Source organism: Dreissena polymorpha, chromosome 9 (assembly GCF_020536995.1).
Source record: "Dreissena polymorpha isolate Duluth1 chromosome 9, UMN_Dpol_1.0, whole genome shotgun sequence".
NCBI lineage: Eukaryota > Metazoa > Mollusca > Bivalvia > Myida > Dreissenidae > Dreissena > Dreissena polymorpha.
This window is the reverse complement of record NC_068363.1, coordinates 73,974,673-74,046,761: the sequence shown is the minus strand read 5'-3', so window position 1 is coordinate 74,046,761 and position 72,089 is coordinate 73,974,673. Positions and strand designations below refer to the sequence as shown.

The following is a 72,089-nucleotide window of genomic DNA, read 5'->3' as shown; positions in this document are numbered from 1 at the left end:
CTCAAGATCACTTTTTTTTACTGATTTTCGGTTTGCAGCTCGTTCATATTAGTTTCTGATATAACCTGTTCTAAATAATTGATATCTCTTAAATATATATTTCTCTCTAGATACGTTAAATTACTGTTTACTTGTACCATATAATTTTGATTTGCCCTTTTAATTTCCATAAGAAATGTTTCTAGATTGAATTGATCACTGATGTGAATTTGTTTTTATTTACGGGCATGTTCCCCGAGCCTCATAAGTGTTTACATTTGTGTAGTTATAATAACCAAGTAATTTGTTTAAAACTATTTAAAAATCCCCACATATTACAAATCGTTGCCGAATTCAAGTATAACCTTTTACATGACATTGTTTTAATAAACATAGGTGTTGTTATTATTTGGGCCATACTCGTACAAACTAACAGTGTGCAAGGTGTTTCAAAAACTAAGATGTTAAAAGCAACGAAATGGCCATATTTGCTAATGCCAGTGTTATGTTTTATGCTGAAAATAGCGTTCCACTTACCACTCCAATTATGCAAGGATGTTGTTGTTGTTGTTTTTTGTTAAATGTGTATCCTGCAAGCAATGAACGATATTCTTACGTTCTTTTTTTAAACGCTTCGAAAAGGGTTTAGGACCTTAACAATTTAAATATACAATTATATGAAATATACCATAAATATAGTTTAAGAACAATAGACGTACATACATATTTAAATACATCTACACATACTATTTGATTTTGCAAACGTTTGTTCATGATGACAAATATGCATATATGATGGATATGATGGATATGTACAATTAGAATAATTATGTTGTTTTTAGTTATGTATTTTTAATTTGATCATCATGCTGTGTCAATGTGTTTATTTAACTTTATACGCATATATAAATTTACATATAAATTAAAGCACTCTGTTTCTATTTCAATAACTGTAAACAAAACTGTTAAATATTATACAAATCTTGAAAGCACATCACATGAATCGGCAACCAATATATGCACACACAAACGACATACAGCTTCAAAAAAGTAGATGCTTGAACAAACTTTTTCTTAATAAATAAATAAATACTGAATAAGTAAATATATTTTAAAATAATTTTAATGTAAATGTTTAATTAGGTATAACGTTCCCCAGTACAATTCCGACAGTTTCACATTTGAGTTAGGAGCATAGATAAATAAATTCAATTTGTTTTATTTAAACACACATCTGCCTGCGTGTGTGTGATGTTGTTGTGTAATTTTTCTTATGATGTACCGCACTATAAAGGTTACGTTTTGAGAATCTGCTCGGCGCAAGAGCACTTGTAAATGTTAATTATCTCCCTTTACTGAGAAACTATGTCTCGGTTTTACCACGAAATAAAACAACCAGCCTCTATATAACAAATAACAGAATCCCATCAGGCCGCATTGGCGCGGGTGGACAGACGAACTCTCCGGGGTTGGCGAATACTATATGGAGGTCTTCAAGCTTGGATTCAACAGAGACCATCGTCTCGTGGAGATCACTCCTTTAAACCCAGTCTTTTCTGTCGTCATACCCCATACTAGCGGAACCATCCAATATCCTCAATACACACCCTCAGCTCCTGGAGTGTACAGGTGAGAACATCTTATCTTGGCGAATTTTAAAAGCGTTATTAAAACGCTTGAATGTCAGCTACGCCACGATGTGCATCAAGTTACAGTTAAATGTTTTTACTAAACGTATTTGTCATGTTACACGCATAACATAAGACATGATCAAAAAGTATTAAACAACCGCTATCAAAACTTGTTCTAATTAATATGTATTTAAAAAGAAAGAACATTGTTAATAGATAAAATCGTGTATGATATTGTTGCATTAACAGGCGTTGCAGATTAATCATCCAAATGTGTTTGTAGCGTCCTCTTGGAGGTCCGTGACTTCTCTAACAATTCTCGTATCGCCCGCCGGTTTGTGTTGTACGACGCCACCTCCTCTGTATCACTGAACAACGCGACCGCCAAACTGTACGTGTCGTCTGCAGTCGAGGAGACTGGATACACATGGCAGACACCGGCGGCAACAGGTCAGTAAAAATAATATGTAATGATATCAAAAGCCATAATGAAGGATGAAGAAAGAACTTATTAAACACTATTATATTTCCTGGTGAGTATTTGGGACATGTAAATAGAGTTCCTACCTTATTGTAAATTTCAATTGACAATTGAATTTATTTCAAGTAACAAGTACATAACTAGTGTGTACATTAATTATCCGTTTCATTGTATGCTAATAATGTGGAAAAAGCATATTATGGAACGAATAATTAATACAGTCATTCATGAAAAGGAATCATGGCTATCATATGAATAATTTTACACCCAACAATGACGATAATATAATTAAGTGTATATAAGTTATAATTCAGACGTTGTATGCATTCAGACAAAGAATGTAAGAACCATGTTGGAACATAGTTAATGCATTCTTTATTTCAATTACATGCATAATTTGTATGATCATATGTAAAATTCTAGGTAATCAAGTAACAGTCAGTGTTGCTTGGCCAAATTATTTTGTCAACCACGTGCATGAAGACGGACTTTTCCTCGGCGAAATCGAGCAGTATCCGATTCAGTTTAACGAGATACAAGACGACGGAGTACTGTCCAGTCAAAAGTAAGAAACCAATAAACTGTACAGTGTTTAACCGATTTGAACAAACAATATCACTAACGTTATGAACACAACGACAATTATTTAGATGGACAATTTAAGACGTACAAATAAAAATAACTGATTACATCGATTATGAATTTTCCGGTGAAATAATAAGCGCTGCAGAAAATGCAAGGTTATTTTTTAATAGTAATATATTTGGGTTGGGCTTACAGGACTAGTTTGTTTGTCAATACGCCCACATTATTTGACATGGCACGCGTATCTTGTATGTATGTGTATACACATAGTCGCAACCTTGATCAGCTATAATCAAACAAATTCTGCTTTGAAACATCACCCGTAGTTATTGGTAACACAGCTTAGAGAAGAAAGTGCAAATAATAATCTGAACATCCCGAATAAATGGCCTAACACTTCTTAAACTAGGTCAGTGAATCTATCTGCACTTACTTGTACACAAAAAAAACACATTTGCAACGTCCACCATTCATAACAGACGTTTCTCGAACGGCATGTGCTACAATCGATGCCCTTTTCGCATCGAAACGTCATTGTATGTACGTAATCAGATTAACAGTGATACAATCACGCATCTTTCATATAAATACCACAGGTATGTAGCAGACGCTCTGGATGACAACGAGGAGCCCCGAACAAGGAAGGTGATCCCCAATTTCCACGGAATAATCAAGTACGAGATCGTCTGGCAGCCTACAGCCGATACGAATGAACCCACTTCCGGTTGGGAAAAAATACCAATGAAGGAGTCGTTTACTGCAACACGAACACTAGTAGATGGTAACGGATATTATATTATAACGCCTTTCATAAAAAGTCATACATTATCATTTTTGTAAAAGGGTAAGTCCTTAAAAGTTGTAAATATGTTCATGGACCCTGAGTTTTATTGATCGACGATTAAAGTGTTTCGTGCAGCTGAGATTATTAAGCGCTCTCTATTTTTTACGGTAGATTTTTTTACAGCGTATTTTTGTGAAAAACATTATTAAGTGTACTAAGAGCAACAGTCGTTAGGTACTTAGAATGATGTGTGCCGTGTATTCAATGCGCAGACTAATACACTATGCTTACATTTTGCCAATACATTAAGTATAATATTGGAATAGCAATGTTGTATGTTACCTCTGATTGAAAGGTGTTGGCCATATGTTAGTACCTTACTTGTTGTAGACAAAGGTTGAACTATTGTTTGAAACGCAATGCTTTTTAGTGGTTCACTATTTACGACTTTTTTGCCGTGGATAGGCGACACGTTACGTGTTTGGATACGGGCAACGGACATCATGGGTAACGCAAAGGCTGACAGCACCGTTGTTAAAATAGACGGCACGCCACCAATACTACAGACGAACCTCACAGGGAAGGACTATGGTCTGACACGGAATATTGCTGACGGACCGTACAACTTCAGCTCCAAGTGGGTTTTAATTCAAATTACAGTCATTAATGGGTCGAGCAACTGGGAACACTATAAATATATTTTAATAATTCCGTATGTTGAATTTGTGTATGCTCACATTTGTTTTAAATCGAATACTAAAATAACGATTCAAATATTTTAAAATAAAAAAAGAGTTCCTTTTCAGAATCACCTTTGCAGCGTCCGACGGAAGCAGTGGAGTCCACAAGATCGGTTTCAAAGCTATTGTAAAGACTCAAGCTGGCGCTACCAAAGAAATGTACAGCAATTTTACAGCCGCAAACATGCAAGTAAGCGAGTAAACGTAATACAATTGTATGACTATATTCTTATATTTTACTTGAAGCCGCTGAGGTCGGCTCAGCTTGTCTTTACAAGTCTGCGGTCCACTTACGCCGTGATATGTCTGTAATACTGTAAAAATCGGCATAAACTCAAACAGAAACATCTTTTACACGCAAGTCTTTGAATGCGCAAATTACAAGTTCATTGCAACTATATTATGCTAAGATTATCTTGACATTAATTTGATATATTGCAGCTTTTTGCGTGTATTATTTATGTTTGGTATTAAATTGCTACTGTGTAATATTTGAAATCCTATATAATGCTATGGAACTTACCGAGAAAAGGTTTAATATTCCATTCACCCCTGTAGTACACGTATCTTCCAGGTGGACCTTACCAACCCGTTCTGCAAGATAGTGGATGGCGTGTGTTTCCTGCCTGACCAGACCCTCTACTTGGACAACTGTTGGCTGACTGTCACAAAGTCTGACCTTGACACGGCCACCGCTATGGTGGAGGTCTCTGTCTTCAACCAGGCCATGCTCTCAAAAACGACCTCCTTTGATGTATGTTTAAATTATATCAGTGCATACTTTGATATATTTATTTTTACTTAATTGAAGATACAATTTACAATCTTGTTAGAGGAAACTACTTTGTTTGAGAAATGTGTTGCAAGCAACGCTTTTATAAATGTAATGGGCTTTCAAATGTTTAACTTCATAGAAAAACTACGTTGCAAAACTATGGTTAGTCTAAAATCAAAGAATAACCCCTTTGGCATTACAGATTGGTCGAATAAACAGTCTACAAGGTCTGGAGAAATGTGAGTGTCTAATTTTTCATTCGTAAGTGTGTAGTTGCATGTGTTGCCATGTCGAAAGATAATCAATCGATCGATAAAACTTATTTGCGAATACAATCTGTGTCTGAAGATTTATGATGTATGTTGAAAGCATGATTTTAGAGAAATACATACGAATGTGAACGTTATGTACTGATACTTATGTTTTCTGTGTAAAACTGAATATTTAATGACCACATGCATTTCCATGTGCATTTATTTGACTGAAAGAGTTTAAAAACAATATATCTTCAGACAACGGCCCACAGAACCTGCGAGTGGTTAACAAGACACCGACTGGCTTTAGACTGCAATGGGATCTGCCTACAAGGGAATCCTGCTATGGAAGGGCGGACATTCTTATCATTCTGTCGCGCCGGGCAAGTTGGACCACCATTTACAATAGTTAAATCCAAGGCAGCAAATTTCGTTGCAACATTTTTGTAATTTGGTGTCACATGAAGATAACTTATTGTTTAAATATTTTGTTTTATGAGAATGTGTGAGAACAAATGTTCCCGTTGCTATATTTTCTGAATGTGTATTATATAAAAGGTTTTTCGGATAACGTTATTGTATGTCATCAGCATACCATTGTTTGCATGATATACATGCAGTAGAAAACGTAGAATTCATTAATGACATTATAATTAGAAAACTTATTACAGAACGCAAACGGTGAGGAGGTACTCCACACGTTCTATACGCAGGGCACCAGCACATTTTTTGACATTCTGGGTCTTGACCCAGAGACAGAATACACTCTGGGGCTGAATATTCAATCACAAGGAGGCAGTGCTCAGCAAACTGATCTAGCAGTGACCACAAGAACAGGTGTGTGGGTTAGACAATTGAAGTTTTAGTCATAAAAAACAATCAACGCAAAGCAAAATGATTGAACTGTGCAATGGCTTACCATAACTATATAACTGTATTTCAACAATGAAAAACCTTTTTTGTTATTCCTTTTCTCCCGCCTTTCAGAGAAGCAAGCGAGCGATGGGGCCTCCACCGGTGGGGTCGTTGGAGCTGTTGTAGGTAAGCATGGCGTGTCGACCGTTCCAGGATAAGAATGTGCTTTGCTGAAATGTAGTGTTTAATTGTAATACTCTGCTATCGCCAGTCTCAATCCGATAATATCGAAGATTGACCTAACTGAGATCAATTGTGTTTAGCTAGTCAACATGCTAAGTCAAAACTACTTTATGTATCTGTTATCGTCTTTTAACATCTTTTCCCTGTAGGTTTGAATGATATGTCTAAAGCAGACATGAATTTAAATCATACAATGAATCATCAATTGCACGAGTATTATCATATTAATAGACATTAATTGGCTTTATTTGTTTACGTTTTATAAGTAGGTCGATAAGTTATTTAACTTTTATGAATTCATCATTCAGGAGTTTTGGCTGTTGTTGCCATCGTTGTGGTGGTGCTGGTGGTACTCATTCGGCGTGGTGTAATCCGACCTGCTGAACGCGCGCGAGAGATTGGACGAAGGATGACGAGGAGAGTTCGTCCTAACCGTAGGTCTCGCGGCGAGGGACACAGTAACCCGGCATATAATGTGGTATATTTAACATTTTATATTACTTAATACAGTAGACTTACCGTTGTGTATTGCATTTAAATTGTCAAGTCCAATGTTTTAGAATATGTGAACTTTAATTACGTGTGTTTTTGATTTAGTTTTTGCCTAAAAATTGATTGAAAGGAAACAAAGAAGAACTATTATATACGGATTCGTTTTATGACGTCATACATAATATTAATCATTGTGATAAAAAAAAGTCGTTTCATACGCCCTGCGTTGTGTACAGTGTATATTTTAAGATACAAAATAATTGGTATATTCTGCAAAACACTCATTAATATGTTTTTTAATATCAGAACCATCGAGCTAAGTCAATGGCCGCTGAGGAACTATACCTGTACGGTGGTATGGACACGTTCGCCTCAAAGTCGGTCCTTAGTCGCAGAGATATTGTGCTCGAGTCGGTAATCAAAACTGGGCACTTTGCCAACATCTACAAAGCCAAGTACCAGGGAAAAACTGTGGTGGCTAAAACTCTAAAAGGTATGCGTAGCATTTTTTATATGTTTGAACGTTAATTTAAAGTTAGTTTGATAACAAGAACCGTTGAACAACTCAAATGCAACAGAAGTTTTAGTGGAGTTTCATTTGTTATTGTTATTGAGAAGTCATCAACCAAAAACAAAGCTTGTCAGATCTCAAAGCTTAACAACAATGATGCAATAACATAACATAAATGAAAGCATTGATATTTTTAACGCCCCATTAACACTCAAAATCAACGAATATGCGTTGACATGTTGACTATTGCTATAAGAAATACTAATTTGGCATGTGTAAGCTTTATTTTATGAAATATTTTACGAAATATACGTTAATTTGAGAGTAAATGGGGCTTACAATTCTTATAAAATTATACATATGTAATATGTTTTCGATGTAGAAAACAACGGCACCAATGATAATTTCCTCATGAAGGCGAAGATCAACTTTTCATCCGAGAAGGTTGGTGACCACCCTAACGTGTTGAAGTATTTGGGATCAGTCCTCGATGACACGAACAGTGAGTCTCTTTTGAAATAAATATCTGGCTTTCTAGTATTAAACATCCGCAAAAGATTCGACCAAAAGTCTGCTCTTGGCTTTTCATGGGTATACATAATGTCACTATACGGGTACGATTAAAGATTTCTTAGTGTTTTTGCTGTTGAGAGTTTATAACCCAGCTTTTATTTTATAAAGCAGACTGAAAGATTGTCACTCGTCTTAATAGCTTAATAATGTTATTGCCTTCATGCGTCTTAGTGGGACCTTTCATCCTGTACGAGTACTGCGAGAACGGTACGTTGAAGGAGTACCTGGTCCAAAATAAGTCTAGCGTTACCATGGACATCCAGGAGACGCTCTTCCGTATAGGACTCGACATCGCCAAGGGCATGGAGTACTTGGCTGGGAAAGGGGTACACATGTTATGGATAAAATATAATCTTATCATAAAACGTTATACACATGAATTTATAAAATAATAATATAACAAATGGAGTCGAGTGAACAACTGATAAAAAGTTGGTGGTAACTGAAATCACGATGTCTTATGGAGTCTTATAAATGCACTGTAGGGTAAAAAGTAACTGTTTTGAAGCATTACTTTATTTGCTTTGTCTTTCCGTGTTATGCAAAGAGTTTGTTTTTGATATGTTATAAATGTGCATTATTATTTTAATCCTATATCATTGTGAATCTGTACCAACTGGAATATAATGTGGGAGGAGTAATTCTCACGTAGCACTGTCGCCACTTAATGTGACCCAATTACTTGAATTCGCAGCAAATATATATATGTAATAAACACATTAACTGCGCTTTTATTTTAAGATAACTCACCGGCGTCTGGCGGCACGCAACATCCTGCTGACTTTCTTGAACGAAGTAAAGATCTACGGCTTCGGACCGCAACCGGAAGAAGAGGCTGATGGGGATGCAGAGAGCGGCAAGAAGGTGTGAACATATATGAAACCATCATGACCAATGATTCAAAGAACTGACATCACAATGTCCATAGAGCATGTGATACATTGGTGTTATGCATATGACTCTTAAGTTGATTAGTATTCTTTCATTATAATATATTTTCTATTAAGTATTGTATTTATTACTTTGTTAATAGTCACATTTGTTCTCTTTTTTTTTATTTCATCAAAGGAGAGAATTCCAATCAAGTGGATGGCACCAGAGTGCATGACGTCAACAAAAGATGCAGACGAGAAAAGTGACGTTTGGTCGTTTGGCGTGGTCCTCTGGGAAGTGTTTTCTCTTGGTAAATCAGCTTACTTGGTTATTTTTCTAATAAAACCATGTTTAACTCAAAATATGTATAGTATTAAATCTTTTGGAAAAACCATTTATATCTATAAGAACGAATTTTATTTACTTTCGATAAACGATAACACTAATACAATCATTACGTTCAAGCTTTATAGTCAAACAGAAACCTACAAATTATACAACATTATTATTTTATTGCAATACTTGCTTAAACATTTCTGGACTGTGCTGTTGTCATCAGGTGAAACTCCGTACGAGAACGTGAAAAGCCGTGACCTTCCAGACAGACTGAAAAAGAATGTTCGTCTGCAGAAACCGGAACAGTGTGATGACGTGTACGTATATTGACGTTATTGGTGTTATTAGTACTTTTAGTAATGTTTTGTTACAATGCGTGCGTGTTATATCGTATTTACCAAAAAGGGTCTTTATCTGGTAGCCTTTCTAAGGAAGGTTACATGATGATTATATATATTTGGTTGTCTAGAACATGAGGTTACCTTGTAATTTGGATTCTTTTGTATGGTCTCATAGTTATGCATTCGTAATTATAGATCTGTGTATAGTTGGTTCCTTTCGTGCACATGCTGTATGAATTAGGGATAATAACAAACGTATTTGGTTTTGTTTTAATGGTGGCATGTTATGAATACAACATAAACAACCATTGTAGTTTGATTTCTATGTTATTCAGGTGGTTCGGAGTAATGAACAAATGCTGGGACTATCAGCCGAGGAAGCGCCCGACGTTTGCTGAAATCAGAAACGAGCTGGACACCATGTTTGTTGCCTCTCCTGGAGATGACTACTACTACTATAAACGCTAGAAGAGTTATTGTTACTGTGTTAAGTATTTCTGCAGACTAAATCATATATATTTGCATTGGAATATTGAACCATCAGCGTTTAAAAGGATAGTGGAGAAGAAATGTTGTTTGAAAATATATCCCTTTCACATTCTTTCGTACTGAATGATATTTATATTCAGGAAAAGTGTACTCGTAAACATTAGAAAACATTTGTATTATAGCAACTGCAATATAAATGAACATAAATGTAACATCTGAACGTTTAATTTTCACTTAATTGTTTTACACGACAATATACTTAAGCATGTATGAGCCAATATTGCTACGCTGTGTCACTTATGTAAGACTTACAATTTATGCTACGATAAACAGTTTATGTTTTATTTTACAATTAGATGACATTATTTATGTTACGCGCTTTACCTTTCATTTTACGCTTAAACGTTTATGTTACATTAACATATTTAGGTAACGCTTTAGCGTTAATCTTGACCTAAAACGTAAATGTTTTAATAACAAAATTAATGTTACACTAAAAATTTGAATTACACTACAATATTCACTACAGCATATAATTATGGTATCCTCACATTCGTGTTACACTTAGACGTGTATGTTACTCTTATACATTTATCTTTTCTTGAAACATTGAGTACTCTTTGATTTATAATGTAATCTATTTAGCGAGATTATGATCTTTGTGATTGTGTGCACACGTGTAATATAACATGTTATTTAATTACTTTATTACTAAATTTGCTTTTAACTATTCTGACTTAGCTGGTGTTAAGGGTTTACATAAATTTAGCTTTACAATTAAATCACTGTTTAATTATGAAATTACTTGCATTTGCACTTTAATAAAATGTATAAAATTATTATGAAGTTGTCGTTCTCTATTACACTCTGCGGCGACATTGCTTCGTTCCCAGTTACAGGGTCTTATTACGTCCCTGTGCGTAGGGAAGTCGTAGACATATGTCTGTTACTACTGTACATGTTTAATTGAAGCATATCTAAGCGATACTTATACGAATTCATTAATTAATGCTTAGAGCTCTGAACAGCATTAAGCAGAAGTAATCCTTGTTATAAACTTAGACAATTAAGTTTAACGACTGCGTGAAACAAGTCAAAAGATATATATGCATAGCAGGTATTCAATAAAATATCAATGTATGTATCAGTGGTCATAATATATGATGTATGACCGAGGGTCACAACTCTGATTGGCAATTTCGCAGATTAATGACCCTTTTGTACTTTTAAGATTTGTGTTTTCTAAGAAATAGCTTTGGTTTGCATAGACCAACCTTGCTGAAACCTTGGATATAGCAAACCTGAATTGATCTCCAGCATTTAGGGCCAGTTTGGTCAATCTCACTGTTTCTCATATAGATAAATAGATAAAATAGATTCTTTCATTTGGGATGGATATATTTAATGAACCTGTGTGTGTAAGTAGCTAATATGCTGATCTAGCCTTGGATTGCATTTGGGGTCAGTATGGTAAATGTTACTCTTACAAAAATATGAAACAGAATTCCTTTTATTAACTTTCACTGAACAACACCTGGAGCCTGTTTCATTCGCTTGGCTTTCTGAACGTTTGAGCAGTGCGTCAAATAATGTGGCGAAAAGATAAAATTGTCACAAACAGCAACTATTATTATGATTTATATACTCATAATAAAAATACACTAGTTGTGTATACTATTCTAGACTTCGTTGTTGGCCGAGCTGAGTCTCATGAGACTATGCTGATACGCTCATGAATTGTCACTTCTGGGGAAAAAGCCTGCTGTAATTTGTATAAAACGAAATATGTACACTACTTGTAAAGCATCATGAAATAATAAAGCCGGGGAGTATACATTTATAATACATCAACGTCTTATATGATGAGAAACACAATCGTTAGTATAATAAGCATACGGTACACGACATGTTAATGTGACCGAAAATAATGCATAAATATAACACTTTAGATGGTAACAAGAAAAGTAGTTCGTTCGAATAATTATCTCGCAAGCCTCGTTTCAACGCCAATGTTTATCAAACTTATTTCTGACGCAAACTAAATAGACAAACACTGTATATTCAAACGCAAACCTCGCTTTTTCATTTACATTTGCCATAATTAAAGAAAAAAACTTCCACCGCAATAATTAAATACTTTACAAATAAGTCCACTTCCATATGAGCAAACACTTGCATAATAAGGAACCATGAGCCTTTCTCTGCTACAAGGACTATTTAGACATGCATGATACTGCCACCTGAACACAGATGGTGTGTCCATATTGGCGTTTTTGACAGTACAAATTGCATTTCACAAGTTGTTAACTTCCAAAATAACAATTAAAGCGGACAATTGTCAAATAGTACTTTTGTGAACAACTATGAAGCGATATTCGGATAATGTTCTATGTAATCCACGACGATTATTCATCCTTATTTGATCCAGCTAGGAGAGAATTAAGACGAGTACGGTTTTACAGTAAAACTGGTTAAATCCAGACGAATGAACCCAATAAGGAATTAAAACGGTTATTGCAAATTCAAGATGCATTTCCACCAATCATATATTTAAGTGGCACTTATCCTTTTAAATCTCTACAGACGTGCTTTCAGAAAAGTTGGTTTCATAGATTGCTTCCTCATTGGTTTCAAAATTCAGGTAGCTGTACATTCCTGACTGATTTCTGCTAAACAACAAGTATATTCATGTTTGTATTCCAAGAATGTTCACTTCGATTTAACAGTACTGTTAATGCTATTTAAAAACAAAGTGATAAAAGCTTAATAAGTTTTACTCATCTCTATGAGCTATTGATGCTATTCTTAAGTTACTAATTTATCTTTAACATTTTGAGACATTTACTTTAACATCCAGCTTGTAACAAAAAATGACCTTCAACATAGTGTGTTACGTTTCACAGATATACGTCAATTAAATGAGCATTAAAGTACGGAATATTTAAAACATATTAAACGAATATAATAGGGCAATGAAAGGTAATGTAACACACAAATACAATTAACAACAACACAATAATGAAAAAAAGCTACACAACGTATTAACACAATAATACAACATATTTAAGCAAGTTGCATTTGCAAATTTAGCAGCCATGTAATCATTACAACGTATGAAGTGTGTTATTTGGTAAAATATATCCATCTTAACCGTTCCCGAATCGATTTGGAAAATAATCGTATAACATTTTTTTTAATTCTAAATTTATATGTTAATGGAAACAGCATACAAAACAGATTCACCCTAGTGTGCATATATTCCTAACACGATAAAAATACTATTTATTAAACACTAACCAAAAAGATTCCATCAGAAAATGCCATGAGTTAAAATACGCAAACGTTAAATGACGGTCATTCATAAACAGATCAAGACACGTTCCCTATAACATATACACGGTTTATTGATTGATTTTTTGTTTATTTATAATAGGTTTTGTTCAATCTGGTCATTGAATACAAGTCCTATGTTTTAATGTGTGTTAATGTTGTAAATCTAACACATAAAATCACGTTATATGTGGCTCAAACGAACAAAGTCTGTCTAATTTGCTAAAGCTGTTTTACTAGTTTTTATCACTGCCGCAATTGTATAATATGTATAGAGTGTATGTTTTTTGGTGATATGGACATGTTAAAATAGTGTATAATTTTATTTTTAAGTGCAAATAGTGCGGAATATGAGAATGCTTATTAAAGTGATCTGGCACGGTTGAAATAGTTTAAACTTATTGGTCATTTCAACGATCAGGATAATACAAGGTAAGACAACTATTGGTGAGCTACAACCATAATGCCCACGTGAATTTATTGTTCACTCTGAGAAGCATATGCAACTTTAAATCAAATGGTGGGGGCCGAAAATGGATCGTTAATAAGGAACACTAAGATTCGAAAAAAATCACACCCGCTGATATGCAAATCATAGATGGACTCGAATATCTCTTAAAAGAAAAAAATACCTAAATAACAAGTCGAACTCCTTTTGGTTGGAAGTGATTTAGGCAAAGAGGACGCTAACAACCCCGGCTATGAACACCCTGCCAATGATGTTTGGTTAAGCACTTCCTTGTTTTAAATTAGAAAGCCACAATCTTCCGCTCAGCGAAACAGTACAACGCTAACACCAGGAAGATCGAAATCGTTTGTTTTGCAAGCTTGGCACTGAACATTATAAAAATAACGTTTTGAAGTATATACTTTTGAGGGGACAGTTCGTTTATAAAACATTTATTTGGTTTATACTATCGGGCAGTGACGATGAGACACATCGCGTGTTTCACGATCCTGTTGGCGTTAGTTTGTGGTGCCAACCGACGCTTGGCGAGGGTGAGACGAAATTTATTTGCACAATAATTATGATTTTAATACACAGCGGAAGCGCGTTGTTTGTAATATAATATATATCGGGGTATTGATTGTTTTTAATGTATAAATACGTGAATGTTTTCGTTTTTAATTATAAAAGCTTAAACTGAACATCAGCATTCCTTATTTCTAACAATATCATGTCATTCAGTTACTATGGTGCCATTCTCGTTGCTTCCATGCGCCTAAATGTAGAACAATATTTATCAGCATCTAGTCAGTTTTTTGTGTGTTTTGCAACAAATTGTTAATCTATCTTCAGTACAAGCATTATGTATTGACAAAAAGTATATTAATGCGTTTTAAAAGCCACCTATAGTTGTTTCACTTCAGTCTATTAAAGTCACACCTTGCATGGATGCAATCACAGGTACCCCAATCTTTTTTAATAACACACTGCACATAAATATGTGTTGAATTAGTCTGCAAAATCCCGGAAAAAAAAACAGCACGCATAAGCATGTCAGTATTATGAATGAAACATTGTAGTTTAAATGTACTCGCAACATAATAACTTACTGTCTACATGTTCATACATGTCAACATAATTGTAATTTATATGTCGCATATTTGCATTCAAGCTTTAGCCAGTTTAGAAAAATAAGACACCATTATTTTAAATACGTATTATATGACTAAAGCTTTACTGAAAATATGCAATATATGACTAAGCTTTATGTTAGCATGCTTATGCTTATTTAATTGTAGTAACTACAAGACCTATTCTGCGCTACGAGAACGACTTAAAACAGAGTGTTCTAATTGGTACTGGTCGTGGTTAGTATCTGGGAAAATCGTATGATAATTATTTTCTATTCGTGTGTGTCAACGAATTACTTTAAGCGATGGCATAAAACAACATTTATCGATTAGAATATCAATGAATCACACGAATTCCGACAGACATGCGACACCAAATGCTTCTTAGATCAGTTTCACATATATAGTTTTCGTATACAACATAGGGAGTAATCACGTGATTGTCAAGATTGCGACCTCCATGCCGAGACAGTTATTTTTCGCCGTTTTTAAAACCTTTATTACTTTTGTTTAATAAATGTAAATGACCCTCACTTTCCAGCCATAGCAGTCAAAAGGTGATAAGCGTTTATTTCGTATTAAATTTTGCTTAATATCCCGACTTTACTCCCCGCATACTTTCTTAGTGGAGCTGTAATAAGGTCATCCCGCTAAGAAATTTCGCAGCGAGAAAAGTCGACATATAGAGCGAATATTAATACAAAATAAACGCTAGTAATTTTCTTGCTGATATGGCTGGAAAAGGAGCGGCATATAAACAGTCTAAAAATACCTGCCTTGGCATGGACGCCGCCATCTTGACTGTCACGGGATTACTCCCTCAGATAAAAGTACATTTTGTACAAAGGTATTTTTGTATAACTGAACATCACATGCTAATATCGCATGCGACGTTGAAGACACTGTGTAACACTCAATATTTTGCTAACCCTTTATTGACGAAAACGTCGCAACACATGCCATTAAAATGTATGAAAATGTCAGAAATGTATGTTGGTTTAGTTTATGAAAACGTCGTGAAATGCAGCTTTATATTAACTTTTCAAGGAGATGTGAGAATTGGCGCTATTATTGGGAGACCTATTACATCCACGAATACAGAGATCGTGCGGGATGGACCCACAATGGAGACAAAACTGCATCATTCGTAAGTGATCAATCAGGAAATTAAGCGACACCATGCGCGGATAACACATGCTATTATAGTTGTATACATTACGAAAGGTAATACTGTTCTTTTGGCATTATTTACTTAACAGTATAAAGCATTGTATTGAGATGTTCAGTAGCCGGAATGAACAAAGTGCCCGTATGTCATTCTAAATTCAGCAATCTGCAGCCTCAATTGCGCGAATGCTTCTGCTTCTGCTTCTGCTTGGTACGGTGAAGGGCCAGTTACGGCGTAGTACACCGGGGAGTGCGCCTAGTAAAAATGAAGGGCAGACTTAAGGCCCTCAACTGTCTCTGCGTGGACCACTCTACTGTCCAGGTGGTTCCACTCTATGATGGGGTTTTCACGAAGAATGAGTTTTTGTATTGATTACTGTTTCAGTTTTTCACCACAAAACCTCTATCGTTATTTATCACTTGTTTATCTATTATATTTGATGTAACACAGTCACTGTATTGTTTTGCCTTAATTTGCCTTTTAACCCTTGCTGGTTTCAAGTAATCGGTTGCTGGTATAGCTGGCACCAGTCCCTCGGCCACTTTGTAGAGCATCACTAGACGGTTGATTTTACGCCGTTCTTGTAGAGGTGGTAATTCTAGTTGCTTCAGCATGTTTGTAACGCTGCCTGCCGTTCTTGATTTGTAGTCTCCAGTTATGAAACGGGCAGCTTGTTTTTGTACTTGTTCAATTTTATCAATATCACGAGTTAAGTAAGGATCCCAAATTAAAGAGCCGTAATCCAGGCAGGATCTTACTAGCGCTAGATACGCTGTTTTCCTACAATCTATAGGGCAGTTCTTTAAGTTTCTACGTAGTAGAGCCATTGTCGAGTTTGCTTTCTTTGTCAATTCACTTATGTGAGTTGACCAAGTTAGATCTTCAGATAGGGTTAGTCCCAAGTATGGATTATCGGGCACTTGTTTAAGAATATGGTCACATAGGGAATAAAAGTGTGGAGTCTTGTTTTTAATTGACATTACGTAACATTTCTTCGCGTTAAAACGCATGCCCCATTTATCAGCCCATTTTTAAAGTTCTTTCAAGTCATTCTGAAGGATGTCAAAGTCTTTCTGAGTTTTTTATTTTCCGATATAACAGGCAATCGTCCGCAAAAAGGCGCACTTGTGATTTGACTGAAAGTGGCAGGTCGTTTATGTGACATAAAAACATAAGAGGTCCGAGTACCGTGCCTTGAGGGACGCCGGAGTCCACTGTGGACTTCTGGGAGACTTCGCCGTCTACTACAACTTGCATAAGTCGTTTTGTGAGAAAAGTTTTGAGCCATGTATGGATTGTTCCAGTTATGCCAAAGCATTCCAGCTTGTATAAAAGTTCGTCGTGTGGCACGGTATCAAAAGGCGGGAATGTCGGGACCTGTGTCAACCCAAATACCTGCAGCTGTCTTTCTACTTTCAGTGGACCTCATTGCCGGACATGTATTTTTATTCACATAAGTCAGACAAAATAAATTATAATTAAACAAAAGTTGTATATATGTTTCTATGCAAGATTATAATGATGTTAACGTTTGTGTGTGTGTGTGTGCAGCGTGCGTGCGTGCGTGCGTACGTGCGTGTGTGTGTGCGTGTGTGTGTGTGTGTGTGTGTGTGTGTGTGTGTGTGTGTGTGTGTGTGTGTGTGTGTGTGTGTGTGTGCGTGCGTGTGTGTGTGTGTGCGTGCGTGCGTGCGTTTGTGCGTGCGTGCGTGCGTGCGTGTGTGTGTGTGTGTGTGTGTGTGTGTGTGTGTGTGTGTGTGTGTGTGTGTGTGTGTGTGTGTGTGTGTGTGTGTGTGTGTGTGTGTGTGTGTGTGTGTGTGTGTGTGTGTGGGTGTGTGTGTGGTGTAGGTGTGTGTGTGTGTGTGTGTGTGTGGTGTGTGTGTGTGTGTGTGTGTGTGTGTGTGTGTGTGTGTGTGTGTGTGGTGTGTGTGTGTGTGTGTGTGTGTGTGTGTGTGTGTGTGTGTGTGTGTGTGTGTGTGTGTGTGTGTGTGTGTGTGTGTGTGTGTGTGTGTGTGTGTGTGTGTGTGTGTGTGTGTGTGTGTGTGTGTGTGTGTGTGTGTGTGTGTGTGTGTGTGTGTGTGTGTGTGTGTGTGTGTGTGTGTGTGTGCGTGTGTGCGTGTGTGCGTGTGTGTGTGTGTGCGTGTGTGCGTTTGTATTACCAATGTTACGAGGACTTCCCTATTGACACACACCAACACTCAGAGGACTGTTTTCGTTGGGAGGACTTACCCTCGAGTCCTCGAAATGTTTTTTTCAGGAATATCATCTAGATAAGGACTTCGTTTGAAATTTGCAATTTCGTAATGGTCCCCATAAAGTCGACATGTTACGAGTTTGTGCATCTAGCCACACACCTTTTACAGTTCCTTCATAAAGTGTGCGTAGAGGTAACCAATCAAATGTCTACTTGTGAGCTGAAAGTGACCAATCAGATTTGCTTCTAAACCGGTGCTAGTATAAAAAAATCCAGTCCTCAAAATATCGGAGAACCTTAAGTTGAGTGCCAATGTCCTCATAATATCAGAAAATGAAGACACGGCGTGTGTGTGTATGTTGTTGACAGTAACAGACTGAACAATTTGTCGTTTTGGTCTTTCTTGGTACAGTTGAAAATTTGAATTATCACTTATCTATAAATATATGGTGATATCTGTTGAAATACCATAATAATCTGTCTTGTGTCGTTGTTATAACGGTAATGAACAAAACAGTGTGGCAACTGAGCTCAGACTTTAGTGTTTACGCAAAAGTCGACAAAGTCCATCACATACAAAAACAAAATGACATTAAAATGATATGACAGAAATTATTTGATCTCAAAAAGTTCAACACCTGATACATTGTCTTTTTGCAGGGTGAACAGAAAACACAATAAAAACAGAATTCTTTATTTTAAAATAAAGGCCTCCGGTCCAAAAACCATGTAATTAATACAGTTGTAACAGTATGAGTTGTGTCAAATTTCAATGTTCATGAGGTATCAATAACATCAAGTGGTACACATAAAGAGAGACTTTCCTAACAATATCAGCATCTTGAGATGACATCAGTTCATAGAAATTATTTGATCTAAAAAAAGTTCAACACCCGATAAGTTGTCTTTTTTTAAAGGTGAACAGAAAACACAATAGAAACTCCGTCCTGCTAAAATATACAGAAATTGAACAATACCCAGAAAAGCCAATTGAAATCGAAGCCCTGGTTGCCTTTAAATTGATTACAAACACATATTGTTTATGAAACTGATCTAACGTAAATGGAATTATATGCATACTATTTTACAAGTCAATCTGCAACAAGCTATGCAAAAAGCGCGTGGTTGTGTGAAGCAATGATTGTTACTTATTTGTACCCAATCTCATCAACTGCAGGTATTACGTAAATCTGAAAATGAAGAAAATAAACTTTTTGGTAAATATATTCACAACCAGACTCGGTAACTAGAAATAACACTTTCACCGTGAGACATTAAAAGCAGATGAAGCGCCTTAAAATTAGTGATATTGTTTTTAAAAAAATGTTTAATTAGTAAGATACATGTTCTTTCAATCCTCTGTTTGGAAACAATAGAACAGTGAGAAGAGTTATATTTTCGTGAACATACTTGAAAGCAGAAATCGTCGATCGAGTGGTCAAGATCGCCCTTCTATATGTTAAGACCCAATACTATTTTGTTTAACGTATACACTGATACGAAATACGCAATTAACAAGTCAACATAAACGTATATCTTACTGATGTAAATTGACATGACACGACTGCGCTTGTTTTACCAATATTACGAGGACTAAACTATGAACACACACCAACACTTTTACACTCGAGTTAGACAAATCCAAAGTAGCGTTTTTTGATAAACAGGGCCTAATGCAACATAATGTCGTTGACTAATAGAAAATCAGTGACGACGTTTTAAGCCAAAACTGGATTTTCGTTTAAAACAGACCCCCCACAAACGACAAATTCTATGAAACCGGAAAATGTCGTCCATGATTAGCCTGTGCGGACAGCAATGACAATTTTCACATATGCAATTAGTCCTGTTTTCTCAAAACGTGGCTCATACGCGAGTTACGGTAAGCTGAATATTATCATAGATAATATTACCTTATGGGAGTTAACCCATGGACACGAACGCGCCGAGCGTGAACATCCCCGTCAATGGTCCGCCAAACGCGGCAGGTAGAGTTCCAGCGATCTGAAATATAGTGAATATGAGACACACTCTGCGAAAACGGGGCTTAAAGCATATGCTTACGATGTCATTCGCACAGGCTAAACAGGGACGACACTCTCCGCCAAGATGCTTGCTTAAAAGAAACTTACTTTAAACGAAAAATACAAAAAAATACAAACGGAAGGTGATGTCGCTAATAATACTGTGCAACATGAAGACGCTAATCTGGGTCGACACTTAACGCACATGCATTTAGTCCACTTTTCCCAGAGCGGCTTAAAAATAGGCTAAGGGTGCAGTAACTGCAACACGGCTTGATTTCAATCTTTAAGTAAGTTCATGCTAGTTGTCAAAGTTGTGTGTAATGTAACACGATTTATTGTAAATGCACCAACAATATTTGAAAAGCAAGCAGATACAAATTAATTTAGTTGTCAAGCAATTTATCATCGCATTAAACACGTTTATCAAAGTAATATAAAACGTTTTTTTTTAATTCTCATTTCAGTCGGATTAAATTAACAATACATGTACTTACCGTAACGTTTATCATTTGAATGCATTATTCTAATAATTATTCACTCTGTACAGTAGCTGTGTGTACTACGTTCGGCTCAAACCCATTTATTTCAGCTCGATTGCATAGAATGCCTACCGCTTATTCGCAAAGCTCTCGAGTCCGTTTCCTGGGACTAGAACCTAATACTTGCTGTCTCTGGGGGGTGAGGAGATCTAAAGAACGCTCCCACAGTGAGTATTGAACCCATGATCTACCGGTCGCTAGGCGGACACCATATCCACTACGCAATGGCGACCTATGTTTGTATTGACTACACTGGGAATCTTTCCAAATAAGTCATCAACCACAGTCGGCATGTACGTTCGGGCACGGGAATCTTGCACAATGAGGTAGCCAACCGTTAGAGATGAAATGGATATTTTAGAGCACGGGTTTTTGGGAGGATACGGTTTCAAGGAACTTAATCACAGATGTTCGTATTTTTAACAAACATCATGAACACTGTTTACGTACTAATATATTATTTGTTTAATAGTTTTAACTTATTATAATAGAAATAACAAACATTTGGCTAAAACATATTGAAATACCGGTTTTCGAACGTCTGTTGAAGCATAAGATAATGTATTAATTCTCCACGCTGGATTTATTATTGAAAAACGAAACAGTAACATACACACTGTGCTAGTCCTCAAAGTATTTTCGAAAGTATCGATGATTGCTCATTAATGAAGCAATATTTTAACGATTAGTAAAAGTCCGGAGTGCTATTTTGCTTGTTTCAACATAATATACACATTCTTTCTTAAATAATTGACACTTTTCACGAAACTGTGGACAAGACCCTTCAATTTTGCATGCGCATATACAGGCTCAGTTCAGCGGTCAATTAGCACAGGCTAATCAGGAACGACACTTTCCGTCTAAACTGGATTTTAGCTGGGAAGAGACTTTCGTTTAACGCAAAATATCACGAACGCGGAAAGAGTCTTTACGCACATACATTAAACCCCGTTTTCACAGAGCACGGCCCATATGTTTGTGCGTACCTGTATAAGCGTTCCACCAATCATCGCAATCATGAAGGCGACGAAAATTGTCACACCTCCGAGCACGACAATGGTAATGAGAAGGCATAAACCTAACATCCAACATTAGCATGTGCGTAAAGTGTCGTCCCAGGTTGGCTTGTGAAGTCCGCGCAGGCTTATCTCAGACAGTAATTTACGGTCTTATGCATTGTGTAGTTCAAAGGAAGTCTATTCTAAACGAAAATACAGTTTCGGCGGAAAGTGTCGTTACAAATAAGTCTGTGCGATACGACACTGCACGCACATGCATTAAACACCGTTTTACTATAGCGAGATTCAAATAGATGTTTAGTGTTGTTTTATTTGGAATTCGTTATAAATAAATCTAGGTCAGATATGAGATTGGTAGGCACCGATACTCAGCCCTAACATGTGTGTCTTTTTGGATAGAGTTTGTTAACTATGGTGTCATTTGAACAATTGCTTTAGGAATTGAACAAAACTGACAGTGCTAAATGGGAGGGGCACGATGCCCATAACATATTTTCAAACAACACGGTAATTTCAAAAAAAGACGTGCAATATGTGTGTTTGTTGGTAGTGCGTCATTTGTCATAGTCGGCTCATATATTAGCGCCAGTTGACTAGGCAGAGGTCTCATGTTGTTTATTGATGAGCCGCACTGTGGGAAAACTGGGTTAAATGAATTGCGTAAAGGTTCGTCCCAGATAAATAAAACACTAGCTTAATTTCTCTCCTGAAACTTATACTGGGGTTCAAGTATTCTTATAAAGTAAACAATGATTCTCTATCATACAAACAAGATTGAAGTAACTTCAGAGAAGAATTTGACTGAGCGCTGCAATTTCGATCTATATATTTTTTATGCAAGATTGTTAAGTTTGATATGGTGTTGTATTGGGTCAAAACTTATGGAGGAACGATCGTGAACACTTGATTGACGATTTTTATGTTATTCTATGCAAACTTATTTTATGTTAACAATATGATTATATGCGTTTCATTGGCATTTTATGCCTCATGGTGAACGAGTTATTTCTTGTAACCGTGCCTTGTTATTTACAAAAAGTTATCGTATTAATTTTAAGCTTTACGTATGACTTTCTTTTCATGAGGTTGGGGACAATTCGGTAACAATATATGCTTAATATATTTCATCAAATGGTTAAGTCCTCATATTGTATGAATTTGTTGAGAGTTGAACTTGAACAAATGTATTATGGGGGTGAAGGTCAAATTGTGGGTGGTAAAACCAAGTTTCCGGGTGCCAAACTCATAGCCAAATCATACCGGTCCACCCAATATACGGTTCCATATACCTGTCCCCTAATTAAAAAAATCAAAATCCAGGACTTTATCCCTAGTACTGGTGAAGTTCCCACTTCAAGATTTTCTTGGCTAGGAAATGGCAAGTAAAGGGGGCATTATTCATACTAAAGTGACCTTCATACTATGGGCATCGTTTGAAAGCTGGTTGCACCCCGATTATGGATCAGAAAGAATTTTGAGGATCGAACTTTTCGTTCAAGAGTTATGGACCTTGGCGCACCCAACGTTAAAAGTCTATGGGTTTTTTTGCCGAATTTTGATCTGGTTAATGTTAGTGCTCTGTAGGTTGCATACATAGACCCCTTATTTTAGGTGTGTACGTACAAGGTGTGAATCTCTACAAGGCCCGGGAGGTCCGCCCGGGGATAAGGGGGGCGTGTAATAATGAAGTTTTGGGCGTTTTTTGGCCTATTTTTTCGTTCTTTTTTTAAAGTCGAAATCTGGTGATTTTATTTCGCAAGTTAAAATAAATTATTTAATATTGTCGCAATTGTAATACAATTTCCAACAAATGGACACTTTTATTTTGAAAATCGGCCGAAAAAATGAACGTGAATGAAACGATGAATTCTGAGGTCGTTAGAGACACTTCTGGGAGGTTAAACAATATCACTAATTTTAAGGCGCTTATTCGGCTTTTTATGTCTCACGGTGAAAGAGTTATTTTTAGTTACAGAGTCTGGTTCTGAATATATTTTCCTAAAAGTTCATTTTCTTCATTTTAAGATTTTCTTCATTTTAAGATTCACGTAATACCTGCAGTTGATGAGGTTGGGCTTAGATTTCAAATGGCTTTTCTGGTTATTGTTCAATTTCTGTATATTGTAGCAGGATGGTTGTTGTTTTGTGTTTTCTGTTCACCTTTCAAAAAGACAATGTATCGGGTGTTGAACTTTAATTAGATCAAATAATTTCTGTAATCATTTTATTGTCATTTTGTTTTTGTATGTGATGGATTTTGTCGACTTTTGCGTAAACACTAAAGTCTGAGCTTAGTTGCCATCAAACAGTTGTTATCAGATTAAAGAAAACGGTTAATTAAATGGCAATGATTATTCTCATTTTAGGATAAATACTAGCTTCCAAAGAATTGTACAACATTAAATAATCGATGGTCTTATCGAGCTTTTATTGAGAATCGTGCTTGCAAATATATTTGGTTAAATCGTGTGCGGCTGTTCAAACTCGTCAATGTTAGTGTAGTGTAACCTCTAAACTAGTGTAGTGTGTAAACTGGCGCAAATGTTCAAGAAATCGAAAATAAATTTTCGTCAAAGAGTCGCGACAAGTGATTCTGACGCGGAAAAGAATCACATTGGATTCTACCGGAGCCGAAAGAGCAAAAGAAACACAAAATACCCAAATCTTCCTTCGTGCTGACTGCTGATTTTCGTCCACGAAGAAGGTAATACGTTTTCGCGACTTAGAATACCGGTTTATATATACATGTAGGTAGGTAAACAAACCAAGCGCTTGCTGGCTCTCCGGTCGTAGTTCGAAATAGGTCTGCATAGACACAGCAGTTACGGAATGTACCTGAAAATAAGCAGTGTAACATGTCCGCATAATAGGATATTTATGGTCAAAAAGTAAAAAAATATCCCCGACTTTCAATCTTGGTTAAATACTTATGATCATGTTTTTTCCTTGCGACACCTTCTTTCTTCTTCTCCTTCTTCTTCTATTATAATAATGGCTATGTTCAATACATATACATTATAGCCATGCGTGGGGGGTTAAAAAGAAATAGATTGATAGGTTTCCCAAGTTACTTAATCCACTCAGGAAAATCCTATCGACAGTGATAAAAAAGATGCAAAACCTAACACTTTAAGCCCTTAAGACTTAAATATATACATATACAACTGTGCATGTGGTGAGAATATTAGTCAAGTTAAAACCAGGATAAAAGCAGAAACATGTGATATAAGGAAGGAACACTGATGTAGACAGCACTGATTTAAATCCAGCGATCGTATCAGCGCTGACTACATAGATGAAAGTGTGTTCCATTGTACAACTGTTCTTGGAAAGAAAGAAAATTTGTGGTAATCAGCTGTACTTGGTGGTATTTGGTATGCCATGTGATGGTGATGGCGTGAGTGTCTAATGTATGGAGTGAGATAGTGAAGGGGATTGACGCCAACATGATTATGTACTATTTTATAGAACAAAATGAGTCTCGCTTGTTGTCTTCTTAATTGCAATGTATTCCAATTCAAATCCTTAATTATATTTTGTGACCGTGCCCTGTGTCTTGCTGTAATTATGCGTTACAAATTTGTCAGCTTGACGCTGAACATTTTCAATTTTATCAATATCTTTCTGATGGTAAGGGTCCCACACACTAGAGCAATATTCCAAGGATGGTCTAACAATGCTGTTATATGCCGCTGCCTTAGTTTCCATTTTAGAAGAATGAATGTTTCGTTTTAAGAATCCTAAGCTCTGGCTTGCTTTACTAATTTTATTTACGTGAGATGACCAGTTTAAAGTTGAGCTTACTTCAACGCCTTGTGTGCGGCTTTAAATAAATTGGATTATAAAGAGAACATTTAACAGCGATTTTCCTCCTTCTTTATAAAGTACCGGTAAACGGTACTTTCCCAATCGAACGAAAATTCCCAAATTCCCAAAACGGTACTTTCCCAATCGAGCGAAAATTCCCAAATTCCCAATCGGCATCTGGAAAAATCCCAATCAGCGTCCGAATTTTTTCTCAAAACGATAGAAAGTTTCGTAAAAAAACCAACTTTCGGCGAGCGAACAAAGAAAATCGTATAGTTGTGTGTAACCACGCGCTCGATTAATTTCGGGTTTTATTATTCAGCGCATTCAATCAATAGAGTTGTTACTGTTTCCGGTTCTTTTGCCAGGCAGCCAGCGTACTGTTTTACGTCGGTTTGTAACCTTATCGTAGTTTGAAATGAGTCATAATAGCAAATATTATGCCAAAAAACCAATCGGAACCATCAATCACAGGACACATTGACAGCAATAATGATGCTGTGCAGGGAGGGATGCAAGCAACTGAGTGATGATTAAACATCAAAGATTGTTGAAATTTCACAAAAATGAAAGAGAGAGACATTGCTTTAAAAGAGATTAAAACAACTAGTAATTGATTTGGTGTGTTCTTTATAATATTTTGTTATTTATATAAACTTTATAACTTAATGGTCATTAAGGCATGCCTGCAAATGATTATTTAAATGGGTATGTTCAATTAAGTATGAACTGTATGATGTATTCAATAAGACCCAAACTTCACGACGCGATTTTCCCAATTTCAGGATTTCACGACTCGATTTTTCCCAATTTTGAGGTTTTCACGACTCAATTTTTCCCAATCGGACCGGTACGGGTACTTTTCCCAATTGGACAAGGAAAATCGCTGTTTAATATTCTCTTTAATACAATGGCATAATTGTTACACATATTTTTTCTAATTTAGCGGTATCTATTACAGTTTCATGCGAACGATATTACATGCTAACTTTCGTACAGTAGTGGTTTATCATTTGCATGCCATTGTTACTACATTGTACAAAATGTATGTGATACTTATTACAATAATGTGAATGTGATAGTATTACGTTCCCGCACTATAGCAGATTTTAAATATGCAAACAAATCTAAAGGTGCATGCAAGGTCATCATATTGAAATAATTTGTTATGACTTGAATAATCTAAAAAATGTGTACATTTCATCAAAAGGTTGAGTCCTCATAATGTAGTGTTTGTTGTAAGTTGAAATCTGTAAAATATTGTTTTTTTTAGTTATTGCTCAAAATATAAAGTCCTCATACTGCAGGGCTCTCGCTAGGTTAGGTTGAAATTTTCTTTTGCCACACATTAACGCCTTATTTTGCCACTTTTAAAAAATATGAGCCTTTTAGTTATATTTATGGCTGGAAATCTATAAAGAAAAAAATATATTTTTATGTTTTTTTTTGAAAACTTCAATTGTAAATTTTTAGGTCCCATTTTGGAAAAATATATACTTTTTTCAATTTGGAATTGGGCTGAATACAAGACACGATTTTTAACGAAAAAAAAAAATGAACAGGCTGCATTTCAATTCTTTAAGACAAAAGTAAAATAAAACCATATGATTGTGATTTTTTTGTACAGGTGTATTAGTATCTTACAAAAAATGTAATTAAACCAGTAATGTTTAGTATCTTTTTTCACTTCCTTGTAAATATTCAGCAATTTAATGTTGTATCAAATGTATACTTTGTTACAAATTTATATAAATATATATATATATATATATATATATATATTAAATCATTTAAAATCTCATTTAACATCAGCTATTCCAAAACCGACCTGTACACGAGTCCCTTATTTATTGGCAATTTGCTAGTGCCAGGAAAACAGCTATATTTTAGCAGAGGTTATCTCTTCCCATTTTCTCATTCTTGAGTGCCATATTAATGATTCATTTAAATTTGCAGAAGCATATTTAAATAGCACAACTTGTCAAGGCAATTAATCAAGGAATCATCTATGAACAATTTCAATGTCTAATGGCTCCTAACTTTCCATTTAAATTTTTAACTTTGCATGACCTGTAAATGGGGCAAACAATGCCAGAGACTGCTCTTTTGGCCTCAACATACAATTGACTTTAAGCGCCAGTTGTTTTTACAAATTGAAAGATTTTATCACCACTTTTCTAAAACTTTCGCATTTGGTGCCAATTGCGAATGACAGTGGGAGCCCTGATGCTGTAGGAGTTTGTTTGTTGTGAGTTGGATTCTGTAAAACATGTAAGTCCTCAAAAGGTTAAGTCCTCGTATTGTTGGAGTATATGGAGAGTCTTTATGAGTGGTATCAGCAAAGAAATTGTGTTAGTCAACAAATTATAGTCCTCATATTCACTTCAATATGAGTTCAAGTATGTAGGAGTTGTTGTAAACTGAAGTCTGTAAAGCATCCGTTTTACTCCTCCAAATGTAGTCCTCATATTGTGGGAATTGTTTTGTAGTGAATTATGCAAAATTCTTGTGTTAGTACTCAAAAGTTAAAGTCCTTATATTGTAGGAGGTGTTGTAACTTAAAGAATGTAACACACATACCTTACCTTAGCATTCTTGATTGAAATGCATAAAAAAGTGTGTAAGTATCTGAACATTATACCGGTCAGCTGCGAACACTCAATTTAAGATTGACCATCACTGTTTAGCCTTTAGCAACAAGTAGGCTTTGTTTCACATTACAAGTAGCATAAATGATTTGTATCCAGTTCAAAGCCCATGCCCCTCTGGACCCATCCATTAAAAAAGGTGTCTGGTGTATGTGTGGGTGTTGAATCATTGAACCTAAGCCACAGCATGTTCTCACAATCTTTTGTTTTCTTTTTCATTATTCATGTTTAAGATACACACGCGACATTACACAAACCTATGGCCCTGTCATCAAAGTTTCAGGGGCAAAGGGTATGTTTCAACACTAGGGTAGCGGAAAAGGGACTAAGGCCAACTAAATTTAAATTGTTTTCTTTCCACGCTACGTTTAAAGTATCATATTAAAGACGTAAATACAATTACAGAGAACATAGTTTCGAAATTGTAAAGACGCAATATGATCATTGACTATGATGTATAGTGATCTGATTTGTTTTCATGATTGTAAAATAACAATGTTTCTATGATATATACTAGTTAAGTAAATTATGCAAAAACTGGTCAGATAGTCGAAAATTCTCACTGCTCAGATGCAACTTTTATAATTTTAAGTGTGTTATGCCTCTTTCTTTCTTATCATGCAATCTCCAAAAAAAATCTTTAATTAAGTGACTGATTTGGTATATTTTTTATTTAATGACAAAAATCTACAGTGGCATAAATAAGACATAAGAAATATTTTTTTAGCTGTATCTAATCAGTGCACCTGAGATAGCTATTACCTGGCCATGCAATAGTTATAACGTTTGCATGCGATTTATTAAGATTGCATGTAATAAGTAATCAATAATGACATATATTTAAACATTGGTTAAATTGGGTTAGGGAAAAAAAAAGTAATGACTTAGTTTTCAGGCAGTGCTGCTTGGTTTTATTATGGCCTGCTCCTTAATTATTTTATAACAAAAAAAATATTCATGTTTACATTTTAACTTGGCTGAAAAATCTGGCAGATGTACAATTCTGTATACTTTTGTGTACATTCGGTTTGTTGGGAAAGCCTTCCTGACCAGAAATTCCCTTGAAGTTGATGTCAAAGCAATGAAAGCGTTATTGGATATTGGAGTCATTGGATATACTGTCTGTAAAGACGACACATTATTTAATCTCTTGAAAAGGTTTTTAGATTCATAAATGACTTTTAAAACTGTTGAATTTTATGTTATTGTAAATGGTGCCGTCTGGGTTTTGGAAAATTTGTTCAGTTTGATGTTGAGGAGACTGGTACATGTACATTACAGGGTTCTAAGATGTCAATTTTCTGAAGACATTTATTCTAGATGTACCCAGCTCGATATTTGCTTCACATATCAATTGCCATTGCTTTCCATAAATGGAAGTGGGAGGCTTTAAGCCATGTCTCTATGGCTGTATATATGTCCCAAAATTGGGATAAGTTCTATTTGACAGCATCATTAAGTGATGATGCAGGGCCCTTACTTCACTTTGGGTGATTGGGACTGGGGCCCTTAGAAGGGAGAATTTCGCGTCGTTTTGGGCAAAAAGGGAATTTTAGAAGATCTTTTCACCAACTTTTCAACACTTAAAAAAGCTATATGTTAATGTAATTTGCATAAATATACATGAAATCAAAGGTCAATAGTACGATACCAGCTGGCAACATAGGTATAAAAGTATTTAAAAAAATTAGGAGGGGGAATTTTTAGCTGAAAAAGGGGACAAAAGTATAATATTTTAAGGGGGAAATGGGTTCCAAAAACGAGGGCCCTGTGGTGACATGTTGTTTGGTGTGTTTAAGCATGTTCAATCACCACTTATATGTCACCACTTATTTAAAGTCTTAAAGGGATCTTTTCACGCTTTGGTAAATTGACAAAATTGAAAAAAGTTGTTTCAGATTCGCAAATTTTCGTTTTAGTTATGATATTTGTGAGGAAACAGTAATACTGAACATTTACCATGGTCTAATATAGCCATTATATGCATCTTTTGACGATTTTAAAACCTAAAAATTATAAAGCGTTGCAACGCGAAACGATTGAATAATTTGGAGAGTTCTGTTTTTGTCGTTAAATTTTGTGAAACTACGAAGATTGCTTATATAAGGTATAAAATACTCCATGTATAATTACTCGGCGGAATAGCTCAGTAGGCTAAAGCGTTTTTACTTCAGGACTCTGGCAGGACTCCAGGGGTCACTGGTTCGAAACCTGGTCCGGGCAATGTTCTTTTCCTTTTTTTAATTTTATTCTTGATTTTTTACTGGAGCTTTTACGATCCAATGTTTACATTTATCGATATAAAGCATTTAATGAATAAGTTAAAAAATGCCAAAATCTGTGAAAAGGCCCCTTTAAAGCATTTTTTTTTAAATTTAAACGCAAATTTTAATATTACCTTTTGAAATGATAGAGACTGAGTGTGAGTTTTAAGAGCGAATTTGTTACACGAGTTTTATGAATAAATTTGCTTTCTTAATTATAAAAGAAATAACATCCATGGCAATACACATTTTGATCGAGCTATGTTGTAACTAAAATCATAATATTTTTAAAATACATACTGTGTTAGTATAAAAACTTAAAACTGTAAGTAATCTGTAGGTTGTTTTTGATATGTTTGATAATGTTTTTCAAGGTTTATATAGAAAAATAGTTTTAAAAAACACAATAAAATATGATCTTAAATAAATTATAAAACAAAAATTCCCTCCCTTGTCTCATTTTGTTTGTTGAAAAAGTGCCTGAAAAACAACTTCATTTTTAGCTCATCTATTTTTTGAAAAAAAATTATGAGCTATTGTCATCACCTTGGCGTCGGCGTTGGCGTCCGGTTAAGTTTTGCGTTTAGGTCCACTTTTCTCAGAAAGTATCAATGCTACATGTATTGCATTCAAACTTGGTACACTTACTTACTATCATGAGGGGACTGGGCAGGCAAAGTTAGATAACTCTGGCGTGCATTTTGACAGAATTATGTGCCCTTTTTATACTTAGAAAATTGAAAATTTTGGTTAAGTTTTGCGTTTAGGTCCACTTTTCTCAGTGAGTATCAATGCTATTGCATTCAAACTTGTTACACTTACTTACTATCATGAGGGAACTGGGCAGGCAAAGTTAGATAACTCTGGCATGCATTTTGACAGAATTATGTGCCCTTTTTATACTTAGAAAACTGAAAATTTTGGTTAAGTTTTGTGTTTAGGTCCATTTTATTCCTTAAGCATCAAAGCTATTGCTTTCATACTTGCAACACTTACTAACTTTCATAAGGGGACTGTGCAGGCAAAGTAATGTAACTCTGACTGGCATTTTGACAGAATTATGTGCCCTTTTTATACTTAGAAAATTGAAAATTTGATTAAGTTTTGTGTTTAGGTCCACTTTATTCCTACAGTATCAAAGCTTTTGCTTTCATACTTGCAACACTTATTAACTATCATAAGGGGACCGTGCAGGCAAAGTTATGTAACTCTGACTGGCATTTGGACGGAATTATGGGCCCTTTATACTTAGAAAATTGAAAATTTGGTTAAGATTTATGTTTTGGTCCACTTTACCCCTAAAGTATCATAGATATTGCTTTCATACTTGGAACACTCAAAAACTATCAAAAGGGTACAGTAAAAGGACAAGTTGCATAACTCTGGTTGTCATTGTTACGGAATTATGGCCCTTTTTTGACTTAGTAACTTTTAATATATTGTTAAATTTTGTGTTTCAATCCACTTTACTTCTTAAGTATCAAGGCTATTGCTTTCAAACTTCAAATACTTTCATGCTATCATGAGGTTACTGTACCTGGCAAGTTGAATTTTACCTTGACCTTTGAATGACCTTGACTCTCAAGGTCAAATTATTAAATTTTGCTAAAATTGCCATAACTTTTTTATTTATGATTAGATTTGATTGATACTTTGACCAAACTACTCTTACCTGACATACCACAATAGACTCCACCCAAACCGTCCCCCGTGCCCTCCCCCCCCTCCCCCCTCCCGCCCCCCCCCCTATTTTTTTTTTTAAGATAATCTCACAAATGACCACCACACCCTCACACTATACCCCCACCCCACCCCCCCCCCCACCCCACCCCCCCCACCCCAATTTTTTTTTTTTTTTTTTTTTAAGATCATCTCACAAATTACCACCACACCCTCACACTATTCACTTTTTTCTCGCTTTTTTGGAAGTAAATGTAATAAATGTCCACAACCCCACACTATACACCCCTCTTCACTCCACCCCTCCCTCCTTTGTGATTGAAAATGAGAGTCCCTTCACCTTTAAAAAGAAAATAGATGAGCGGTCTGCACCCGCAAGGCGGTGCTCTTGTTAGCTTTAGCTATCGAGTGCATACAAAATAGCTATCATGCGTGCAACAAGTAATATTGTGTTAACACAATTATTACATGTACTATCGGGTTCTATTAATCCACATAATACCTACAGTCAGTGACCTCTACAATATGTTTGTATAGGTACCTGAAATATTAAAAATGTGTGCCTGGCCTCTAAAGTTGCTTGTTAAGTCATCATATTGAATGATCTCAAACAATACAAATATGTGTATATTTTATCAAAAGGTTTAGTCCTCGTATTGCATGAGTTTGTTGTGAGTTGAAATCTGTAAATTATTGGTATTGGGATTATTCCTCAAAATGTAAAGTCCTCACACAGTAGGAGTTTGTTGTGAGTTTGATTCTGTAAAACATTTGTTTGTCCTCAAAAGGTACATGTAGTCCTCTTATTGTATGAGTAAATTGAGAGTTGTTATAAGTTGTTTTCTGCAAAGCTATTGTGTTAGTTAAGAGATTGTAGCCCTCATATTGTAGCAATTTAATATGAGTTGAAGTCAGTAAGACATCTGTTTTATTCAACAAAATGCAGTCCTTGTATTGCGAGAGATGTAGTGAGTTGACATCTGTTAAGCATTCGTTTTACTCCCCAAAATGTAGTCCTCACATTGTAGGAGTTGTTTTGAAGTGAATGATGCAAACCTCTTGTGTAAGTACTCAAAAGGTAAAGTCCTAACATTGTAGGATATTTTGTAACTTGAAAATGTAGCAAACATACCTTATCTTAACATTCTTGTTAGATCAATACTGCAAACAAACAATATTTTAAGTGTGTAAGTATCTAAACATTATACTGGTCAGCTGCGAACACATTTCCCTTTTGCAACAGTCCCAACATGTTTATATGTTACCTCATCTCTTAAGTTACGAATGACAATCACGGTTAAGTAAGTTTAGAATTGATTAAAATAGGCAGCGTAATTGGGAAGATGGATAATTTTAACATGTACAGCATACTTTTAACAAAATACTGCCCCAACACATCTCTAAATAACTGTTCTGTTTCTTAATGTATCAGATCTGTATTCATCCAGATCGAATTCATTTGTAAAATGATAATCTTGCAGTATTTAACAGTCATGTGACTTTTATACTATATGGTATTATTAGATGCATTTGACTATTTGGAATAGCAAAACACCCCACATGTCAAGAATTTATTCCGACATACTTGCAGTTTTTATTGCCATTATATAAAGTTTAAAATTATTGATTTATAGCGTGACATAACAGTGTGTTTTTTCATCCAAACTGGGGCTGGTATTCTGCAACATTCTAAATAGAAAAAAGGATAAATTTTTCCCAAATATGACCTAAAAATTCAAAATGAAAGGTTTAAAAAATATATTTAATTTTCGAATTCAACATTTATCCTATTAAAGGGGCCTGTTCACGTTTGGGTAAATTGACAAAATTGAAAAAAGTTGTTTCAGATTCACAAATTTTCGTTTTGGTTATGATATTTGTGAGAAAACAGTACATGTGTAATTCTGAACATTTACCATGCTCTTAAATAGCCATTATATGCATCTTTTGATGGTTTAAAAACCTGAAAATTATAAAGCATTGCAACGTGAAACAAATTAATAGTCGGAGAGTTCTGTTGTTGTTGTTATATTCTGTGAAACTACGAGGAATGGTTATATAAAGTATAAAATGCATCCGACATTGTATAAAGGATTGCCGAGAGGTTTAAATGGGAGACTTTTTACTCCAAGACTCAGGGGTCAGTGGTTTGAGCCCTGCGGAGGGTTACCTTTTTTTGCATTTTAAAATTTTATTCTTGATTTTTCCTGGATAATTTAAGATCAAATGTTTACATTTATCAATATTAAGAATTTAGTGACAAACTTCAAAACATGCCAAAATCTGTGAAAAGTCCCTTTTAAGCCTCAAAAAGGCATCCTCACAGTTGAGGTGTGTAGGGTTATAGTATGTAAAACAATTGTAAAACAAAAGTCCTATAGTATAGTTGTTTTGACAAAAATTAAGTAAAAAATATCCTGACTGTCAAGTTCTATAATTTGTTTAATTGTCTGAGCTTTTGTGACTTGAATAATATGTAAAACATATTATTTGTCATTGGAAAAAAGTTCTCATGGTAGGAGTTGGTTGAAAGCAATAAATGTGTGAAATCAAGCCAAGGTGATGAAACCTTTGTAAATGAATACATTAAAAAAATACTTTGAGCCTGCAGAAAATCTTTTCAATTAGCCTGCAGATAAGCTTTTCAAGGATCATGTAGATAAGCTTGTCAAACTCATTTGTAAATACACTTTAAAACAAAATTGAGGCATGATTAATTGAATTAAAATATTAATAATGTCAAGAAGCAAAGTTTTAATCAAACATAATTTGATTCATTTAACATGAACATTTTGGACAAACAAAATAGAGAAGTTTGCTTGTTTTGAATAAATTATATTTGTGTAGAATAATATTTTTACTTGCACCTACTACTTATACATGTAAAAAAGTTAGAGAAACAAAAACAAAGAGCAGACCCTGAAAACAACTACCTTTAAAATGTACTATTTGCTGTTTTTTGCAGAACCCCTAATGTTCAATTCTATTTGAAGCATCCTAAGTTTGTGTACATGCTGATGAGCCACTCAAGCTGAAACTTATTTTAGACTCTTAAGTTGATGGTACTAGTATAACCGGGTGCAGGATCAACGGGGTTTTAAGGGGATTACATATGGGGTAGACATAATATAAACACACAGTTAACAACTTTATTTTTGCAAATATCTCAAGTTTTAAAAATAAATTTGCAAAAATCTTTAGGTCATAACAGACAGTTTCAAACCTATTTATTTTAGCTTGCTTGCATTGAAAGCCTCAGACTCCTTAAAATGCCGTTTCCCAAATGCTGAGTCCGTTTCCTGGACTAGAACCACTACTTGGTGTCTTTATGGGAGATTTAAAAAACGCTTCCACTGTGGGTATTGAACGCGTGACCTCTCGGCGGACAGGCATCCATTACACCATGGGGACCTCATATATGTGATATCCATGGAAAAGTGAAGTTTTTAGTATAAATTGGAGTTTGTTGTTACATGAATTCTGAGAAACACGTGGGCTAGTCATCAAAATGTATAGTCCTCATTATGTAGGACTTTGTGAGCTTATTAATAATTTCCATACAACATTTGCATTCGTTCTCAAAAAGTGGAAACCTCTGTTTTAAGGAGTTTTTGTGTGTGTAAACTTTTCAAAAACTTGTTAATCCTCAATTGTTAAAATCATGTCCATTGTAAACCGGTTTCAACACCATATGAGTTTAATTGACCGTAGAAAGACAAACCAAGATGTTTTCATCTTGGGCCTGGTTGCTTGTTTTCAGAAGTTCGTTTTTTTTCGGGTTCAAAGCAATGCAGGGCAAGGAGATTATACTGCAGGGCGATTAGATTTTGGGCCTTCTTGCCACGCAGGGTGACTGGATCTGGAACAGTGATTTTTTATTTATTTTTGTTACAGCCTGTGCCATTTAGATTGGGAAAATTAGCGCGATAAACCATGAAATTGGGAAAAATAGCGCGATAAACCATGAAATTGGGAAAAATTGTAAATATGATTATAAGAACAGAATTAAAATTATTAAAGTATGTTTGACAGCATTTTTATATTATAAAGTGCTAATTTAATGTGTTCTTACAATGAAGTCAATGTTAAGTTAATATCCTTCCACATGCATATTGAACTTGCAATAATCTATATAGATTCTTGATTATACCATTTAATCATAACCTCTTTAACAGTAAGAATTTAATTCAGTATTTTTTTAATTAAATATCATATGGTGAAAACATGAACAAATATTTAAAAAAAAACGCTTTAGTGGTATTGCTATGTCAATGATGTATTAAATGGAGTTAAACTAATTTATTTCATTTCTTTACCTTTCAACATCTTGCACTTGACATCCTCTGTTAAATGCTATTTCGGTAAACTGTAAAGCGTGACAAACATAATAAAGCAGAATATGCATATGAATCTGATTATACACAGAATTACTAACATATAAATTATATCATGTTTGTCTCTTTCCATTTTCGAACGATACTCATCTTTAGGTAGACTTATGCCAATTTCCCAACACTGATTTCCGTGATGCACATTCACTGTGAAGATTTCTAATAAATATTTGTTGTTTTTATCTCAACATTGTATTTTGCGTTAATGGACACACGCATTAAATTATTCCGTAATAACCATATGATATCCGTTTTTAATTTGAATGTCATTAATCATTTTCGCCGCTCATCGCAAATTTCTCCTCTGCTTGCCGCCATCTTGAACGTGTGTAAAATAACAGGCGTTTACAATCGGGATACATCAACTCTCGTCGGTATCCTCCGCAATAGTGAGAGAGATGTGGATAGTAACGTAAAATTGTATTCGGCTAAATTCGCGAACAATACGTAAGTTAGTTGTCGTTCGGCGACGACTCGACAAGCTCGATCGGCACTCGTTCGAAAATTATTGATAAATTACATTTTAATCTTATTGGCTTTATGAGGAAAATTTTGTCTTTTGGGGAAATTTTAATCAATTTTTGGGAAAAGACGTCATTTTTTGCAATTGGGAAGCAGCCGACTATCGGCTGTAATTTTGGGCAAAAAAAATCAATGCTGGAATAATCTGTAGATGCCTACCATGTTTATTTTTTTGTGAGTTGAAACATATGTTTGCAATGTCGAACAAGTTCAAATGTTTTATAATTATATTGTGAAAGTTTGTACATATTTTGTGTTCCAGCCCTAAGGTTGTGATTGATTTTGTTTTAATTAAAATCTAAAATTAGTGTGTTGTACATTGATTTCTGTTAAACAAGAGTGTAAGTTATCAGAAAGGAAAGTCCTCATATTGTTGGAGTTTGTTGTGTTAAAGGGAAAGTCCTCATATTGTTTGAGATTGTTGTATATAATATTATGTAAAACAAGTGTGTAAGTCATCCAAAATGAAAGTCCTCATATTGTTGGAGTTTGATGTATGTTGAATTATGAAAAAACTAATGTGAACGTTATCAAAAGTTAAAGTCCTCATATTGCTTGAGATTGTTGTGTGTTGAATAATGTTAAAAAAGCGTGTAAGTAATCAAAAGGGACAGTGCTCATATTGATTGAGTTTGTTGTATGTTGAATTATGAAAAAACATGTTAAGTTATCAAATGGTAAAGTCCTCATATTGTTGGAGTTTGTTGTGTATTGACTAATGTAAAACAAAATGTGTAAGAAATCAAAAGGGACAGTCCTCACAGTTCATGATTGTTGGTGAGTTCTAGTATGTAAAACAATTGTGAAACAAAAGTCCTCCTATACTATAGTGTTTTTTTTAATTATATTAAAAGTATCCTGAAAGTGATATTCCTTAATTTGTTTAATTGTCAGAGTATTTGTGACTTGAATAATATGATAAATATTTTCTATGTAATTGGAAAAAATCCTCAATGTAGGAGTTGGTTGAAAGCAATAAATGTTTGAAATCAAACCAAGGTAATGATTACCATTTGTAAATAAATAAATTTAAAAATACTCTGAGCCTGCAGATAAGCTTTTTCCAACTCATTTGAAAATGCACTATAAAACAAAAATTTAGGCATGAAAAATGGATTTAAAATATTGATAATGCTAAGAAGCAAAGTTCACATTTAACCAGTCTTCACGCTAACTATAAGCCTGACAGCCCGGGACTGGGTAAATGTTAATCGGGCTACTAGAAATTAATAATTTATATAGTTGGGCTATTGGATTTTTTGTCTGTTTCTAATAAAGCATCATATGCCGGGCTAGTGGTTGAAATATATTTACCGTGAAGACTGCATTTAACATATATTATCTCATTTAACATGACAATTTTGGACAAATACCCTGATATAGAGAAATTTGCATGTTTTAACTCTGAAAACAGCTACCTATTTAATTTACCTTTTGCTGTTTTACAAGGCGTCCAAAGGTTCACCTGACCACCACAACTCTTTTCGGAGTGTCTGAAGTTCGTGTACGTGCTGGGAAGCCACTTACAATGAAACTGGGCATTACCGGTTCTCCAACTCCCATTGTCATCTGGGCTAAAGAAGGAAAACCCATTCCAAGGGTAATTATCTATTAGTATTTAAATCTTTGGGACCAGTTTAGTGTTTTCAATTATATTAAACCAGTAACCCATTCAATATGTTTAACCATTTCAGAGTGAAACAAAGGTAATTGTACATGTACTTACCTAAACGGTTTATAAATAATACTTAATCCACTGACTTTCTAATTAAAATGTGTTTTTTGTAAGTAAAACGTATCCTTCATCGTTGTACATGTATGACATGCACTTCACATAAAATAAATATTAATTATATGATGCCCGTTGTTAATGCTATGGTTACTTGTCATTTCTGCTAAGCTTCGTTATTTCTTTTTATTGTCTGCCATCTTAGAAGCACATTTTTTTGTGCAGCGCCATGTAAAATCGTATACAACCGCCAAAGTTCGCGACAACTCGAGAAGCTCCATTGACGTTGGAATCATTCTCGGATTTTTTATATTTTCTTCAGTGTTCTTATGTCGGTTGATAATGATACATTATTTGACAAGAATTACCTTTTTTATTTCCGGAAATATCAGGAACCATTAATCAAGAAATAATGTTGTTTTGAAAACTGCAAAGGGGTTGCAATCTTAGGAAGCAAAAAATATTGGACAGTAAGTCTGGCGCTCATGCATTTCACTTTTGGCTTTTTGAAATATTTGTCGGCAATTTCCAACGGCCAGACGGGCATTTACCATGTCTAGGCTCTAGTTCTCAACTAACCATCAAATATTAACAATTTGCAAACCTATCTTTACTTCCATTAGCTGCAACACATGTTATTGTTAGTCAAATGTATTTTGGTTGACTTATATTGTAGGCTCGCACCTCATTACTATACTACACTAGAGCTCCCAAAAGCAGATCATTGTGACACTGGAAACTACCTTGTGACTGTTGAAAACGAACATGGCAGAGATTCTGCAGATATTCCGGTCTTAGTTATTGGTATGTTAAATTTTGCAATGTCTCAATAGCAAGTTCAAGTTTCTACACTGGCAATTGTCAAAAGCAACAATAAATATCTGAGTTGATAAAAAATTAACAAACTGCTAATAATTTCTCTATCAAAGATATATTATTTATTTGCATAATATGTCTTGTAATGCCCCAGGTAGGGTGGCATATAGCAGTCGAACTTACTGTCCATCAGTCAGTATGTGTGTATGTCAGTATGTGTGTATGTCAGTATGTGTGTATGTGAGTCTGTCCGTCCGTCCGAAAAAAAACTTTTAACGTTTGCCATAACTTTTGCATTATTGAAGATAGAAACTTGATATTTGGCATACATGTGTATCTCATGAAGCTGCACATTTTGAGTGGTGGAAGTTCACGGTCAAGGTCATCCTTCAAGGTCAAATGTCTAATATATGGCGTCTGTCTGTCCGTCCAAAAACTTTAACATTGGCTATAACTTTTTCACTATTGAAGATTGCAACTTGATAATTGAATGCATGTGTATCTCATGGAGCTGAACATTTTGAGTGGTGAAAGGTCAAGGTGAAGGTCATCCTTTAAGGTCAAATGTCAAATATATGGCGTCTGTCTGTCCGAAAACTTTAACAATGGCCATAACTTTTTTAATATTGAAGATAGCAACTTGATATTTGGCATGCACGTGTATCTCATGAAGCTGCACATTTTGAGTGGTAAAAGTTCAAGGTCAAGGTTATCCTTCAAGGTAAAATGTCAAAAAAAAATTCAAAGCGTTGTTCTCATGGAGCTGCACATTTTGAGTGGTGGAAGTTCAAGGTCAAGGTCATTCTTCAAGGTCAAAGGTCAATAAATAAAAATATTTCAAAGCGGTGCAATATGGGGCATTGTGTTTCTGACGAACACATCTCTTGTTGTAACCATAATTGCTGTGCTAGTGTTCTGTGTTGTTACTAATAGCCTCTTCATAAAATTAACAAATAGTCAAATTGTTTTGCAGACAAGCCTGGACCCCCGGACGGTCCTTTGGAGGTCAGTGATGCGTTTGCGGACTCCTGCCAATTGGCTTGGAAACCACCTCAGGACAAAGGAAACTAACCAATAATCGTTGAGTCTTATTAATTACAATTTTTATTCTTTGATTAAGGCTTGTTTACCATGAATACAACTATTGAAAATGAAATTGTTGTTCTTGGGCATATTTTGTTTAGAAATCATTTTCAATGATTTAAACTGAACTTATTTAATGACAGAAAATATATTTGTGTTAGTGTTTGACACAACAATATATCTCTTAAGTTACCTATTTCATTCAATTGAAAACAATATTCAAGTTTTAGATGTTGCCACGTAAACCGATTATGGAATGTACTCTTGATTTAGGTTACACAGTAGAAAAATTCCAGGAGGGCTTGTACTTCTGGGAAAAGGTGCCTGGCATGCCGATGTGCAAGTCCATAATAGTCACTGGACTGAAGACTGGAGTCAAGTTCAAGTTCAGGGTCATGGCTGAGAACATATACGGAATAGGAGAGCCCTTAGAGACAGATTTCCCAGTGTTAGTCAAGAATAGATTTGGTGAGATAATGCTTTTTTTCTAGTCAGTGTTCACAAATTCCGTTAACAAATGTCTTGTGTAGTTGTTGTTATTTGTGTCCTTGGAACAATTCAGCTCCATATTCTAGTATCCATTTGCTTTCTGTATTTCTCATGACCCAAAAGGGAGGCATATAGTAACTGCATTGTCAGTCAGTCTGTCCTTCCATCCATCCATCAGTCTTGCTCTCTTCATGCGTGGAGTATAACTGAAAATATTGAAGGGATTTTCAAAAGGTGTAGTCCTCAGTATGTAGGAGATTGTTGATAGTCCAATTATGTAAAATTGTGTATATTTCTAGCCCTCATGTTGTAGGGGTTGCTGACTTGTGTGTTTAATAACAAAACAAATAGTTTTATGCCCCCATTACATAGGTTCTGGGGGCATATTAAAATCGCACCGTCCGTTAGTTTGTCAGTCAGTTAGTCAGTCCGTTAGTCCGTCCGGTTTAGTTTCCGCTCAATAAGTCAAGCAATTGTCATCAGATCTTTACCAAACTTCATGAAATTGTGTAAGGCAATAACATCTGGGTCAAGTTCGATAATCTGCCAAATTGACCTAGACACTCTTGAGTTACGGCCCTTGAATCATCATAAAATTGGGTTTTTCTTGTTTCCGCTCAATAACTTGAGCAATTGTCATCAGATCTTCACCAAACTTTTTGAAAATGTGTAAGGCAATAACATCTATTTCAAGTTCGATTCTCGGTCAAATTCACCCTGACACCCTGACACTGCTGAGTTACAGCCCTTGAATCATCGTAAAATTGGGTTTTATCTGGTTTCCGCTCAATAACTCTAGCAAATACCAAAGGATCTTTGCCACTCTTCATAAAAATGTGTAAGGCAAAAACATCAAGGTCAAGTTCGATATTCGGCCAAATCGACCAAGACACTCCTGAGTTACGGCCTTTGAATCATTGAAAAATTGTGTTTTTTCTCGTTTCAATTCAATAACTCGAGCAATTGTCATAGGATCTTTACCACACTTCATAAAAATGTGTAAGGCAATAAGATCTAGGCCAAGTTCGATAATTTTCCATATTGAACCAGACAATCTTGAGTTACGGCCCTTGAATCATCAAAAAATTGCGGTTTTTCATGTTTCCGCTCAATAACTCAAGCAAATTTCATAGGATCTCCGCCACACTTCATGAAAATGTGTAAGGTCATAAAATCTAGGTCAAGTATGATAATCAACCAAATCGACTAGGACACTCCTGAGTTACGGTCCTTGAATCATCGGAAAATTGAGTTTTTGTCCTTACGTTATGAAGTTGTGCATGTTGGATTATTATTGTCCTATATCAAAATTGAACTCTTTTTATATTCCCCCGGTAGGGTGGTATATAGCAGTTGCACTGTCCGTCCATCTGTCTGTCCGTCGCACTTTTGCGTTTAGGTTTAAAAAATGCTCATATCTTCTATGGCGCTTCAGATGTAACCTTCATATTTGGTATGCATGGGTATATAGACAAGGCCTTTCCATACGCACACAAATTTTGACCCCTTTGACTTGAACTTAGGGTTCGCGTTTAGGTTTCGAAATCTGTGTTTAGGTTTCGAAAAAGCGTTTTTTCGGGGCATATGTCCTCCGATGGAGACAGCTCTTGTTAAATCTATTTATATTAGCTTGCTAGCATCAAAAGCCTCAGAGTTATTGAAATGCTCTCGAGTCCATTTCCAAGACATAGAATCAGTACTTGTGTCTTTATTGGAGATCTAAAGAACTTTCCCACAGTGGGTATCGAACACGTGACCTCCCAGCAGACATCAATTACACCACGATGACCTCATATAGTATGTGATATCCATGGAAAAGTGAAGTCTTTAGTAAATATTGGAGTTTGTTGTGACATGAATTCAGAGAAACATGTGGGCTAGTCATCAAAATGTAAAGTCCTCATAATGTAGGACTTTGTGAGGTAATGAAGAATTTCCATACCAAAATATATAGTCCTCATTATGTAGGAGTTTGTGAGTTGATTAAGAATTTCAATACAACAATGTATAGTCCTCATTATGTAGGGGTTTGTGAGTTTATTAATAATTTCCATACAACATTTGCCTTAGTTCTCAATAACTGGAAACCTCCGTTTTAAGGAGTTTTTTGTGTGTAAACCTTTTAAAACTTGTTAATCCTAAATAGTTGAAATCATTTTCATGGTAAACCGGATTCAACACCATATAAGTTTGATTGATTGAGGAATGGCAAATCAAGATGTTTTTATTTTGGACGTGGTTGCTTATTTTCAGAAGTTGTGTTTTTTCAATTTAAAAACAATGCAGGGCGAGGAGATTAAACTGCGGGGAAATATGGTTTTGAGGCATTCTTACCCTGCAGGGTGAGTGGCTCTGGAAACATGTGTGGATGCCTGCCATGTTTCTTGTTTGTGAGTTTAAACATGTTTGCAATGTCGAACAAGTTCAAATGTATTTTAATTATATTGTGAACTTTTGTCATCAAAAGTCATCAAAAGGGAAAGTCCTCATATTGTTGGAGTTTGTTGTATGTTGAATTATGAAAAAACTTATGTGTAAACATAAAAACATATCAAAAGGTAAAGTCCTCATATTGTTGGAGTTTGTTGTGAGTTGAATTATATAAAACAAATTTGTCAGTCAAAGGAAAGTCTTCACAGTTTAGAATTTTTTTAAGGCTTTAGACAAAGTATGTAATACCATTATAAAACAAAAGTACTTATAAAGAATGTATTTTTGTTATAAAAATTGTGTTAAAAAAAATATTGAAAGTGAAGTTTGTTAATTTGTTATATTTTAAAGAGTTTTCATGACTTAAATAATATGTTGAACATTTTATTTGTTATTAAAAAAAACTTGTTTTAGGAGGTGGTTGAAAGCAATAAATATGTGAAATCAAGCCAAGGTAATGATAACCATTTGTAAATGAATACATTAAAAAATACGTTGAGCCTGCAGATAAGCTTTTCAAACTCATTTGTAAATACACTACAAAACAAAAATTGGGGGATGTAAAATGGATTTAAAATAATGATAATGCCAAGAAGCAAAGTTCGCATTTAACATAATTGTCTCATTTAACACGACACTTGTGGACTAATACCCAGATAAAGAGAAATTTTCTTGTTTTAATATATTTGTGTAGAAAAATATTTTGATTTGCACCTACAACTATACTAGCTAGAGAAGCTTAAACTTGACAAAGAGCAAAATTTGAAAACAGCTACCTATTAAATTTTCCTTTTGCTGTTTTTACAGAGTCCCCAAAGGTTCACCTGACCAACACATCTCTTTCTTGAGCGTCTGAAGTTTGTGTATGTGCTGGGGAGCCACTTACGATGAAACTGGGCATTACCGGTTCTCCTACTCCCACTGTCATCTGGACCAAAAAAGGAAAACCCATCCCAAGGGTAATTATGTATTGATATTTAAATCTTTGGGACCAGGTTAGTGTTTTGAATAATATTCAATTTGTTTCGCCATTTCCGAGTGAAACAAAAGTAATTGTACATGTACTCACCTAAACAGATTAAAAATACTACTGATTATTTCTAATTAAAATATATTTTGTGTATGCAAAACGTTTCCTCCATCGTTGAATGACACGCACTTAACATTAATAAATACTAATTATATCATGTCTGTCATTAATTTTATCGTCAATTATAATTTTCTGAGCCTCGTAATTTGCTTTTATTGTCTGCCATCTTGGAAGCACATTTTTTGTGCAACGCCATGTAAAATCATATACGACCATGTGGCGGGCTTTTCTGCATTCCCGACAACTCAAGAAGCTCCATTTATTTTGGGAATCATTACCAGAATGTTTTGATGCTGCAGTGTTCTAATGTCGGTTGTTAAGATATATGACGAGAATTATCTTTTCATTTCCGGAAATATCAGGAACCATTAATCACGATATAATGTTGTTTTGAACACCGCAATGGAGTTGCAATCTTTGGTATCAAACATTATTGGACAGTAAGGCTAACGATCTTGCATTCACCTTCGGCCTTTTGAAATGTTTGTCGGCAATGTCCTACGGACAGGCATTCCCCATGTCTGGGCTCTAGTTTTAAACTAACCATCAAATATAAACAATTTGCAAACCTACCTTAACCTCCATCAGCTGCAACATATTTTATTATTAGTCAAGTCTATTTTGGTTGACATATTGTAGGCGCGCACCTCCAACACTAATGACTGTACTACACTAGAGCTCCTAAAAGCACATCATGGGGACACTGGAAACTACCTTGTGATTGTTGAAAACGATCATGGCAGAGATTTTGCAGATATTCCGTTCATCATTATTGGTATGTTAAATTTTGCAATTTGTCAGTAACAAAAAAAACATTTACCAGTTCAGTTTTATGCTGTTTGCACATAGCCATTTTCACTTTGCTTCTAGCGGGAAAGGGTTATATGCATAAAATGTTTTGTTTGTTACCATAATTTCCGTGCCAGTGTTCTGTTTTGTAACAAATAGTCTCTTCATAAAATTTACAAGTAGTCTAATTGTTTTGCAGACAAGTGTGGACCCCCCGAAGGTCCTCTGGAGGTCAGTGATGTGTTTGCGGACTCCTGCTGATTGGCATGGAAACCACCTCAGGACAAAAGAAACTTACCAATTATCGGTAAGTCCTATTAATTACAATTTATATTCTCTGATTTAGGCTCGTTTACCATGAATACAACTATTGAAAATGAAATTTTTGTTCTTGGGCATATTATTCACCCGGGAAATTTTCGGGGAGCATATAGCTGCCAGTTTGTCCTTCCTTCCTTCTTTCCTTCTTTCCTTCCTTCCTACCTTCCTTCCTTCCTTCCTTCCTTCCGTCACACTTTTGTTACAGTTTGTCATTGCGACTTTGATATTTTACTGATCTCTTACATATTTGGCATGTAGGTACCTTGCATGAAATCTCTACCTTTAGATGAGGTTTGAGGTCACTGTGGTCAAGGTCACAAAGGCTAATAATAGATTTTTCCGTCACACTTTTGTTACAGTGTCTCATTGCTCCTTCAATATTTTACTGATCTCTTACATATTTTGCATGTAGGTACCTTGCATGAACCTCTACCTTTTGATGAGGTTTGAGGTCACTGTTGTCAAGGTCAAGGTCATCGAGGCTAGTAATAGATTTTTCCGTCACACTTTAGTTACAGTTTCTCATAGCGCCTTCAATATTTTACTGATCTCTTACATATTTGGCATGTAGGTACCTTGCATGGACCACTACCTTTTGATGAGGTTTGAGGTCACTGGGGTCAAGGTCACCGAGGCTAAACATAGATTTTGTTAGGTGGATATTAACACATAGATTGACAAAGCGCATCAACGGGGAGCATCCATCTGTTTCACTGATATTCTTGTTTTGTAAAGAAATCATTTTCAATGCATAAACTGAACTTATTTAATGACAGAAAATATATTTGTGTTAGTGTTTGACACAACAATATATCTTTTAAGTTACCTTTCCCTATTTCAATCAATTGGAAACAATATTCCAGTTTTGGATGTTGCCATGTAAACAGATTATGGAATGCACTCTTGATTTAGGTTACACAGTAGAGAAATGCCAGGAGGGCTCAGACTTCTGGGAAAAGGTGCCTGGCATACCGATGTGCAAGTCCAGAATAGTCACTGGACTGAAGACTGGAGTCAAGTTCAAGTTCAGGGTCATGGCTAAGAACATATACGGAATAGCAGAGCCCTTAGAGACAGACTGCCCAGTGTTAGTCAAGAATCGATTTGGTGAGAAAATGCTTTTTTCTAGTAGTGTTCATAAATTCAGTTAACAAATGTGTTTTGTAGTTGTTGTTATTTGTGTCCTTGGAACAATTCAGCTCCATTTTCTAGTATCAATTTCCTTGCTGTTGATTTTATGAACCCAAAGGGAGGCATATAGAATCGTCAGTCCGTCCATCAATCCATCAGTCTTTCCCGCTTCTTGCATGGAGTAGAACTGGAAGTATTGAATAGATTTTTAAAAGGTGTAGTCCTCATTGTTTAGGAGTTTGTTGTGATTCGAAATATGTAATCATTTGTTATATTTCTAGTCCTCCTGCTGTAGGGATTGTTGACTGTGTGTTTGATAACGAAACACATATGTGTGATATCCATGAAATATTGAAGTCCTTAGTATATATTGAAGTTTGTTGTGACGTGAATTCTGGGAAGCATGTGTGCAAGTCATCAAAATGTATAGTCCTCATTTTGTTGGAGTTTGTTATTTGATTTTTATAAAACATCCTCAAAAAGTGGAAACCTCAGTTTTAGGGAATTTGTTGTGTGTTTACTTTTGTAAAACTTGTTGGTCCTCAATTTTTAAAAACATTTCCATGGTAGACCTAAGAAAATAATTCAGTTATACAGCTGGGGACAGGTTTAGACATGCCTTTTGTGGTGAGTCGTGGTTATGGGTTTTCGTTATAAGTACCGTAATTACTCATAAGTTTCCAAAAACCTTAAATTTTCTGACATCCCTAGTTTTAGCAATTATTATTCTTTGGAAGCCCAGATTGTCATCTACAATTAATGACTCGTACAGCTGAATTTCGTCTCAAGGTCAAGGTCACAGTGAACACTTGATAATTGTACATATAACTAATATTAGATATTGAGTGTATATGTTTGTGTCGTGCTCATGGTATAGGTCTTCTTTATGCATGGAGATAATTAAGTGTGGCACAAATGTTCACCATCACCATCAGATGTGTCTTGAACAAGTTTAAGTTCCCTTGGTTCAGATCAAGGTCACACTTGAAGTACAAATGTTTTATAAATCTTGAAATTATTTCAATACCTGTCGGTTGTGTCCAGAACAGGACATTGAGGGAATTTGAAGTTGTAGTGCGTAATAGATGGTGGACATATTTTGATATTTTATGTTTACTATGATCAGTTTCACAGACAAGAATCATTTCACTGGGCTGAATTAGTCACTTATAAAATGTAAATGAAGTTTTCAATCATGGAAGGTTTTATGTAACTTTGAGAGTATCATTTCATGACATATAGTTATATGAGTATATTTATGCATTTCATGATCATGTTTCTTGAGTAAAAGCTGAATATTGTGTTAATATTAAAATGTGTTGCAGGTAGTGCCTTCCACTGACAAGTGACAAGAATAATTGTTCACAATAATATGAAGGGGCATGGGCTTGTTATTAATTGTTCATCCAGAGCAAAACACATCTTATTTGCTTCAAACTTCAAACTTATACTATTAAGCAGCCATAATTAACACACTAGGTATCATCTGGAATGTTAGCAGTAATCTTAGCAAATCAATATATTGGTGTAGAAGTAGAAACAAAACAACATGTACTAGTTCTTTTCTTAAATAATGAGTCCCTTTTGGTGATTAATTTTGGTGTCTTGTTTAACTCAAAGAGTATTGCTACTAAAGTGACGAAACTTAACCAACATACTATTATCACTAGCATGTAAAAATGTGCACAAAAAAATGCTGGTCATATTTTTAACACAATCATAATAATGGCCCTATTTAGGAACAACAATACACTCTTGAAAAACTGATCATATTATAGGGACATCTGCAGCAGGCAGTTTGGCCTGCAGCATCAAGGAGAACTATGTTAACTCTTACTCATAAAGGTTTTAGTTGTATCATCATGAAACTTGTTGATAAAATCTGGGCCAAGTTTTATAAGCAGTCAGATACTACTTTTAATCCTATCATCAATCGTGGTCAAAATGTTTGTGGGCATATACTCTCAGCCAAGTGAAGTGCAATAACCTGAAGCACTTTTAAATTACCCTTGAATTACCAAAAAATGTACCAAATTAATGTTCTCTAACTAAAATAGGCTAATCATCTTAATCCTTGTGGTATTCCTTTCCTATAGATACATGTTTAATTAATTGTTAATTAAAAAACTGTACTTTTATTGTAGAGCCGGCTGCCAAGAAGACAGTAATTTGGAAGAAGATTCTGAAGAAGATACACCAGTTGTTGATACAGTTGCTCTGTCCACAGCTACAACCAACAAGTCCAAACCCACAACCAGCCAGTCCAAAGCCACAACCAGCCAGTCCAAAGTTTCAACCAAAGCAACAACCAGCTTTGTCGGAAAGAAAGCGCAGAAAAGAAAAATGTGGTCTGTTGAAGAACAAGCTGCTGTTGAGCGACAACTGGGAAAATATCTTCACACTTCAAAGCTGCCAGATAAACACGAGATTGAGGAGAGCCGAAAAAAAGAACCTGTATTGTTGAACAGACCTTGGCAACAAGTGAAAAGCTACATTAAAATATGTAAAGTTTCAATGCAGAGAAGATTAAACAGTGCAAACTAAACAAGCTGTGTGTTTTGTGTCAAGCCAGCAGGGGTGAACTACTGGTTTATTTCCTTGAAAAGCATGTCTTAGTTACAAGGCTTATTGTGTATAAACATTCATCACTATTTATCTTTTGTTCGTATTTTACATTAACATTCGACCTTGTACTCATGTCCTTCGGATTTTTTGTTGCGCATAATCAAAAAGGATAAATGCTAGGAATGAAACTTTACAAACATTAATATCCCAGCATGAGAACTTATTCCCCTGTGTATTTTGGTCCTTTTTTCTACATAATTGGAGTTATGAGACAACTGGAATATAGGGGAATCAGTGTCCTTAGGACACGTGTTGAATTGTTCTTTTTTATCTTCATTTTATATGCGTGATGTGCTCACATAAAGTTTTGTTTTATTTTTGGGACTGCTTTTCATGTGAGTCCAATTTCTGTATTATCTACATGTAGTGCTCCATCAAGGCCTTAATGGAAGGTTGCCCCGCCCTTCCTTTCCAATGATTTGTAACTTGATTTGTAACATTATTGACAGTGTGTTATGGCGCATATGTAGTAGCAGCTGTTTTTCTTAGTATAAATTACTTTTTTGGATTTGTGTTGCATATTACTCAAAAGGATTTACTGCTAGAGTAGTATACATATAAATGTATTGATCAGCATCTGCACTTTTATTATACGCTTTTGTAACAACAGGCATGTTCTTTGTTAAATTTATTTTGCAAAAGTACAACAAACCTTTAACCCACAATGGTATCTTTAAGCAGCTTTTAGCTCCATATTTTGAAGAAATGGCTTTTCTTCTTGCCCCATCTTCAGCCTTTGAACTACATGTAGCTTAAAGTTAAAACTTTTTCTGTAAGCTAGTTTCATGTGATTTCAATGTCTGTATTATCTACATGCAGTGCTCCAGCTAGGCCTTAATGGAAGGGTGTCCCGCCCTGCCCTTCCGAAGTCCCGCCCTGCCCTTCTGAGGCCCCGCCCTGCCCTTCTGAGGCCCCGCCCTGCCCTTTTATTAAAAAAATGAGTTAATAGCTTTTTTTTATCTCCTAAAGATGTTTCATTAATAAACCCATATGTTTTGTGCTGGGTTACTTGTTTGAATAATTATATTTCGTCAATATAATGATAAATTGATGACTGTAATTGGTTTATGTGTGGACTATTTCTTAATATTTGATGTGTTTAATTTCACTAAATGTTACAATTTATAAGTTTCAAGAGACATATATGTTGGAGTGTGTTATTGTATGAGTGTTGGTATTTTTCGCCTCATTACGTGTGGACATGAATGTCAATAGATTGGAATTAGAAGATGATAATGTCGTACATGATCTCATGACCATACTATCATTTTGTTTTGACTTATTAATATAATGCAACATACATGTCGTCTACTGTTATTACATAAATATAGTACAACATACATGTCATCTACTGAATGTAATAATTTGTTTGACAGACATTTTGTGGATTTTTCAAGACAGCATATTTTCCAAAATACATAAAGATCACTTACGTAACTTTTTGCATTCAAAATATTTCAGTGTTACAATTATGGTAACTGCTTCTTTCTGATTGTTTTAAAAAAGACATCTCAATTGAGAGTTGTGTTTTGTTTTACAAATTTTATTTTAATACTAATAAGAAAATTGGAATACCGAAAAATATTTATTATTTTAATAAAACAGTGTTCAGTAACACAAAAGCTGATAAGTCATATAACTGACATTTTTAGCTTTATAATATTTAGTAGTACCTGAGTAGTTACCTCGTTGATTAAAATATTTTAATCAAAAGTGTGTTGCTTTTTTGTATAATTATGCCCCCCTTCAAAGAAGACGGGGTATGTTGTTTTGCTGGATGTCGGTCTGTCTGTCCGTCTGTTTGTCGGTAGATCAGTTCGTTTCTGATGAATAACTCTTCAACGAATTGACGATTGGCTTGATACTTCACATGTGCATTGGCCTTTGACAGCAGATGACCACTATTGAAATTGGGGTCAAAGGTCACTGTCACAATAAGTGTAAAAATCGTTTTTGATCAATAACTCATCAACAAATTTACCGTTTGGCTTGATACTTCCCATGTGCATTTACCTTAAACAGTAGCTGACCACTATTGAAATATGGTTCTAAAGTCACTGTCACAATAAGTGTGAAAATCGTTTCTGATTAATAACTCATCAACGAATTGACCGATTGGCTTGATACTCCACATGTGCATTGGCCTTGGACAGTAGATGACACCTATTGAAATTTGGGTCACTAGGTCAAAGGTCAAGGTCTGTCACAATAAGTGTTAACATTGTTTCCAATCAATAACACGCCAACAAATTGAACGATTGGCTTGATTCTTCACATGTGCATTGTCCTAGGACAGTAGAAGACCCCTATTGAAATTCGGGTCACGAGTTCAAAGCCCTGTTTGTGGGGCATACGTTTCTGATGCTTCTGTTATTGATTATGTTCGCTCTAAAATTACATGTTATTGATTAACTAACAAAACATAACATTAAAATTGTTCACTGGAAATGGTTAAGAATTGGTTTGGACGGTATCGAATGTCATTTCAGAAAAACTGTTTAACACGAATAACTTATACGTAATAAATTGTTTCGCGGGTCTGTTTATACGTTCCTCTAGATTACGTTTCAAAGACCTTTTTATGCGTGCAACACTTTCAAATCAAACACTATCTACTCGGTGCAGCAGTTGAAATATTCGTTAAAAGCAAATGAAATTACCACTTTGTCAGTGAACATGCTTATATTTGACCGATGTTGCGAGGGCTTAACAATGGACACATACCGACAGTCCGAGGACTTCTTTTTAAAGACCTAAACTTGACGTGCACAATGAAAAGTGAGCTTTATGTATGTATAAGTAATTTCATAAAGTTAATGAATGTTAATTTAAATATCAATACGTTTGGTACAAGTATTTATACATACGTAAATAAGTGTGCATTCAAATATATGTAATTATTTGGAAAAATGATGACCATGAAGTAACGTTAAACATTATAAGCATATTTCAAACGTGAACTCGTATGCTAGATGGTCTATATAAGCCATTGCAAAATGCACGGAACTTGGAAATGTTTGTAGCGGATCGTAATACCAAGCACGTATATTTTCACTTTAAAGCACATATAAATTGCTTTGCGAAGCGAACATACTTTGGACAGGGTAATTTCCATAATATAAGAAATAACTGCAAGGTATTGATTTAATATATTGTATAAAAATCAAGAATATGCATATTAAATGTATAGGAATCATGAAACTCAAAAAATATCAGAATATAAATTTTTCATTACACCCGCTAGTATTTCCTTTAAGGCAAGTAACTAATTGCCTTAACAGTACATGACTACAAACAAAGCGACATAAAACACAAACAAATGTTTGACGAAGTAAGCTTCGAATACAAAGGGATACTTCTAACTGCTATCATGTTTCGTTGATTATAATACCCCGCACCGTTACTAAGTAAAGTGGGTATCTGGAATCAACATGGACGTCTGTCCGCAAGTTTGTCTGTCCGTGGACAAACTCTTGTCCGCAGGCGTTCCTACACTTCCACATACAACATTCGAACTTGAAGGCATTGTTTCTTATGATATGAAGTTGTGTATGTGCGAATTGCATCATCCTACGATACATATTACAACAGATATGCTCATCTTAGACATTCTTTTACCACTTGCTACATATTACAACATGCGGAGTTGTGGTGTATTATTCGCAAGTATTGTGACAATTCTAGTATTGTATGGCAGGTTAAAAATTGACATATGTACCGGAAAGTATAATTCAGCATTTGTATTAGATTCATAACATTTTGGTGACACAAATACATTGTTTATTTTCTGATATATTGCAAAACATATTTGAGTTAATTGTCCTCGCAAAGATATATACCTTAGATTTGTGCTTATGTGCTTACCGACAGTTCGAGGACTGCTTTTTATGCCTCCCGGATCAAATGATCGGGTGTATGTTGTTTTTGCCTGTCTGTCTGTCTGTCATTACCTTGGTCATAACTTTTGCAATATTGATGATAGCAACTTGATATTTGGCATGCATGTGTATCTCATGGGTCTGCACATTTTGAGTGGTGAAAGATCAAGGTCAAGGTCATCCTTGAAGGTCAAAACTTATTTGAGTAAATTGTCCTCGCAAAGATGTATACCTTAGTTTTGTGCTTATGATGTCTTGTCAGTGTAAATAAACATTGACAACAAAACACTGTCCTCAAAGCGATGATAGCATGCGATTGTCCTCTGGCCGCATTTAATTGTTGACATAATTTTAAATTGAATTTATGAAGAAACGGTTTACATAATGTCAACGATACTCAGAATACAAACAAATGGTTTGTCAGTGCAACGCCTCATTACATTTTTTTAAGTGTAGATGCGTTCCTTAAAAATGGTCCTCCAAGCCCCGAAGTAAGTCAAGGTCCTCACATTGTATACCATACACGTATGTGTGCGTGTGTGCGTGTGTGCGTGTGTGCGTGTGTGCGTGTGTGCGTGTGTGCGTGTGTGCGTGTGTGTGTGTGTGTGTGTGTGTGTGTGTGTGTGTGTGTGTGTGTGTGTGTGTGTGTGTGTGTGTGTGTGTGTGTGTGTGTGTGTGTGTGTGTGTGTGTGTGTGTGTGTGTGTGTGTGTGTGTGTGTGTGTGTGTGTGTGTGTGTGTGTGTGTGTGTGTGTGTGTGTGTGAGGGTGTGGGTGTGTGTGTGTGTGTGTGTGTGTGTGTGTGTGTGTGTGTGTGGTGTGTGTGTGTGTGTGTGTGTGTGTGTGTGTGTGTGTGTGTGTGTGTGTGTGTGTGTGTGTGTGTGTGTGTGTGTGTGTGTGTGTGTGTGTGTGTGTGTGTGTGTGTGTGTTGTGTGTGTGTGTGTGTGTGTGTGTGTGTGTGTGTGTGTGTGTGTGTGTGTGTGTGTGTGTGTGTGTGTGTGTGTGTGTGTGTGTGTGTGTGTGTGTGTGTGTGTGTGTGTGTGTGTGTGTGTGTGTGAGCTCATGTTTACCTAGAAGTAAGTTTCATTCCTTGTAAACATGTTGCTTTGAAAAATGGCTTTGAACCTTGATGGTGGTAACTCGGTCGGTACATTAAGCAGTTGGTCCAGCAAATAAAATGGAACACATTACACGCTTTACTTGTTTAATTATTCTCAGTCGATGCACAGATTTGTAAATTAAATAATATTATATGTTTGCATTATTTACTTAACTGTGCAAAACTTCATTATGAGTAGCTAGAATGAAGAATCGTCATTATTTCATTCTGAATTCAGCGACCCTACAGCCATAATTACGCAGCTGGTGGGACCTGTGTCAACCCGAATACAAGCAGCTGCCATTCTACTTCCAGTGGACCTTATTGCTGGACATGTCAATACATTGTCATCCAAAACAATAATTTGAAATTAGCGAAATATATTGTTTCAACAAGTTTGCTCTTTCTCTAAACATGTAAACTGTAAAGTATTTATATATTTATACTGATTACATATTTATTAAAAAACATAGCACGGAGCACCATTCTAATTATTTACAGTATTTGTTGTGATTCATTCAACTGATACAAAACACAAATTAAAAATGAAAACAAAAATGCAGAATGGTTAAGCAATCACACGATATTCGATTGAGTCTCATAATCATATTGTTTAGTTTACAAGTCCGTATTTTCACTTCATGGCTTGACTATTAAGTTATAGCGATTGATGCCGACCCAGGTTCATTCAAATTGTTGTTCAGAGAACATATCCATTTTTTCACAAAATCATTTTTTGGGCACAACACAGATTTTAGTGGCCATAGGCTGATACTACCCAGCCGTAAAACTTGCGTGTTATAGCTATGCATTCAGTTTACAATGTCTAAGTTGGAAGAGTTCTGGACTTCAAATAAGAGGATCGCGGATTCGATTCCCGGCCCGGCCGCCTCGTGTGGGATTTGATCGCGAAATTATTTTTGCGAACCCATACTCTGATTCTAGAACGCCAGTTGTCAGTTAATGGCATAAGAATGTATGCTTAGTACTTTATTCAGTGATATATAATATACATGCATTCAAAATTACCCAGGATATTGTAACGAGCCGAGCGGTTATTCTGTTTTGTCTTCCTTATTGTATCTTATCTCTCACCCCGAAAGTGCAATGCGAAAGCGGGCCTATTTTGGTGTCAAACCGACTTTTATTTAATTAAGTTGTATAAACATTTTAAATGAAATGGACTCTGTTAAAACAAAATAAACTGAAGAAAATAGCCTGAGTCATGTAATGACCCTCTAATAATAATTATAATAAACAACCAAATAAAGTTCTTTTTTTTGTATTTAACTAAACTTGCATCAAAAAAACAACATCAATTCCTTCATATCATTATCATAAATAATCCAATTATTTCTCAATAAAAATGTACGATTAAATATCCATATACCTTAACCTTAAATCTTATTCAAAAGCTCTACTGTACGGGACATATTTTAACTTATTTTTAATTAAAAATGCCTAAAAGTAATATTTCTCAGAGAAAAATCTAATGATACGATATATAATGTGAATGTACCTTTAATTAAAAAAAATATCATAGTCCACCCCTGTGGAATAAACGGAATTTAAGTACTAAGGCTCCGAGCAGGTCCGAGCCTTGCGCGGTCCTTACATTAATCCGAGCAATAACTAAACCGGGCACCTTCCGAGCGTAACAGAGCATCTCAGAATAAACAGAGTTACCGCGTAAAGTTTAATCATTAAAAACTTTTTTGAAATGACTGGAAATGGTTCTTTAGGTATCATAATAAGGTTTAAATCATATCAATGTACATGACTGTAATTTGATAAAAAGCAAACCTTCGCATGATGTAGAAATCTTCTGCGAAAATACAAGATTCAACCCTCTGCTGACAAGTTGACCGGGGTCGTCAATGTACACTACCCATAATTCAACAAAAGGTCAAAGGCCACTTCCTTTAAATATGGCGTCTATCCAAACATGCGATTGTAATCACCAACGGATGGATTTAATAATTATTAATTATTTAATAAATAATTAGAGTTCGTAACGAAAACTTATCGCAATCTGTATTATTAAATATGCACAATAAATTTGTGTCAATAACCTGTTATGTAATTTAATTGTTCACAGTAACTTGTTTTTGTTCCTTTAAATATTTTCCGTATTCAACAATATTTAAACTATATTGTCGTGACCCCATTGTTGACATTTTTAATTAAATAGGTCACGAGTACAGTTTTGTTTAAATAACAATGTCTTACATTTTAACTCAATGTAAAGTGTAATTTCTTATTGCATATAAAACTTAACATCTTATTATCAATATCTGCTATGCTTAATTAACCATTTGTATGGTTCATATACATATTAAATCCATCCGACTATAGGATTGTTGTAGTGCATAGACACTTGAAAAGATGATCATGTTATACAACATAGTGCGACATTTTCTTGCAAAAATTAAATCAAAAATAGTATCATAGTAGTATATTACAATACTTGTAACTATAGAATTGTTGTAGTGCATAGGCACTTGAAAAGATGATCATGTTATACAACACAGTGTGACATTTTCTTGCATTGAGAAGTAAAATTAACTATGCGTATACAACTCAACTTATATAATATGCTGCTATATGCATGGAAGAGACATATAACAATGTTTATAAATTAGTGAAGTAATTTTTAAGTACTTGAAAATAATTAGAATATCTAGAAACTGTATTCATTAGTATTTGCATGAATTTGGAAGTGTTTTTTAATACAATAGTTGAAGAACTAAATAGTAATTCTTTATATTTTAACATATTTGGTCTGCAGAAGTAATATTTCTTAATATTTGTTTTCCTATCTTACTCAAAGAATGGGCATTTCAGCAATAAAATTGGAATTCATCTCCTACATCATTAAGATTACAGAGTGTGAATTTTCTCTCTGAAATATCAATATTTTCCCATCTACCGGTTTCTATTGGGAAGTAATGATTGCCAGTTCTAAATCTTATCATACTTATCGATTCTTTATTACTTAATTTTAGCAAATAACTTTCAAGATTCATATTGTCTTTTAAAAGTGAGTAATTTATACCCTTACTAGAGTTAGCTAGAGATGTATTCCAACTTTTGACATTTTGACCTAAAAGGATATCCTTTATTTTATATTTAACAGTTGTGTCCCTTATACCATTTTGATGTAGCCAAATATCATTTCTCCCAGTGTCAACTAGTATAGATTTAACTTTTTTTACCCATTTTGACTCAAAATATGGCAGATTAAGCATATATTTGTAAATCCTAAAAGCTATTTTACTTTGTTTTCTTGTAATAAGTCTATTCCAATATCCTATCATTCTGCTCTTAATAGTGATTTCAATAGAGTACCGACCTGATTCAGCGTACAACATATACAATGGTGTGCTTTTTCTGAGATGAAGTACTTTTCTAATGAATTCAAGAGAATTAAACATTTCCTCGTAACAAACCCACCTATCCCGAACCAATTAACATGCCATAAAGTGAAGTTCTTTGACTAGTGAAGTTACAGAAAAGATAGTTTACATTTATTCAACGCAAGGCCGACCTTAACCGGATATATAGGTATACCAAATCTAGAAACCTTTCAAAGTGCCTGGTAAAAATACTATTTTATAGCATTGATTAAAATAATGTCCCTGGTAGATTAAAATTATTTGCAAAATAAGATTCCGAGCATAGCTGCATATCATATCTTGCCGTTATATCCAGCCACGTGATGTGGTACAATAAGTGCGTCTTACAGTATCAACGACCAACCAGTTGTTATTTTAACTTTTCTTTTAATTAAGGTAGTTCTGTGTAATGAACCTAAACTTATAAACTATTTTTAAAATGCAAATGTAATAAATACTACTTTTCATAATAAATACTTAAACAGAAAATCCTGTCAGGTCTGGAAGGATTTTCTTGTGATTGCAGTGGTTATCGCTAGTAGCCGTGGGTAGTAAAGTAGTAAACACTCGTTGGAGTTGAGTTGTAACGATTATGTTTTGTTAGTTTGCAAGCAAATAAAGGGCCATAGTCTGGAAACTCTCTGTTGCTTCTTTTGGCAACTTAAAAATGCTCCCTGTATGTTAAAACAAACAATGAAAACTCTAAATTGGATTTATGATCATGTAGACGTGACGAATTCAGATGGAATGTGCCTTCATTAGCTTCATAGGTGTTTGTGTTCTATTCAAGTATGTGTTCATCCATAGACCGAGAAATCTCCTATTTGAGACTTAGGATTATACAATTGGGTCGCTGTACGTTACCATATAAATTATTGTAATCAAATTGGCTTAATGGTCTGTCACGTACACCAACTTTGCAGGGGACTTGTGTAAGTCTTTAGTCCAGGATCTCTAAATCTCTTAGACACATGGGCAATATGAACATTAAACACTAGATAAAAAAGTGTAGCCGAATGCCTAAACACGTACAGTGACTTTGTTTCAATTAACAAACGACACTTACAAAAGTACGTGTAGATGAGACAAACAGCTTTATGGTGATAAAGTCACGTGGCTGTCATGTGTTCTACTAGCACGTATTAGTTGATGGTTAGAAAAACTCTTGTATGAAACTTTTAGCAACTGAAACATTGGCACTAAACGTTAATATTACAAAAAGCTAACGTTCATTAATGGTCACGTACATGTGACGAATTCAGACGGCACGTCTTCATCAGCTTGGTGGTTGTTTGTGTTCTCTACAATAACCTGATAGTCAATTGTTCGAGAACAGTCTTGATTCGGGCTTTGGGCTACTCAACTCTGGGCGCAGGACATTGAACAAAATAATAAGAGCGACAAAGTGACATGCATTGGATGTGTTACCTGTATCAAAATATTTAAAAGTGGTATTTTAGCCAAATATGGTGACACGGCCATATCAGTTGAACATTTTTTCCGATTTAAAGAGACATGCTTCAATAACGGTATATTACTTCAATCAGATACATTGGTTACTTCACTTACATACAAGCGTCATGCTTCCATACCAAGCTAATTTGAGTTACTATGTGTATGGAGCTCTTGAAAGCGAATGGTACATGAAAATCCACCTATCAAACATTATATAAGACAACGCCTAAGTGCCACGCCAGTTAAAACACAATCAAATTGACGTGCAATAAAAGTCGAATGAGCAACTCAAAAGGGTAAAGCCTGTTCAATACTACTAATAGGTTGATGAAACAAAATACTACCATTATTGTGAGTCGAAATAAGTGACGTGATTTGGAATACCTGACGCGACCCGAGATGCATATTACTACATAGGCTTACGTTTATTTATTGAATTTCTTTGTACAACTAGTATTGTACGTTCTACAAAAATCTGATTTTTTAAATTAAGTAGTTAATATTTCTAGAAATAGCGCATGGTAACGATTTTATAAAACGTGTATTATTGCCCATGTGTTTTTTCAAGCATAAATGATCGAACAAAATCATAGACTTAATATCTATATAAAAAGCACAACATTGGGAGTAATTTTCTTTCTTTTATCTAGCAAAATATATTGTGTATACGTTTTTATAATTAAAAAAAAGTCTGATCCTGGTACATTAAGCTATATATTGCGACTTGCTTTGAAGATTGAATTTTGTGAAAACTCATAACAAATCTACTAAACCACTTTAAATCGTGGTTAAATAACTAAACGTCAATGCATGAGCAATCCTGAATATTAAAATGACATTACATACAATTTAAGGGTTAACTTTATGTATGCAAGTAAAATATGTAAATTCTCCTCTCGCAACCCTGTGCATTAGGCTTAATGGAAAATCATTAGAATACTAACTAAAAGCTGACCATTGTGATGGAAGTCGGCCAAAAGAACCTCGTCGGGTAATCTAGATCAAACCTAAAGGTTTGAGTCAATTTTACTTCATCTTTTCATTTTTAACATGACTTACAAAGGTGTGCAACATTTATCGTTAATGTTGCGACATATATCGGCACTTGACATTTTTGCGATATTTATCGTTAAAGTTGCGACATATACCGTCAGTAGGATTTGCGACATGTATCGTTCCTTTCGACATTCATCGTCAACGTTGCGACAAATCTTGTAGCCTGCGACATATAACGGCGATGCGACATTAAACGGCGCTACAAGCTGTCAATACAGTATGAACATCTCGAAACGCATAGCATCTCCAATGTTTACTTTATAAAATGTCGAAGGTCATAATTGTAAGAAAATATCTCATGTTTGTATGCAATACGAATACGTCTGTACACGTATCTATAAGACGTCAAACTATGTTGGTTGAGTGTTTGAAATGTTGAGAAAATAACCGATAAAATAAAACGTTGCAACATGTTGTCTGTGTTCTTAGTGTCTGCAATTTACTGCAGATGCACTCATGCTCATATAAATGAGATTAAATTATTGTACTAAAGGTAGTTTAAATTAGATCTCACACATAAAATATAATTGTTATTGCATAATGACCGGCGTGTAAATAGTTTGAGTCATATCTTTAAACCTTTTTACTGCTTTAACTGAACGGTTAATTTAATATAAATTACATCTAACGATATTTGAGGAAAATATCAAGTTTTATTTGTCATTGCTTGCATACGGGACTGAAATCTTTTAAGCAGATAACGTATCCGAATTTGGCATTGAGCCAAAGTCAGTATTGTTCGACGAAGCTGTCAAAGCGTATACAGAATAATTAAACAAAGTTGTTAATAATTATAAGTATATTGTACGGTCGTGCTTTAAATATTTATTTATATTTGAATCTCGGATGCATTAAATAAAATAGTATTAATTATTATTTTTAAATGAACTACTCAAAATAATAATACTCAGCATTAAGGGGCATTGTTAACAGTTTGATACAATGGCAATTATCAAAACATTTTTTCCAGATTCGAAAAAGAATGTTAACATCAAATTCAAAGAAGCGAAAGGACGCTTTAACTTAGAGAATTGTTGAAATTATTGGCCAGCTTATATAAAATCAACATTATATATCGCTAAGATAAAACTGATTGTGTAACTATTTTCCTTTAGAATTAGGAAATTACTTACAAACATTAAAATTATGCCGTTATTTTCTAGAGCATGAATGGTTGCATAATACGTTTTATTTTTCAATGTAAATACAAACAATTTAAAGAAAACAAACATTAAAATGTACAGTAGCCATATCGGAAACTGTCTGATCACTACATTGATAGACTGCCTATTGTAGATGTCACTGAATTGTAGCTGTCACTGCCTTTTGGTAATAATACTGCATTGGTATTGACGCTGCTTACTTCGTATTTGATTGCAATGGTATTGAGACCCTTTCTTGGGGATGTTACTTCATTGGTAACGTCAGTTTGTCCTCAGAATGTTATTATATCTCTATAAACACTGTTAATTGATGATTGTGATACATGTTTAGTGTCAATGCAATCAAAACATTGCCAATGACACTACCTCTTAAGGATGTAATTGCATTGATTTACATACTGCTTTTGAATATGTCACTGCATTGATATTGACAATGTCATTTTGTGATGTCACTATATTGGTTATATTCGATCAATATTAGTATTGATAATGTCTCTTGAGGATGTAACAGCAGTGGTAGTAACACTTCTTCTTGATGGATGATGCATTTTCATTAACATTTCCACTGTCGTAACGATGTCGCTGACTTGGTACAGAAACTGTCTCAGGATGATATCCAATCATTGCAACTGCCTCTTAACTCAAATGAAATTGACACTACAGCAGTTTTATTTACTGCTAATTTGTCCTAAAGGCGGACTCGATTTAGAGCTTTTATTCACATAAAGTTATGAACATTTAAAGACGTAGTAATATTTATTATCACTTTAAATAGAAGGAGTTTTATATACCGTTCAACCGTGATGTTGACAGAAAGAAAATAAAAATATCACAGGAAGCCTGGTTTAAAACTTCCAACTGTCAACATAATGTTCCTAAAGAATCATAAGCATACACTGTCAAAGAAATTATTATATTAATACGATTTCAAAACGTGTTTGTTTGTTAAGTTTCGTTATATTTTACTTATGTCAGACTTAGAAATAATAAAACCTGTGAAATAAAAATGAACCGGTTAACACTGGCATTGTTAAAACTATATAACAAAGCCGTCCCTAAATGCGCATTCATTAAAGTTTAATAGTTTTGTACCCTATTTCACCAAAAACGTATGTACTCATGCCGATCAGTTTGCATTAACGCATTTTAACCGGATAAATAACATATGGTAGTAAAACATCGCTAAATGTATATAGCCTCAAAAAAGGAGTAGAATTAAATATTCAACTTAAACATATTAAAATGCATATTGCTTCGTTTCATATTCGAACATGGTAAATAACATATGGTAGTAAAACAGTACATCGCTAAATGTATATAACCTCAAAATAGGAGTAAAAATAAATATTAAACTTAAACATATTAACATGCGTATTGCTTCGTTTCATATTCAAACATGGTAATCAAATACGCAAAACCACTTACCTTATTGTGCAAATGAGTAATTTGATATAAATGCCGACATCAAAACGATGGCAGGGCAGTTTTGTAATAGTATAATGTAATAAGTGTAGGGTTTTAATGCTAACAGTTATAAAGCGTTTAAAAGAAAAGCACGTTACAGGTGTATGCAATCGCGAAAGGTTCTTCGAAGTAGCATAGGTTTGATATTAGATGTACTTAAACATAGGCATTTCCCTTAAAACAGCAAAAGACTATATATGTTTGCAACTCATAAGTGTGAAGTATATCTTTCTCATATTACCGGCTTTTGACGTGAATCTCAACAGTTGGATATGTTCCACACTGTATAAAATATACTGCATATATATACCATCATAACTTTAAAGGGATTTTTTTACGTTTTGGTTAATTGACACATTTAAACAAAATTATTCAGACTCGCAAATTTTCGTTGTAGTTATGATATTTGGGAGGAAACAGTAATACTGAACTAAAATATCCATCATATGCATCTTTTGACGATTTAAACAACCTGAAAATTATAAAGCGTTACACGGGAAACGATTAAATAATGTGGAGAGTTCTGTTGTTGTCGTCATATTTTGTGACACTTCGAAATTGCTTAAATAAAGTATAAACTACAACAATCATGGTATGAGCACGGATGGCCGAGTGGTCTAAGCGATTTACTACACGGGTAAGTGGTTCGCGCCAAGTTGAGGGTTATTTTTTTTTCTTTCTTTAATTGTATTCTTGATTTTTACTGGAACGTTTTAGATCCAATGTTTACATTTATCAATTTAAAGCCTTTAATGGCAAAGTTCAATACATGCAAAAATCTGTGAAAAGGTCTCTATGATGAAATGGTTTATTAACCCAACTTAACTTTATTATAACTTTATTATATTCACTTTACGATAGAACAACTTCTGAAAGCGTTTTCATAATAAGGTGTTCTTTATAGACTTTCTGATAGGTGAACTTGTTGAACCAAAGCCCAGGTTATCATACTTAACCTCGATTGGTCATTGTCGGCTCGGGCACTTTTTACTTGTTCCCCGGGTACTCTTAAGTACACTTACATGTACCCCGGGTACGGTAAATATACTTAAACGTACCCGGTCGATATTAGACTGTACCCGAGTTGTATTCCCGCCGAAAATCAGATGTCGTAAAACGCACTACCGATAAACGTAAAACGATATTGTTTATCCTAAACAAACTTCTCTTTAAGTAAAAACTGCATCAACATTCTTTTGAGTATGAGTTTCGATAATATAGAGGCCATTTAAAAGAAAATTGACATAAATTTGAACATTATTAATTTAAAAAAAAAATCCGACAACAAAAGAATTAGCGTTAAAATTCCCGGGTACGTTTAAGTATATTCATCGTACCCGGGGTACAAGTAAGTATACTTAAGAGTATCCGGGGTACATGTTAGTAGTACCAGAGCCGACAATGACCAATCGAGCCATACTAAGTGATCAATACATTTATCATTAAATCCTATACCAAAATATTCGAAATCAAATTAATCCACCGTAGTGATACATCGTGATAATATGGTTACACGGTTCCGTACATATTGAAAACATGCATAACTTCGATTGCCGAGCCGGTGTAGAGTAAAATCTGCAAGACCCGTAAACTAAACAAGTGCGCATGTGTAAAGTGATCACAACATCCAGCGTAAAAAGTACAAGTTGCATATGCTAAAATATCGATACATTTACGAAAAGCAACGATAAATAACATTATTATCGTGATATAATGTCAGCATCTTAAGCCATTCTGTTGATTAGACAGATGTCACAATGATGTAACGGTGTGTGACGAAAAGGTTTTAGGTTCGAATTAGACGATTCACGGTTACATTATGTTTAACTCCATAAGTTTAACATTTACCAAGTAAACAATATGGAGATGTTAATTTAAATAACTCAGTATGTTCTGTTTTCCTATTGGAAATGATTTATTACGAATTTCTAGAGCATTTATTTTGATATTTAAGGAATGTGTGTAACTAAAATCCTGCATATATATATATTCGGCTCGTTTATGTAGCAGGGTAGGAGGAAATGATAGTACGTAATCTCCGTTGAGTTCGGAGGGCAATCGGTTAGCTTCGTCGAAGGCGAAGGAAATTTGGTAACGCCGGTGGTTTCCGGATCGTGTCTTTCCGTTGGCTAGGTGGCGCTCGGTTTGTTTGTATATTAAGGCTCGCAAATAGGCACATTGGCCATTTCTCCTGCAGACGCGAGCAGGACAACATCTTGAGAAAGGGTGCGGTACTCTAAAGAACATTTGTCTGGAGCATTTGGGTAATGACGTTGACTTCAAATGGTGCAGCCTGAGCTGAAGAGTTTCTTTTGCAAGTTTAGAGGGTCTTTAGAGGGTTGGTGTCTCCGGAAGTAGTACTAGGTGGTTGACATTTCACATAGGGCCTTGGGGTGACGGATAGCTAAAGGTTCATTGAATGCACCCTGTTTATCGTACTGTTAATATTCGAGGCGACTCTATTAATCTTCAGTTTCCAATCATAAGGCAGGTAGCCTGATAAAAATTATTTAATTATATTGTTATTTGGTAATTGACCTTCCGAGGGCTTCGGAAGGCACATCGGCATTGTGGGCCGCGCACATAGCGCTAGGTAGCGGCATCAGGAAGTTGGCCGGCCTCTCGATACAGGTGTAATGTACGTGTTTTTCGGTGATGTAAGGATATATATATATTATGTCCGTCACTGTCTATGGTTGGGAAAATCGTGACAGTCCTTGTAATATGTTCAGACGGGAAAAAAACAATAATATTTATTAATTTAACTAAAAATAACTTTTCGAACTTTTCGAACCTAAATAATGCAAGAAACTTAGTATTGATGCATTTGCTACATAAAGGAGATCAATTACATTAAAGCCAATCTGAATAAATTGCTTTACTTGCATAGTTTACGGCTTAAAATACACATTTGAACAAATATTATCTATGTTCTAACCCAAAGTATGAATGTACATGTATGATTGTTTTAGTCTTTGATAATCGATCTAAAAAATAGAATGCTAAATGAGCTATATTTGTTAAAAAGATGAACAGTTGGTAAGTTAAGCACACAGAAATCGTGACATATTTTATTGCCAAACTTTAAAATTATATGGCCCAAAATGCACATTTTAACAAGAATTGTTTAACTGAAACTATGCAAAAAATGGCTTCTAACCTTTGAGTGCTTGTACATGTACAACAACATGATAACTTAGCTATATTTGTGGAAAATATTAACCGCTTAGCACCTAAAACGCTCGACTTGCATATTTTACAGCAAAACATGCATATTTGGACAAGAACATAAGTATTACTAACCCAAAATACATTGAAAGGAACATTGCTTTTAGCATTTCAGTGCCTGTTTATAGAAATAACATTATACACGTAAGATATACTTGTTAAAACGAAAAACAGAAAGAAAATTGAGCACATCCAAGAATAATTACTTGTATATTTTATTGCCATAAATCCACATTTGCGCCGGATAGTAAGTGTCAGTATATTCGTACCAACAATATGCAAAACAGACATTGCATCAAGTTGATTTCGTGCTTGTTTGAAAACAGTAACATTATGAATAAGCTATACCAGATGAACAAGATGAACAGTAGGAAAATTTATCAAATAACAATTTTGACTTGCATATTTTTAATTTGCAAATGAATATTTCTAACCCAAAGTATGCACACAACATTTCTTTTAGCCTTTACATGCATGTTTGTTAAAAATTATATTAATATGATCAGAAATCTATTGTTTTAATAAGATGAACAGTTGGAAAATTCAGCACATACGAGTATTAACTTGCATATTTAACGGCCGAAAATACTTATTTTAACAAGAAAATCACTTTTTTTTCTAAACCAAAGTTTGCAAGAAACATTGTTTAATTCGATTATTGTGCTTATATATATAAACAATTTCTATATAAGTAGGTTATATTTGTTTAATAAGATGGAAAAAAATAATAATTTATCTCATAAGTAAATTGGTGAAGTGTAACATTTACTAGACACATACATAGTGTGTAATTGGGCATGCACACTATGTTCAAAACATACCGCGTAAAAAGTGCAGATGAACTCATATTAATAAATGTACAAAAATTATAATACAAAATATTCTTATAATGAATTATGTCAGTGTCTTAAGGCATGCTGTTGACTGCATATATAAAAGTATCACTTCATGTTTCTTTTTTACAGCACTACCTGTATAAACTGTTGTTTTTTGGAAAACCTATAAAAATGTACTCTAACAAGGCTTGAACCAGCATCCTTACTGTTTAATTGCATAATCCATCTCACATTTAATTTATGCGATTCAAGTGCTGAAATACTACTGAACAAAAATAGAAACACTCAAAATATTTTCAGGGTTTGTGTGTTTCGAACGCTTATAATTTTAATCATTACAAGGGATGATTACTCATTAATGAATTTATTCTTTTGCTATGAGTCATTAGGGTATATACTTCTCCTGAAGAAAAATTCTTAAGGTGTGTGTATCCCCATATTATATGGTGACATTAGACCACTTCTGTTACAGTACATGGAGGATATAGAACCCACCCTATGTGACACCTTGTATTTAATATTTCTTTATAATTATATTATGAATGCTTGTACTTTGTCTATGCGATTCAATTTGTGTAATTATAACTTGTTGTTTGTATTTAAAAAAGAACTTTCATTTGCTACATAGCTGTGAACAGTTGCAATGTTTTACAGAGGAGATACATTGATATTGGCATTGATACTAGATTTTGAGGTTCAATCGCTTAGTTGATATTTGCTGTTTGCTTTGTTGTCAAAGGTTTAATTTTCTTTCGACTTGAGTTCTCAATAACTTTTCCAATGACACCAAGTACTTTATCTGTCCACGAAACAGTTTTAAGAGTTTCTCTTTAAACTTTAAGGGACCTTTTCACATTTGTTGAAATGTATTACAGTTTGTCAGTAAATGCTTTATATTGATTAATGCAAACATTCGATCTTAAAATCTCCATTTAAAAAAAAAGAATAAAATTTAAAAAAGAAAGAAAAGTAACCCCAAACTGGGCTCACACCACTGACCCTTGGAGTCCTTGAATAAAAGTCTACCGCTTTGACCACTGGGCCATCCGTGCTCATACAATAACGAATGTATTTTATATTTTTATCAGCAATCCTCGTAGTTTCACAAAATATGGCGACAACAACAGAACTCTCCAAATTATTCAATCGTTTCGTGTTGCAACACTTTATAATGTTCAGGTTTTCAAATCGTCATAAGATTATATATAATTAATATTTTAGAGCATGGTTTATGTTCAGTTACTGTTTCCTCACAAATATCATAACAAAAATGAAAATTTGCGAATCTGAAACAACTTTTTTTAATTTTATCAATTTACCAAACATAAAAAAGACCCCTTTAAGTATGCCAATGGATTAAATACAGTTATAAAATTAAATCAATGTCTATGTTTAAATAATTTCATCAATTTTATTCCTTTCTTAGATATCTTTCTCATACCAGTAATGCATTTTTATGAATATTTCTATTATAAACTCGTATATATTTTTTTATTTTTCATAATTCATTTATAACGGCAACTATTCGTAAGAGGTTTTTATACCAGGAGCCCTATTTAATATTTGTTTTCCATTAGCACTGAGCGCAATCAGGACCAAGTGAATATTGGACAGGTGATGGTGGCCAAATACAGAGTCTCCTCCCCCTAGCCGCAGACATACTGGCATCTGACAGCCATAGCAACTTTGTAAGTGACGTGTAGGTTATTATATTAAATGGTAATGCTCTGGGAAAGCAGAGCTTAATGCATGTGGGTAAAGTTTCGCCCTAGATTAGTCTTTTCAGTAAGCACATTCTAATAAAGAGAAACGCTCTCCCCTTTATGGAATTTGTTGATTACAGGAAAGCTCTTCTATAAGAAACTCCAGTCTAGGAGGAAAGCCTCGTTTCTGATTTGCCTGTGTGGACTGCACAGTTTTATTTGGGACAATTAACATACGTATGAAAAGCACTATTTTCTTAGAGCAAGGCTGAAATACATGTTGTACTAACTCACTAGAGCATGATATGTTTTTGCATATTTATTGGGTCAGGTATTGTGTGTCTTTAACAATTTGCTTGAAACAACATTTCATTCTCAATGCTTTACAATGGCACTTCCCAAGAATGATCAGTTGCTGATCCTCCGTCAGAATTTTTCAAATCATTTCTGTCTGTTGCAGACGTGGGTCACCTGAGCCAAAAATCGATTTTTTTAGTGGAAACTTAAAAAATCGCATCAGATTTATAATGTTTGTTATGATATTTGGTATGGGTCAGCAGGTAATGTTCATCTACACTGTTCATTCAAATTATGTCATTGGGGTACAAACTGACCTGATTTAGATAGACATAGAAAACAAAATAATCTTCTCAAAAACAACATGCAGTCCAGAAGCGTAATATTTCGTATATTATGTCGTTTCGCCATCGTGTACAGAGATTGTTCTGAGGTAAAACCTGGAGATCATGTGGTTATAATAGTTTATTAGAAAATTAAAGGTAGCAGTGAAGTAAGGCAATCTCAATCACCTATCATATGACTCAGAATCACCTATCAAGTAATACAGTTTAGTAGAAATAATTCAAATTTTATAATATAGCTGACTTTGCATTATTAAAATTAGACAAAATATACATGGTCATTGTTTTATACTGAGCGTCCCCTGCTATATTACAACATGATGAACTGTTTTTCGCTATGCATGTGTATTGTCTACATGTATTTATATTCAGGTTTTGGAGGACCTGCACGCCCTCACCTGAACTTAGTACCCCTGATAAGGGGACGACAGACATGTGTCTAAAGGCCTCGGACAAAGCCACGGTATGTGCAGCCTGATTTTAAGCACTTCAATTGGTCAATCGTTATCTAAACACTTAAATACATGTACAGCTTGTCTGAGGCGCAGGACGGTTAATGATTTCTTTAAAAAATAGTCTGTACGTTTCCATAAATGTCATTAGTGTTGTGTCGCGTCATGAGATAATCTGCCATAGTGAGACAACACGATCGTGTAGAATGTTTCAGCTAATTGCGTGGCTTAATTGACTCCAATAAGTTCCATGAACATCTGAAATGCATTCCCAGCGTGTTGTTAAAGAAAGAAAGTTCTTCATCTTCCATAGAAATAGTCCGTACATTTTTATAACTTAAATAATAAAAGTAGATGTAAATGTTTTGATAAGAGTTTAGGCTGAAAAAAAATTCGACTTTGTTCGTAAGGCTCTTAAGAACGGATATCTATACGATTACATTTAATGTCGTAATGTTTTTAAATGTTTATAAGGGAGATGAAGGAGACATTACGACAGGCTGAGCCAGAAGTGGTTCAAAAGATAAAAAATGCCCTCTTGAAAAGCCTGTCAAAATAAGTGATTCTGTTTGGTTGTATGTATAGATAGTGGCGCTAAGGAAGGAAAACAATATATGTAGCATTGTATTCGACATAATTTAGTGTAAAGCTATGTATAAAATCTGGTAGAAGTGTTGACCGCAAACTTCACTTTTGTTTAGCTCACTTGTGAAATGCACAGGGCGAGATTTGGAGACAACATTTTTGCTGTCGTGCATAAACTATCCATTCCAACGACATATCCTCGTTACCTGGTATAGTATGTTGGTCCTCTACTTAATGTTTTAAAAATATGCCCTTTGGGTTAAAATTTGCCTCGCATTGGGTGTTACTCTTTTTTATATATAAAGCAAACAGAATAATCTAAAAGCTCATGGTCCAGAGGGTTGTTAATCCTTTAAATTTTGTTTAAATCACACTGCTTGGGTTAAAACTGGCCTTGCCCTAAGATTGTAATAGCAAGTCTTCACTGACTTATATACATGTATCACACTGATAATAAAAGAAACTGTTCTGAAAACACAAATCACACAACTTTTATATTTGATATGTTAGAGTTATCTAGCGTACTAGCTTACCAAAATCTTAGTCTCTAAATCATAAGTCACACAGGATTTATGTCTGGTATTTTACATCATGTCACTGGGGTCAAAACTTCCCACTCCCTAGTGGTGGCATGATTTATATAGAGGATCATAGTAAATAAACTTTAAAAATGCTATTGATATTGTATTTATACTATAGTGTTGATAATATTCAGAAGTGCAAGATGTTATGTATGTGTATGTCATACTAAAGTAATATAACTTTGAATTTGCATCATTGATTCAATCAATAAGTGTGAGTCTTTTTATATGTGTGTGCAATTAATGGATACAAGCTGAATTTTACTTACAGTCAAGTTTTGAACTTTAAAGGTGCGAATGCAGGGATGTTTTTTTGTCTTCTTTAGTGATTGTAGTACTTACTTTGAGTCTCAGAGAGGCTTAAAAAATTGGGTAGTGTTGAATATAGACACAACACTTGGTTAGTGTTGAATAAGAGATAAAACTTTGTAAGTGTTGAATATATATAGAGAACACTTGGTTAGTGTCGAATATAGAGAGGATAATTTGTAATGGTTAAATACATGTATAAATATTATTACGCAAGGCTTAAAAATCCCAAATCATAAGCCTTGGCAAGAAATTCAGGTTTTTGTGCCGAGCTAATAAACTTATATGAGTGCGATACTTTCTGGCATTTAATTTATCCCATCATGTTCACATATTTCTGTCTTCATCAAGAAATTTAACACAATACAATTCGAGAAAACAGCACTATTATAGGAAATGATGTTATGAAAATGAACAAAATAATATTACATGTATTACTGCACATGCTTGCTGCATTACACATAGTTTAAATACACTTAAAAATGTATCATTCGTAAAGAGTGGTATGAGGATGGGACAAAGAACTGGCAGAAATCTTTGTTTAGTGATATTAAGGTTGTTGTTTGTCATATGTTCAGAAGCGTCGAAGACTGTTTTGGTCAACAGAGGCACCCAAGAAGCCCGTGGTGACAGAGGAG

The 72,089-nt window shown here is 34.8% G+C and overlaps 1 protein-coding gene and 2 long non-coding RNA genes across 6 annotated transcripts in view; 2 read left to right on the top strand and 1 right to left on the bottom strand.

The window, feature by feature from the left end:
• LOC127845550 (angiopoietin-1 receptor-like) overlaps positions 1-10,782 on the top strand; it is an 11,384-nt gene extending 602 nt beyond the window's left edge. Inside the window, exons 2-20 of the mRNA XM_052376563.1 lie at positions 1,400-1,608; positions 1,894-2,060; positions 2,515-2,656; positions 3,273-3,457; positions 3,926-4,097; positions 4,267-4,390; positions 4,775-4,954; positions 5,178-5,214; positions 5,488-5,612; positions 5,901-6,066; positions 6,217-6,270; positions 6,636-6,805; positions 7,126-7,312; positions 7,713-7,832; positions 8,075-8,229; positions 8,645-8,767; positions 8,972-9,086; positions 9,336-9,429; positions 9,789-10,782. Of these exons, the coding sequence (XP_052232523.1) occupies positions 1,463-1,608; positions 1,894-2,060; positions 2,515-2,656; positions 3,273-3,457; positions 3,926-4,097; positions 4,267-4,390; positions 4,775-4,954; positions 5,178-5,214; positions 5,488-5,612; positions 5,901-6,066; positions 6,217-6,270; positions 6,636-6,805; positions 7,126-7,312; positions 7,713-7,832; positions 8,075-8,229; positions 8,645-8,767; positions 8,972-9,086; positions 9,336-9,429; positions 9,789-9,921 (2,595 nt within the window). The 5' untranslated portion in view covers positions 1,400-1,462 and the 3' untranslated portion in view covers positions 9,922-10,782. The remainder of the gene's footprint in view (positions 1-1,399; positions 1,609-1,893; positions 2,061-2,514; positions 2,657-3,272; positions 3,458-3,925; positions 4,098-4,266; positions 4,391-4,774; positions 4,955-5,177; positions 5,215-5,487; positions 5,613-5,900; positions 6,067-6,216; positions 6,271-6,635; positions 6,806-7,125; positions 7,313-7,712; positions 7,833-8,074; positions 8,230-8,644; positions 8,768-8,971; positions 9,087-9,335; positions 9,430-9,788) is intronic.
• Positions 10,783-18,887: 8,105 nt separating this feature from the next.
• On the bottom strand, positions 18,888-24,633 carry LOC127843844 (uncharacterized). Its single transcript, XR_008032372.1, has 3 exons — positions 24,560-24,633; positions 20,123-20,213; positions 18,888-19,399 (listed from the first exon to the last, which is right to left on the bottom strand). It is a non-coding gene; the product is annotated as an uncharacterized LOC127843844 (long non-coding RNA).
• Positions 24,283-51,280, top strand: LOC127843839 (uncharacterized). Of its 4 annotated transcripts, XR_008032365.1 has the most exons (10): positions 24,291-24,498; positions 38,556-38,706; positions 39,512-39,639; positions 40,625-40,731; positions 41,008-41,202; positions 44,461-44,612; positions 45,383-45,518; positions 45,732-45,839; positions 46,766-46,960; positions 49,129-51,277. It is a non-coding gene; the product is annotated as an uncharacterized LOC127843839 (long non-coding RNA). The 4 variants fall into 4 exon arrangements; XR_008032367.1 differs by having other exon boundaries at positions 24,283-24,498; positions 40,625-41,202; positions 46,766-46,940; positions 49,129-51,280; XR_008032366.1 differs by having other exon boundaries at positions 24,286-24,498; positions 38,566-38,706; positions 40,625-41,202; positions 49,129-51,278.
• The last annotated feature ends 20,809 nt before the right edge of the window (positions 51,281-72,089 follow it).